Below are 72089 nucleotides of genomic sequence, written 5' to 3' on the forward strand. Positions count from 1 at the left end.
TTATCATAAAGACTTGTGAATAACTCTCTCTCACTTGAAAGCTTTAATGGTAATCAGGAATAATTGCCATTCATCATGCTTCATTGTGGGTGAAGGAACTTTTAAAAACAGTTCTTTCCACTTGTGTTCAACAATTATCGTTTTCTTCATCCCCTCCTCGCTAATAACTGCCACACTTCATCGAACAAGGTCAGCGGTTGAAGACTGGTGAATATGCATGAGGTCTCACTTCTGCTGATTAAAATAGCCTGTTTAATAGAAGGTTGTTGTCCTGGGATTTTAGCTAATGTAGTTTTCCATTCGCACACACACACACCCACACACCCCGACAGACACACTCAGAGAACAACAAACCTTTGTCTTAAATAGAACCACAAAGCCATATCCTTTTATAGTCCTCTCCCTGTTGTTTGCAGCCTGGTTGGGCACAGAGGGGGTGGTGGAGGTGACACCTGTGTCCAGAACATAAAGGGAGGCCCTAATCACCCACCCCTGCCTGCAGTGTCCAGCATTTTGTTGCACAGTCCTGAGTGCTTGTAGAAATGGCCCCCAAGAAGAAGGAAGAGCCAAAGCCTGCTGCACCAGCGGCCCCTAAGCCCCAAGAACCGGAGCGCCCAAAGACTCCTGAATTTGACCCAGCAACAGTAACGGTAAAACATTTTAAATTAGAAATGCAAAAATGATTTGATGATTTAGCATAGAATCACATTGTTCTATTTAGACATAATAATGTTTTCGGTTGACTTCATTCTTTTTTGATGAACATCAGAGACCCCAAGTGATCTAAACTTGGCACTGCAAGCCCAACATTTTACTGCAGCTAATTATCCTTAGCTCTCTCATTCCCCATCTTTGTAGAATATCTCGTAAATTACAAACACACAAAACCAAATGGGATATTTTATTGAAGGAAGCTGTAAGCCTGTCTCAGTATTAGGTACAGATGCAAACTAACTGGTGCTTTAAACATCATGGAAAATATACTTTATGCTGACTTGGCCCCTTTCTGAGAGGATGAATGTTGTTTTAGGTCGAGCGAGCCGCCATGTTACAATAGAGTGTGGTTAAAGCCACAAAATATGACTTTTTTTCTTATTTCTGCAAATAGCAGACCACCCACACTATTTGTTACAGGGAAACAAGGGTGGAAAACTGGTAAGAAAGAAAAATATAGATAATTATAGCCATCTTGTTCTATCTTAAAACATGCTTAGATAAGGTTTGGGTGTTTTTTCTCTTAGCTTGTCGGAGACTTTGTGGTTTGAGGTTTTGTAGAAATCCAGACATTAAACATAGACTTGATGAATCAAACTGAGGGTCAACATGTACAAACACTCTCTTTATAAATGAATATCTCATTGAAATTGTAGTCCATTCTCAAGCTGAAAAAAACAAAAAAGGAAAAAAAGAATAGTTTCAATTATTTATTTTTTTCTAAAGCGTGCTATTTCTTTTTTTACTTGGGCATTTTAAATATATTGCTTTCTCTTTATTAAAATAAAGTGCACCTAAAAATAAACTTCAACAAAGTCCACAGTAGCATATAGAGTTCAAGTGGTAACAAAAGGCTGATCCAAGGTCACTTATAAACTATGAACTGCTGAAACAATGGACGCCTCCTGCCTCACAGGATGGTGACGTTTAAGTTTGTCTCGTTCTGCATTTTGAACCACAGTTTTTAATTTTATTGTATATCTTTATTGATTTTTAGACTTTGAGAAACAACAAGTTAGTTTAGACACTGAAAGGTTAATAAAGCAGATTAAAAATGTAGAACAGTTTTTTATAAAGTCCGATATTCTAATGTTATTTTTATTTGATTTGATTGTTTTATATCAGGAAGGTCTTTTTTTCAAATGAATGTGCTGTCATGATCTTATTATTGAAATGTCTGTAATATAGAGTGAGATTTAAAAAAATATATATAATAATGTCACACATAATTCTGAAATAAAATATGGTTTATTATTTTGGCAGAAAAAAAAACAAATGTGGAATATTGAGCAGAAATAAGTGTTCTTTTTATGTCATTTTATCTCTTTTACATTTTAGTCAATTGAAAATACTCGCCAAATGCACCTAAAATAAGCTGGGATGAATCCCGCATTATAGTGCAGAGTTAATATGTCAAAAGATGGAGGAATTAAATCCAAGGTCACTTAAAACCTTTGGATTATAATCAAGAAAGGTAACCTCAACTGCTTTTCAAAATAGAAGAAAGAAAAGAGACTGCTTAATTATCCCCAAGTTTGTGTATTTTTATTTTCAATTAACTTTTTATTTGCTGCTCTGAATGATTAGTGTCTTCTAATTGCTCTGTTTGGTTTGTCTTTTCCCAGCTGGAATTTACACCAGAACAACTTGAGGGTGAGGCTTTAGAGAGCTGCTGCTTTTCCCTTTGTGTTGCATGGGCTTGGGGTTATTTATAGAGAGAATAAATGGTTGCACTCACAGCATAGTTCTCAATGTGTGAGAAACATTTTGCAACAGCTGGTGTTTCACCAGATCAAACATATGTTATTTATTTTTTTAAAGAATTATTTCCTATTCAAGTCAGTGTCCTCTGAAACATGTGACGTGCATGCCAGTCAAAGCAGAGCGGAACCCTTCAGGGAAGCTGCAGCGCTTCCTTTTATCTGAGGAATGCCATTATAGATAATTACTTCTGAAAGATCTGCACATGCCCTCAGATGACACAGAAATGAGCAAAAAAAAAAAATTCAGAAGGAATGTTAGCTATTCTTTTTGTTCACAGACTTCAAAGATGCTTTCCAGCTGTTTGACCGAACACCAACCAGTGAGATGAAAATAACTTACGCGCAGTGTGGTGACCTGATCAGGGCTTTGGGCCAGAATCCCACCAATGTGGAGATCATGTATGTCCTTGGAAAGCCCAAAGCTGAAGGTTGGTTGTATGACAATTTTAGTCATTCTTTTTTTTTTTTTTATATCACATTGAGGGCAGCCATCTGTTTTTTTTTCTTACATCTATTAGCTACTTTCTAAATATTTAATGTTGAGAATTCATCCAGTCTCATTGGTGATTAAAGTGAAACAGTCAGTGACTTATCAAAAACTGAAATTGATCTGAAGCATTAATTACACCCTCTCACTGAATAAAATAATTACAATTGTGTTGATAAAAATGTAAATAAAGAATAAACAAGTAAACAGTAGTCAGTTATTGATCAATGTCTTTTTTGTCAAATTAAAAAAAATACACTGAGGAAAACAGTTCATAGTACTGTGTATCATGTTTGTTGACTCAGAGTTACAATTCATCAGGAGCTCTTTCCTATGAGAATTAAACTGACCTAAGCCCTTACAATTATCAAGTATCTGTAAGTGCCAGAATATTGGCCATAAAACATAATCAAATATTGTCTATTCTGGGTGAAATTAAGCTTTTTACTTCCTGAGAACCCCTTACTTACCCACCTTAGTGTTTCTCCTGGTTACACAATGAGTCTCTTCTGCTCCAGCAGTTGTTCTGTCCACCTGGAGGTCATTCATAAAAGGGGATGTGAGGTGATCCTCTCCTGGTACTGGCTTTTAGGCATCCAGGATCTTTAACTTTGGATTCAGAACTCAGTGACCTGTTAAAGAAACCAGCTGATGATGAACATGTCAAAAGTGCAGGAAAATAAAGCAGCATAAAATGCAAAACAAACATTTTTTGCAACAACAACTCTTGGGTTCATCTGGTCATCTAAAGTGAACAGAAAAATCTCTGTCCATGAAAGATTCAAATTAAAGGTTAGATCACAATACAACATCGCCCAAAACCTTCGTTCTCAGTAGTTCCCAAGTGTGGGGTGCGCCCCCTATGGGGGGCGCCGCGACATTACAGGGGAGGCAGAGGGGGGCGGTATAGATGAATGAAAAAGAAAAAAGAAAACAGTTACACAAAAGTGTTTCACTGTGAAGATGGTTTGTAGTGTGTTTTGTTGAAACCTGAAGTGTGAAATAAACTTCAGTGGAGTTTGAAAACAAAATATGTGTATAGGTTTATGTCTGGTTGAACAATGTGTGTGTCCAGTTGATTTTTTTTTTTTTTGGGGGGGCGGGGGGGCATTTTATTGTAATCAATAGGGGGAGGCCAGAAAATTTTTGGGAACCACTGTTCTTTCTTAATACTTTCAACAGATATGCAGACCAAGATGCTTGACTTTGACCAGTTCCTTCCAATTTACCAACACATCTGCAAAGCCAAGGACCGTGGAACGTTTGAAGACTTTGTTGAGGGTTTGAGGGTGTTTGACAAGGAGGGAAATGGTACAGTGATGGGCGCTGAGCTCAGACACGTGCTGGCAACCCTTGGTGAGTGGAATTGTCTTAGTTAGCAGATTTCATAACACGCTGGTAACAATGATGCACACTGAGCTGACAGTGTCGCTGCTTTCAGGTGAGAAGATGAGGGAGGATGAAGTGGAGCAGCTGATGCAAAACCAAGAAGATGCTAATGGCTGTATAAATTATGAAGCTTTCGTAAAGTACATCATGGCATCATAAAATAGCCCTTTGAGCCTTAATGTGATTTTGGTGCTACATCTGAAGATACATAAAAAGCCAATTGGAATAAGAAAAAAAGTCATTTTCTTCACTGCTAAGCAAGGATTTTGTCAAAGGAATCTACATGTCTGTCAAATCCACTTTGAACAATTTTCATTTGCATGTGTTATGAAAGACAAATTCATAAATGCTTTATCTCATTTTCTAAGTCTCATCAGGCTGATGTGGTGCCTCTCTGTACATTTGTCAGATCATGGTGCATAAATATATTTGTTTCATTGTGTTATGTGTTTCAGAAGAATCCTTTGCAGCTTTTTGCACTGTTTTGACAGGACAGGCTATTGCTTTTAAAAATGAGAAATATTAAAAGATTACCCAAAAAACTGCTTATATGTTAGGATTTCTTAAGTGTCACAGGGAAATTAATTATCCTAAAATTAGTTAATTAATGAATGCCTGTACACAAAGTAAAAATTACAAATAGAAATGTTCTTAGCAAATCTGGTATTACATTAAAAAATATCATCATCATCATCCAAAGGGCAACATTTTATTAATTATCCAAAGGATAGGTCGTGGACTCCCCTTTGCAGCCAGCAGAGGGAGGTGTTGATCAACATTTCTTTATAAAGCAGCATGATTACTTTGATATATTTTGAAGAAATATTTTTAAAACTATTTTTAAAAGTCTAACCTGATCGAAGATCAAAATGAGGCCCTGTGATTAGCACAGTGATTTTTATTTTACTTAAGACAGTGTTAAAGTTTTTTGTTTTTTCAGAATGCTTTGCATTAGCAGCTTCTCACAATAGTTTCATCTTCTTCTTAAACTCCTTCAAAACTCTAGTTTTGTTTAGTTTCACATTCCTTTAATTTGCAGAAATGATCAGCAATTCATATTTGAAATCTAAAGTTGCTGAACTTTTAATAAACCAATTTGACAAGAAAAACTGGATCAATTAATCATAATGGGCATCTACTAGCTTTCTTCCAATTTTTTTGCAGTGGTTGTGTAAAATGTAGAAACAGTGAATGGGCACAGATGAAGTCTTGCTTTTCCAATTAGTCTGTGTTTTATTCATAAGGGTTTAACTGCAGTACTTTAATTTTTTGTCTATGGGATTATAAATAGGATTTTTGGGGAAGCCTCTGTCTACACTGCCAATAAGCAAGCACACACTCTTATTCCTATCCTATTTCTTTCATTTTCACTAAATGTAGATGTTTCAGCTGACATCTAAGCTGTGACCTATGAGACATTTCCTACCTGCTAGTTCACATTAAATCACTGCGTACACGCAGGTTCATGCTACACTGAGGTAGACAATCCTCAATGTTTTGGCTGGTGTTTGATTCCTGACTTGAATTCTCTGCCCACTTTTTTGTCAAGATAATATTAAGTAAAGCAGAATGATTCCTTAACATTGTTTAAAGCAAAAAAGATATATAAACTAGGTGGAGTTACTATTTTTACCACCAAACTCCACCTATACCGGCAATGTGTTATGTTTTTTACATGCCACCTACTTTGATCTGCTGTTTCTCACTCTATTTTACACTTTTCTTTGCGCATCAGCTGTCTTCTCTGTGAAACAAGGTCAAATTTCCAAAACAAGATTCTAGAGAAAAACACAGAACAGGAAAAAAAAATATGTATATGATGTTAACAAGCAGGTGAGAGGACAAAGTAAAAGCCAAAACAGAACACTGAGGGTCTAATCAGGAACTGATGAGTGGGAGGGAAGTTCAGAGAAGATGGACTTGCATGGTGATGAGTACGTAGATGATCCACAGCTGTGTGGAGTCAGTCTGCCAAGAATCCAGAGCTCCACCTACAGAGAGAGGAAGTGGTGACCAGGGGACACTGTCATAAATAAATATGGAAAGCGGAAAAAGAAACAAGACAGGAAAGACCACGTACTGAAGGAAAGTACATATTTCTTCAGCTATGATACTGTAAACTTGCAGCTAGTTTCAATTCTTTTATTATTTAAAGACTGTTTTGCATTCTTTTGGGAGTAAGCTTGGCAAAAATACATAGTGGATATAAGTATAATACAAGTCCCCGGCTGAATGGTGAGATTTTGTGTGACATAGCAAAATAAAACTGGCTTGAATCATTTTTTAAAATATACGCATTTTTATGTGTAAAATTTAAGATTTTACACATAACTGTGAAAAAAACTTTCATTGACACTTTCATGAACCACCTTTTGATTTCATGTTAGCATTCAGCTTTTTTAAATGTTAGTATTCAGCTTTTTTGCGTTCTGTTAGCAATCCAAATCACCTCAACTGGTAATTTTAGATCACTTAGTCTTCAAAGTATAGGTTAATTTAATTTTCTCCCTGTGATGCCATTCTGTTGTTGAAACATAAAACCTTCTTAACGATATCCCTCAAGTTTTTGGTTCAAAACTGAATGGTGTTTATAATTTATTATGATTTCTTAATGAATCATGAAAAAATCATAACTTTTAAACTTGAGTTGAGGTGACATAAACTCTAGTTCTTAAGGGCTACAATTCCATTAACTTTTACATAGACATGTCTCTGGTTCAACACATCTGACTTGAGTAATTGCTTTATTAGCAGAACTCTAGAGCTTGACTGCTAAAGGGACAATTTAGCCAGTTCATTCAGGTGTTTGGAACCAGGGATGTGTGCAAAGGTTTCAAGAACCTGGCCTTAAAGGACTTTACTGTGAGATCTCTGGTCTTGTTCCAAGTGAGAATAAGTCCACCCATAGCTAATTCCAGTCCCCATCAAATTGCACTGTGGGTTTGCTCTTCTTTTGGTAATGATCAGTGTTGCTTTTGCATCCGACCTAACTATTGCACTTATTATCCAAAAGTCTGGTTGCTTCAGCCCATAAACATATTCACCTACAAAATTCTGAGCGACTGTAGCCAGATCTGGAGGGTTTTTTTGGCAGAAAATATTCCTGTCTTTCTTCCATCCATGCATTGCGGCTTTAGATTACTCACTCTAAACATTTTAATCCACAGACTTGATTTTTTATGCATTTATTTTTTGGTTATATTTGTTTACTGTTTTGTGATAGAGATATCTCATAAAGCTCATATGTGAAACTATGATGGACAATAAAAGGCATGAAATTTGTATACTGCTGTTTTCAGCAGCAATATCTGACCTTAGTGTCTTTAGATTCCTCCAGGGAAACAGATTCATTCTCCCCAATGTAAATCCTGTCTAATAGATTCTGGAAGAAAACCAATTTTCATTTGGGCTTTTGCTCTTGTTCATTATTATGGTCAAAATGTAGCCTGTGACTTACAGCCTAACACCGTTTCTTCAAACTCAATATATGCATTTATCTGTCAGTTCAGTTTTCAGGAGAAATCTGGGTGATAGATATTTACGTTTATCTATCACCCAGTAAATAAACAAGCACAGCAACGATTTCTTTTGTTTAAATCTGGTCAGTTTTGAACCTCATCAGATACATCCACCTCAGTTTTGTTGCCATTTTAGAGCCCAAACTGTAATATGTTCAGAGAAGGTCATAACTGTTCAAATGCAACTTACATAAATGTGATGCAATTTAGGTTAGTTAGTTAACAGTAAAGGAAAGCCTGACATCTAATGTTCCTCTTTCATTATGCTGGCAACTATCAAGAGTATTAGTTGATTCAACAAGCATTCATTACAGCATATTAGAGTCTTATCTCTTTGTCTGAGGGTGCATGGCTAGATGAGTCCTGAGGGTTGCTGACGAGGGCTGTAGTTTCTGCTCCATTTCACTCGAGCCTGAAATGTATAAAACTACATCTAGCAAGCGTTGTCTCCTATGCCATCTTTTTTCATCACTAGTTTAAAATGATTACATTTCAATGAATAATTATTTACAGTGTTTACATATCATAAAACATGTAAAGTAGATTTTTTCCTCTCTACCAGAAGAGAGGAAGAATTTGTATGTGAGCAGTAAAAAAAAACAAAAAAAAAAACAGCTGAATTTATTCCTGTGGAAAAGCAAATGAGAAATATCAGTGCAATTTCTGGAAATGTCAGATTACTTAGCATTATTGGGCATAGGCCTGTCTGAGATGCTCAGCTATATCCTTGTGTAAGAATAACACTATCCCATCAGTATTTACATTTTCACACAATTTTTTAAAACAAAAAAGGGATAATATGAGCCAAGAGGTTTTGCATATCAGAAAAGCAACAATTATTCCAACTAGTGTTAAAATATCAAAATCACATTATCTAAAACATGTATTTACATGGATTTTGATGTTGGTTCGTTTGAACTAAACTAAAAATACATTATTAATTCCAAAGAAATTTCAAAAATCCAAGATCCATTAAATAAGATATAGTTAAGTCCTAAATTACTCATATCCATGGCAGAGATATTCTCAACTGGAATAAAAGTAATGTCATGAAGTGCCAGAGTCCTGAAAAGAATCTGAGATGATGGAAGAAAGACTTGGAGTTCATCACCAAGGGTAAATCATCAAAATACTATTGCTGAAACACGCTGGAAAGGATGGCATTTTCTAGGCACATAGTGCCATTTTTTAACACAATCAAGTAACTATATATATATGTGCGTGGGGGGGGTGTCCATGTGTGTGTGTGTGTGTAACATAATGTTACAGAACCCCCCTTCCCCCCTTTAAAATCAGCTAGAACATTTGTTGTAATATCAAAAAATATTCTTCTATTGCATGTTGTGAAAGATAAGAATCAGTTGAAATGTGTATGTTGTTCAGACATGAGTAAAAATCAATGGCACAATAACACAGAATATTTTATTTTAACCAATAGAGACAACTTCCTTTTCACAAAAATACATTTCTTGTTTTGTAAGGCAGTATGGGTGGTTTCCTTAAAATCTACAGATCTGACATCTGGCTTTGTTGCTTACACTTCATGAGAGATTGATGTAAAAAAAATCATGTTAAAAACAGATTCATTAACTATAGTCCACTGACAACAATATAAATATGTAGACAATAAAAACTGTAAGTTAGTAAACAAAGGTTGTCTCTTTGGTGAGTTTAAATAAATGTTTTTTATAAGATTATTTCACATTTTTACAATAGTAGCATCATGTAGTCCTTTTAACTTTATCCAACCTGTAGGAATCTTGAAAAGATGTGCTGTACTACAGCTTCACATGCCGTGACTCTGAAGTGAAGCAGATATAATATTTACAACAAATCAGTCTGGGGTAGATAGTTACTACACAGAACAGTGTAGTTCTGTTCTACTACACCAGTGTAGTAGAACAGAACAGCAATAAGAAATTTGCTTTAGTTTAACACAAGTTTACAAAGTGAACAATGAAAAGCACATTTTTACATAAACAGATGGTTACATATTTTATGTTTTATACAAGCCATTTAAACACAGTTTTTGAAAAAAGAGTTTTTGGTCAAACTTTTACCAAACCCTACAATGTATACTCCAGAAAGTATCGTGTCTCTCAATAAATTAGAACATTATCAAAAAGTTATTTGATTTCACCAATCTATTCCAAAAAAGATAGAACTACATAGCTTTATCACACTTTGATGTACTTCAAGTGTTAATTTTTACTGATTATCCCTTACAGGTAATGAAAGCCCAGTTTCTCCAAAATTCTTATTAGATACCACTAATTAAAAATAATTTGAGAGCATGTTATCTTATAGTATAATCTTATGGCTCATATAAATTCATCTTAAAGCCTTCACATTTACTAACAGGACTGCTGAAATGACAGTTGTCCAGTAACAGGTCACTAACATCTTCCTCAGTGAGAGAAAGTCAGAAAAGATCTTTGCTAAATAGGCAGGCTCTTCACAAAGTGATTTATTCAAGTATTTTAATGGAAAGTTTATTGGAAAGAAAAAGTGTGGTGGCTATTCTAATTGCAAATGTTGCATTTCATTTGGAAACCAATGCTTCAGAGACTTCAGAACAAATGGAGAGACAGAATAAAAGTTGATTGAGATGCAGTCAGTGATTTGGGGAGCTCTTTAATCTATTGCTGTTGGTCTATTATCTAAAGTCAGCAGGACCTTACATATAGCAATTTTAGAGCACTTCATGCTTTCCTATTCTGACAAGCCTTGTGGAGATGCTGAGTTTCTTTCAAAGACAGAAGTGACCACAGTAATAATCATAATATCTCTGTGCTTGATATGACAAGCAAACTGGTTTGACCTAAATCCCAAAAACAACCTATAGAATATTGTCTAGAAGAAAATGAGAAACAGCAGACCGTCAATCCAGAGGAGATACGCTCTAATTCAATGCAAAAGCAAACCTCGATGAAGTAATGAATTCACATATTATAGTGGACAAAGTTTTTGGTCAGTCAACATGTCTATATGAAATAAAATATATTTTGGTCTTCAGTTTTCTGAGAAACTGAAATGTGGGTTTTCACTAGCAATAAACCATAATAATCAAAACAAACAAAAAATAAATACTATAAATAAAAAAAATGTCTATTTAATTTGTATTGTAAATAACTTCAGCTGATATTCTAATGTACTGAGATACACATGTATAAATTTTGTTATTTAACTGACGCACTGTGTGGCATCAAAATGACAGAAAACTGCTAAGAGTTTATTTGGAGTATTAACAGAAATTCAAAAATTAATACACTTATTTTTGAAAATCTATTTTCAACAACTCTAGAGAATTATGCAGATGATCTGATGAGTCAGGCTTAAACATCATCAGCATTTTAGATCATCAATAAAATACATGCTTTTTATTTTTGTAATCTCTTCCAAAAAAGCCAATAATTCTCATCCTCTTTTAATCCCTCAGCAAAAAGTTTTTTGGGCAAATACCAAAGCAGACACATGGCTGTTTCCATGACTTTGTGGGATAAGCCTTGTGAGACGTAAAAGCTGGCATTACATTGAGAGAATACGCTGACCTGACCGAAGCACGTCTTTAGGGATGTGACTGGTTCCCTCTCCATCAGGCTTCCCTTCTTCAGCAGCAAAAGCTTAGTTGTGACACTGATTATGAGAAAGCCACGAGGATTTCATAAAGCCAAAAAGAATTTAATCTGCTTTCACTTCACATGCATGATAAATCCGTGCACAACACTTTGCGCGCTATATGCAAATATTGCATAAATGGCTAAGAATCACTTTCACTTCTTAAAATAATAACTATAATCTTTGATTTGCTTGTCTGGACTCGAGATTTAACTTGGGATTGGGGAACCAGTGGCATCAAACATGTCCTGAAGTAGACTCTTCTTTCTGTCGGTACCCTCTTGTTTGTTTTTGCACACAGCAGAAATAAGTACGGTGGCCGACTACGGTGGCCGACAGGTGCAAATGCGCAGCAAAAGAGAAAACATGCAAACAAACAAAAAACACGCGCACAAATTAAATGCGGCAAGCAAAAAGCGAATGAAATGCAGCAAACAAAAAGAGAGACGCAAACAAAAAAGAAAACACCCCCGAATGAAATGCAGCAAACAAAAAGTGTTGAAAACGGAAGTGCTCCAGACCACTAGGGGGAGTCAAAGAAAATAGTATTCATTTCTATGGGACCAGATGCAAGATTCAGAGAAAGAAATTTGAAAGAAAGTAAAGGTACGTATAACTATATTTCTTTTCAGATACGCCGTCTTTTATAATATTATAGAATAACAGAATAATTTATGGGTAGCGTGATAGACTTTGTGTCAGTCATACCGTTCTGGGCTCGGTCTCGACTCTTTGACTCCCCCTAGTGGTCTGGAGCACTTCCGTTTTCAACACTTTTTGTTTGCTGCATTTCATTCGGGGGTGTCTTCTTTTTTGTTTGCGTCTCACTTTTTGTTTGCTGCATTTCATTCGGGGGTGTCTTCTTTTTTGTTTGCGTCTCTCTTTTTGTTTGCTGCATTTTATTCGCTTTTTGCTTGCCGCATTTAATTTGTGCGCGTGTTTTTTGTTTGTTTGCATGTTTTCTCTTTTGCTGCGCATTTGCACCTGTCGGCCACCGTAAATAAGAGTGCTGGGAGCAAATAACCAGGAGAGGTGAAAGTGAAATTCTGTGAACAAATGCCCTGATAACATGTAAAGCAGAACAGAATAAGACAAAACTTTTTCCTTTTTACCACCTCCATTCAAAATAACTGTTTTTTGGGTTTTTTTAAGTTAGGTTTCTGATCATATTTAAGACAAATGGTTGTTTTGGCAGACAAGTGGCTGCATTGTGGTCAATTACAGTTCAAGTTTTATTGATTGCACTCTTTCAGCATAATGAGAGTGTCCTGTCTATGAGTGTATGAGTTGCAGATTCTGCTAAATTCTTGTCCTCCCATAAATAACCACTAAGCAGCTATTTGACAGAAATAAAAAGCATAGCAAGACCTACTTTGTTGGTGAATGGTGACTTGTCTTTGCTGCAAAACACTCTTCAAAGAATGTCAAATCCTGTACTTTACACACTGTACATTTCCATAAAACAATGCATCTTCTAACAAACTAATTTATGAGCATTTGAAACCTCAGCAGTAAAAAGGAGTGTCTTGTTGACTTAGACACACAACACTAAGCAGTTTACTGTGAAGTACTTAGCCTAATTTGGAATGCTGGACCAAAATCATGAAGGCTGTTCTGTGTTCTGTGGATGAGCATGTCAGAAGGGATAAAGTTTATTCCCACGCTCACAAAGCTGTGGTCTGTTTGATGCTGTGAAAGCTAATCCTGGTCGGCGATGTGGGGATGGACATGGCTCTTGCCACTCGCACTCGAAGAGCATGGTTATCCTGCCAACGGTGCCACCGTTTCCTCACTGCAGAACGGACCTGAAATGTTGAGCAAAATCAGCAGATTATAGAGACAGTATATATCTTCCTTGCATAAAATGTAAACCGCTGACTTATGAACCTGAAACACATTTAAGGCTAAACTGAACTTCACTATATTGTAAAAGAGGATCTAATTGGTACATGCAATTCAGGTTGAATGTGTAAGTGAATTTGAATTTGTCTGTAAGACTGGATTGATTATATTACATATTTTTTAATGAAAATTGCATCTTGTTGTCTTGCAAAGTGCCTTGACATGAGATTTGCTGTGATTTTACATAAGCAGCAATTTCCTTTTCAAGTGGCATGGACAAAAAAAACTGAAGATTGAAGTTGAAGGTTTTAAAAAAAGCAGACAACTGCAGCTAAGGCATCATGTTATCCTGTTTATCAACATTCTTACCAACATTTCAGATATAGGATGAAACATCTTTAAATAAGTAAATATAAATATGATAACATAAGAAGGCTAAATTCAAGACCATTTTTCTGCTCTTTAGATACAGTATACCAAATTGCAAACAATATGCTATTGTTTTATAAAATGCAATAAATGCTGTATTATTCAACCTTTTCCATGTTTCCAGCTTCAAAAACTCTACTATAGTTAATGCACAATATTTTGTCAATTGAATTTGTGGTTTTTGCTTTGAGCTTAAGCCTTTTCACTATTTACAATTAGTTTTACATTTGAGGAGTAACTGTCTTGCTGTCGCTCTTTGTCTGTTTCATGTGACCTGCTATGTTGAACTTTCATATCCACAGCTCTCAGAGTTCAGGTAGAATAATTGTCCTTAAGTTTTCTAACATTAAAAAAGACTTTCTGCAGCAGAAAAACAAACTTCCATTAGATGTCAGAAGTTTAATGAAATGTAAATTTAATTAACTTTACTGAAGTCAGATTTTACTTCTGGATCAGACAAGGTTTACTTTTAAATGACTTAGACTGGTTCTCTGGACAAGGTTTTGATTCAATTAGGATAACGCCTCCAAATAATAGTTTTTTCAGACTATGTTCTTTGTTTATTGATTCATCCTTCCATCCATTGTTTATATGTGTGGGGAGAATGATCTACATCACTAGAGGAGAAGCTTAGTCATACCACTCCAAAAGGAACGCATTCAGGGGTGTACGGGGTGTTAGACAAAGCCTGCCCCAAAATAATGTCTCCCAAGCTTATCCTGAATAATTTTAATCTTAACAGAAAAACCTTAGACCGTGATGTGCATGGTCTTTCTCTATGGAATTTAAGATATCAATGCATGACATAGCAAAGTATGTTCGCAGCAGCATCTTTGGTGCCTGTGGTCCCATCTGCCTTTAAATCATTGAAATTTTCCTCTTGTGTATCTCAGAACTGATCCTTCACCTTTCTAATTATAAACTTTGCTCAAGTCAAATTCTTGCATGGAACTCCAGCTCAAGGGAGAATCACGGTTATTTCATAGTTTTCTCATTTCTCAATAGTCACTCCAAAATATATCACACCAAACTACATGTTTCTTCTTCATGTTTTTGGAAACATGAAGAAGAAACGTCTTCATGTTATTTTTCTCACAGTGTGACATTGCTATTATTTATAAAAAAGGAAATGACCAGATTTTTTTTAAAAGTGAAGAACTGGTTCATTTCAGTCTCCACAATTTGGTAGAAATTAATAAAATAGCAAGCTGACTTTGAATTCTCACATTGTACAAAATTAGATGTTAATATTCCTAAGCTTTTCAATGTGCAGTGCACAAATATAAATATAATCACAAATATAATCAACTTTTAGTTCCAGGTAGATTGATCAAATAGAACTGCATCAAGCTACAAATTGCAGACCTTTGGTGTGGTTCATGACAGAACTGTATTACAAAATAATTGACCCAGAATAACATCAAATTACAAATGCTACATGTAAGACTTTTGAGAGTAACAACTTATTTAAAGACTAATTTTTAACTAGCAAATGCAAGAAAAATGGAATTCACTGCCTGTCTCCTGTACAAATAAAATCAGACTTTTGGCTGTAAATCCTATTAGCTACCAAAATCTGTAAAAGATTGGATCAGGAACTTAGCCAAACCAAACACGCTCTGCTTTGACTGGCAGTCTGGGTATCAGTGACAAACAATCATAATCAGACTCAAAAAAGATAAAATCTAGCAACAATCAATACACGACTCCATATTATCTCTATAAAATTGAGAATTAGCAGACGGAGACAGTGAGCTTCAGCTGTTCCTAATCTTTCAGTTTCCAACTTCTCTTATGAACAAACAGAAGTGGTGTTGACCTTGTTATCTAACTGTTGTCCAGAGGGAAAACATGTAGATTTATCAAATTGTCCAACATTTTTGTTTGTATTAACTTTTGCAGAGAACTCTGAAAACAAAAAATTATTTTTATTTATACCACAGTGAAAAATAAATCTACATAAATAATAATAATAATAATAATAATAATAATAATAATAATAATAATAATAAAGCAAGAATAACATAAATTGGTACATAAAATATTTCCCTTAACAGTTTGTCACCAAGTGTTAGAAAACATTGATATATAGGAATAGTTTTTTAGCATGATATTACATAAAGTAAATCTTGTAGAAAATGCTAAACTAAATTAATTTGAGTATAAAATAAGCAATTACTTGCCTTTGTAACTTTACATTTTAACATTTTAAAGCAAACAAAAGTTTCCAGCTTTAGATTTAAAAGTATTTTATTACATTTTATTTGAATTCCACTGTGTGTGCAAAAAGAGATCTTTAGAAGCATTTAAAACTTCAAGCAAGCCCTAAAGACTGGACTTTTTCTTTAATGGAAGAGGGAACCAAAGTATCTGGTTTTGATTACTGTCAGACAACTACTGGCATTCTGTGAATTTGCCTTTATTTTTAATCAGATGCTAATTGCAGCACTTGAAGCACTTTCCTGAAAATTTCATTGTGTGGCTCAGTCTAGTTCTTAACATATATTCTGGCTTAAGATGCTTCTGTCAGATTAAGTTTTAACACATTTAGAAAAAAAATATTAAAATATTTGAGGAGACATATATGGAACTTATTAGGACTATGAATCAAAACCCACGGTGATTAATGTTTTTCCATTAGACATCAATGACTTACCTCTCCATTTAGAAAGCAGTAAAAGACTGACACAAAGAATCCCTGTAGAATAAGACAAATTATCAGCAGAAGTAAAATATAGGACCATATCTTTTCAAATGCTATAAGACACAATTCACATAAAAAAGTTATTACCATTATACTCCAGAAAAAATATGATTCACCAGCCCTCCTTCCATTTATTCATAGATAAAAAAAAAATAATACACTAATAAAAGGAATAGCTACAGAGCAGAAATCAAGCCCACATGGGCCGGCTAATCTTGACATGTGAGAGTACAGAACATAAGGCAGGAGGGAAACAGACTGTCTAAGCACAGCCAGAATGCTAGATCAAATTATCATCCCACCAGAAAACTCGAAAGCAGATCAAATAAATGATGCAACTCTGGCAAAAAAAACAAAAACACTGACAGTTGTCCACTGTTGTAGTGTGTGAAAGAAAATCATTCTCACCTGGAAAGCCTGTAAAAAGGAGTTAAAATAGATGAAAACAATTTGAGAGATGTCATCCTCCCCCGGATTGACAAAAAACAGCATGTAGGTGATCCCCAGCAGAGGTAACAAGACGAGTGTAGCTTTCACAGCTTTTCTGCAAAGACAAGGAATTAACATGAGCAACAGCTTCTTTATTTTTTACTTACAGAAATATCTTACTCTGGGAATCATATGACATTGTGCAGAAAAAAAAAAACACTTCTCCATCACAGTATCAACTCACAAGATAGTCAGAGATTGTGTCTATCTCTGAAAGCCTTTGAAAGCCAATGACCACTTTTCAATAAGTGACTTTTAAACAGCTCCTTCCAAGACCACAAACATGATTCTTTGAATATTCCTTATTTTGTGATGAGGGCAAATTTTATTGCATTTTATTTGTATTTGGTGAGACACCAATGCAAAATAAAGTTAAAGGAGAACAATGTTTGTTTTTTTTATATACAAATTTGAAAGGTATGCTGTCCATTTGTATTCATTGCCCATGAGTCCATACTTAGTGCAATCACCTTTTACTAGTATTACACCAGAATGTTTCTGTGGTACATCTCTACCAGTTTTGCAAATCTGGAAACTGAAACTTGTACCCAAGTATCTTTAATAATTGCTCAGGCTCAGACAGACTGGATGCAGTGATGGGAAGTTCAGCACTTTTAATTGAATAAATCTTTTTGCATTCAGTGTTTTTATGAGATGCCTCATACTTGCCTAATTTTATGTATTTATTCTGTTGAAATGTTAAAGCATCAATTATTACTTTTGTGTAATATTTTAATCAAACTTTTAATTGTTATTAAACACAAAAATAAATTAACAAGTCTGTGTTATTTGCTTTGCAGACAAATCTACCAAACATAACCTTCATAATCATACATTTTTGTTAATTTATATTATACTGCAGCCAGATGTTGCTTTGTTTATGGGTGTCAGTTATATTTATGAGTTTTTTTATGTACTTTCCTCCTCATCATTGACTGAGAGAACAGAAAGATTCTCCACCTGACTGTCACGTCTGTTCACCTTTCTGTTTTCACATAGTGGTATGGTCACATATGGTTGGCCTTGTGACAAAGTGGTTGGCCACTTTGTCACAATAAGTGAAGGTAAGGTAAATATTTTGCGTACCAATTTATGTTCTGCTGTAAGCAGAGCAGAACCACTGAGAGTGAGAGCTGAGCAGAAAAAGGCAAAAAAGATTCGAGTCAGTTTTCACTTGAAAAGCTCTTCTGATTCTGGCTCTTCATATTGCTGTACCATCTACTTATCTCTCCTGGGTTGTTTGACTTTTTGGTATTTGAATTTTAATCATTTGTTTATCCGTGTCCTGACTTAGTTATGTTTTGTTTTATTTTTAAATTCTGAAAACCACTTATGTTTTTTGTTTCACTTCACAACTATGACCTACTTAGTGTTGATCTGTTCCATGTAATCCAATTAAAATATATTGAAGGTTGTGATTGCACCAAGCCAAAATGAATAAATGGTGCTGCATATCTTTCCTTAATAGTAGAAAACAAATCAATAGGTCAGAAAAATGTAAATTAATTTACAGTCTATCACAACTATATAACTTTCTTTCAGCAGCAAACAAACAATGCTCCACTGTAAGATGCTTTTATGTAAACTTTTTAAACAAAACAAAATAAAAATGTAGTGATATGATTGTCAATAACAGATGACTGACATTTATATCAAACCTAACGTTTATTTCTGATAAACACTAGAAACAAATGTAAATTCAGATTGGAAACAATTAGGATATGACATTTAACAGAAAACATGTTATGCAGATTATGCTTTACATATTGCTATACCATCTGCTTATCTCTTCAAAGCTCACAAAAACAAACTCCTGTCACAGCCAGCCTCAAAACCTTGAATTTGAATATAAATAGTCTGAGCTGGGATGCCACAAACACTTTGTTTTCTTCAACATATTCCCATGGGAAGTCAAAAAAAATGTACACTGATAGCAGCTGTTGAAAACAAGCTTTGCTGTTTTAGCAATCAGGCACATAAGAGATTTTCCACTTTTTTCTAGTGGTTAATGGTGGGACTAAATAAAAGAGCATTTTGCAAAAAGCACTGTAATTACCCCAACCTCACTCTGATATGGGACTTAAGTATGACAGACACATCTAATCCAAAACCTTTCTACTGTGTTCACAGCATTAAATCCAAACCCGATGCCTACCATTGGTTTTTCGTAAGGTGACTGAACCATGACAACACAGCTGCAAACACAGAAGGCAAGGAGATGAAGTGGGAACAATTATTATGGCAGATTAATTTGATCTTAGCTGTAAAATGACAGAATTTCTAGCAGCAATTATTAGATGGTAAGATGACAATATTTTTATTTTCAAATAAAGCGTATCAATTCAATTTCCTGAGGGAGTCTTCCCAAAGGATCAATAAAGTACAAGTCTAAGTCTAAGTCTAATGAGGAAAATTTTTGTTTGTAACCCTTGGCCTTCGATTATTGGACACAGTGAAGGGTTTTGACATGGGCAGGGTGACACTCGCTAGGGGCAAAATGAAACATAAATCTAACAATGGATAAAAAGGCAAGTCAGTTTGTCTCTTAGGATGTTTCTCTTAAGTATTTGTCTTACTGATCAATGTGAATGGGCATCAGTTTTTTCAGAAACATCAGCAGACCTGAAGGCAAGTTTGCCGTGCAGCTATCACTGTATGATGTGTTCATGTATTAATTTGCAAGTAGAGAAGATAATTAGGATCTGATGATTTGGAGTTTTAATTCCAGGTGTCAACACTTGCAGTTTATAAATAAATAACCCATATTGTGTTCTAGTGCACAGTCTGAGCAGAGTCATATTTATGATGTATACCACAAACTGTATTTCAGACCCAAAAATAACTCTGGAGTTTTTTGGGTTTTTTTACATAAAGCCGAAGAAGTAAAAAGCGTGACAATCGACACAAGCATACACAAAACTTTCTTACCTGTACTGAATTGTTTCTGATGTGGTTGAAGCTCTCAGTTTGGTCATGAGAATCCGTACTATGTTGAAGAGGAAAACAAAGTTTATCTAGCAAAAAGGGAGAAGAAAACATAGTTGAGCTCTGTGGTAATGACCTGGCGTGAAGAACAGAGAAGACAATTATCTGGTGAGAACAGACAGCTCAGTGAGCTGTTGGTAAGCTTACTGCACTGTCTGTAAGCTGTGAGAGCACAGAACAGCCCAAGTCAAAGCACAACTCAAAGCAAAGCAGGGAGGAACACAATGTATCAGAGGATCCAAGGTAGTTACAATAATAATGCATAATTGTATGGGGTGGTATAAAACTGTCCCATGCACAAAAAGTCTTTTTTCTTTTTTTGGAAATAGTAAGATTCAATTTATAGATCCAAAATCTGGATGCCATACAGGAATAGCTTTTGTTTCACATTTTTATTCACAGGTCTATTTTTGAAACATCTCACTTTTGTGTTTAAACTAGTGCCAAAAAAATATGAAGCCATAAAACCGAAGTCACAGTCAGCTGTTATGTTGTTTTCCAATGCAGGCATTTTATGATGTGTTTATCTGGTTTAAAAAAAAAGAGAAAAAACTTTCAACCTATGGCTTCTCCTATAAAAAGGCTCTACCACACATAGAAGACGATTTAGTGTCTTGAAGAGCATGGTCCTGAACCATGTCTGTGCTTTCTATGACGGCAGAAAGCACAGAGTTTGTTTTCTGGCCAAAATTCACTTTCTAACAGGAATGTATAAAATTGCTGTACATGCAAGCAATAAACAAACTGCAGCTGAGAGCGAAGACTTCCGCACAGTTTATGCAACAACACAACACTTACAAATGAAGTGAGTATACAGTCAGACTATTGTTTGTGAGCATAATGTTTGTTGGGTAACAAAGTGCTTTATTTTGTTATGTTAATTGTTTTGATGTGTCTTCTGTCTACTTTCCTCCTAAATATTTAACATAAATTAGCTGTGGGCAATATGTTTGTCTCCATGTGGCAGGAAAATAAGCCCACTAAAGAAAGGAAACGATTGAGCACAGATCCTGTCTGAGGATTTTAACTTCCCGCCTACTACCACATGAGTAGGTCTGGCTCAATGTGACTTTTTAGGGTCAAACAACATCCCATGAGAAACCTGACTTCAGATCGAATTGTAAATTTTAAGTGGCGAGACAATGTCCTCAAAATAACATGTCACCAACTACTTAGTGCAATTAAACTGTCATGAGTAAAACGCTGACTGATATGAGGAGAAATGCAGACTTACAAAAATCACAGTATTGCTGCTCAGTATAAAATATTCTTGTGTCAGTCGCTTGTAGGATAACAGATGAATGTCTATGGACATTAGAATAACAGAGCTGTTCAGAACTGTGGCAGAAATTGTATTTGTATAAATATTTCCAGACTTTTAGTTTTACCACATATAATTATTTTGTTGCAAATAATCATTCATCACTGTGGTGAATATTGGTTGACTTTGCTCTTCAAAGAGCACTTTAATAATCACCTGTTTGTTAGGTCTACATGGCATAATATTCACCCACATTTTTTCAGACTTGCTGTCCTATTTTGATATATAATCAAACAAAACATCACTTGAACCCTGGTTAGAGCTTCTTTCATTACTATCTTCTTCATAGATCATCAGTCTACTGCAACATTCTCTGCTGGGTTCTCAAGTGATTTGGGTTTGTTTTTCCACTTAATTTGCAACTTTCAGTGTGAAAATAGGTAAAACTCTGGTAAGCCATCCCAAACAAAGCTCACAATAAAAAGGTGTTAAAAAAGTGCTGATGGTATTGAATTTTTTCTAGTGCAAAGAGTAAATCTGAAACATGTTGAAGATTCTTGCAGCTACTGACCAGAAGCACAAGAATAATTGGTCCCTGATAAATGTAGTCCATATATTTCCCAGGCTCTTTACCAAACCAGCATCTGTTGAAAGTAAAAAATACATAGAAAAATGAAGAAATGTACATTTAAACAATCTGAAACAAATTTAGATGAAAAAAATGCATCAATCTTTCCTTTCTTTGTCATGTTAATGCAAACAAAAAATACTTACTTTTCATTTTCATAATACAATTTTCCGATAGCCCACGCCACAATTATTGGACACGGAATGCCTGGAATGCAGACAGGAAAGGTGATCCAAGTTACATATTTTGTTTTAACAGTATATTTGCACTTGTTCATTTTAAAAGTCCTCTTCTGACTTTTGAAGTAATAATCTCCATTAATCTCAAACAGTAGCAGAGAAAAAACTAGGTCAGAATAATCAGCTAATGGTGATATTAAAGAAAAACCAATACGACAAAAACATCTACCCATTATCCTTCTCTGAAAGGGTTTCACCTAAACTGCACTTTACAGCTAAAGACACTCGACAGACATAAACCACATCATGGGAGCCAAAACTAATTTCCTCAAACTGATGATGGATCCAAAGCGTAAGGAAAACACTGAGGATTCTTTGACACAGTAAATATCTAAGAAAGATTTCTGTTATAAAACTGTCATATGCTTTAAACTTTCCAATATTAAGTTTGACTCCTAACTATTTGAAATGGTAAGCAAATAAAACATTTAAACAAATCTGTCAAGTGTCACATGAGTTGAACTTTAAATGTTCATTAAATATTCTATGCCATGCACATCAAAGTTTCTTCAACTGAGCTTAAACTTGAACAGTTATTTAAATTGATTTTCTCTTGAAAGAGAAAAAAAGTTTTTTCATTACAACAAAGTTGTTTAGTTAACAATGGACTCAAATAAATCATGGATTTGGTTTGAATAATCTATTCATTGTTTACTAGACAATATGTTGTAAAAGTTTCTGCACTCCTTAAACTTTTGACTCAAAAGTGCCAAAATAATTGGGATTTTACAGAATAAAAAGTAGTACATAGATGAGACAAAGGAAAAAAAATACTGAAATGGCTCTGCCAGCTTTCCATGTATGGAGACCTACTGTACATGTTTTCCCATTCTCCTACGAAAAACAACTCAAATTGGAGTGATTGGAGAACATGTGAACATGAGCTGTGGACTCTTACCAGAGATTCTCTATTGTATAAGTCAGGACGTTGACTGAGACATTCTTGTATGTCTATTGATGCACCAGCTTGGGGTACATGTATCCTGCTGGAAGGTGAACCTTTGCTCAAATCTCAAGTGTCTTCCAAGGACGCTAAAAGGGTTTCTTCCAGTATTGACCTGATTTCAATTCAAACCATTTCCCCAAAAGTTCTGATTAGCTGTGTTGTTCCTAAAAAGCATCCCTATAGAATTACACTGCCACTGTTTGCTTTCTTCCTTACATGGCTTGTGACCCCTTAAAGGTGAGGTCTGTGGAGTGATTGATTTATAGTTTTCATGTTGACACATCTGAGGATCTTTATTCAGTTACTAATTAAGACAGTTGGTGGCTCCAGAATTTATTTGGAGGTCTTGGGTATTGTTTATCAGTATGTTGAGAACAGTTAATTGCCACACTTGTGTTTTTTTTTTTTGTTTTTTTTTTATAAATGCTGAAAACCACAAATCATCTGCTTTACTGTTATAAATTTTGACAAGATATGTAGTTGCATGTGACAAACTGTGAAATAATTCCAGGAATTTAAATGCTTTTGTAAGGTACTCTAAGAAACCATCTATGTTGAACAACATTAACTGTTCCAAAAGTAGAAATAAATTAAATCAAAAATTACCTGGAAACTTAAGATCTACCGTCCCTCCCCCAAGTACGGCTAAATGACTATTTCTGTCTTGGTTCCCTTATTTCCCATTTGACAGTTGAAGTGTGAACAACTCTACTCGCTTGAGTGTTGAGGCAGAAATAAGAGTCAGCTGCCTACACTTGAGCAGTCAAACCAGGAGGTGTGTTTCAGCTGCATTAACTCAAACTACATTAATTTATGCATTTCTGTCAGGTTGTGGATGGTTAGATCCATTAACTTTGTGTAGTTGCAAATAAGCTCTCATGTCTATTACATGATGAAAACCAAGGACAGATTGGCTGATTTACACAACTGTCTGTATGTTCCTAGTTATTTTTGTTGGCTAGTTATTATTTTGGCAACTGTGACAATTGTGACTGTTTTCCAAAAATGTATAAATGTGTCTGTAGATTTCTGATGTCAACTGCTTTTAGCATCAGATATTGGTGGAAAGACCAGAACATCTAATGACAACATTGCTCAAAGTTAAACTGATTTTTAAGAAGAACAAGATTGAACTTATTGCTTATGTAAGGGCTGTACAAGCTCCACAATGAAAGAAATCTATTTTTACTCGAGGTAAAGAACAAAAACAAAGTTCTGTTTATTTTTGTTTTTTTTCTAGCCAGGATAAAATACTTCATAGGAACCTTAAGTGCAGAACTTATGGAAAGTCCTGCTAGGGTTGTTCCACACTAGAATAGAATAGAATAGAATAGTTCACAAATAAAATTTACATTTCAGAAAAAATTATAATAATTTCCTGTATAAAAATTAGGCATATTTCAGGGTGTTTCCTGTATTCATAACTAAAAATAAGTCCTCCATATTATGAACAAATGCCTTTTGATGTTTGGTGGGATGGAGCAAATATTGATACCACAATTCATATTTAAGCAATCATCTCAGACATGTCTCCATTCTAAATCTGTATTTTCTTTATGAACATTGTACACTAATATAATTTGAAAGCCAGCTTGCTCAGCTTTGCCTTATATATGGCATAAAACCAGGACCATACTTACACCAACCAATGAAAAGAAAAACCCACTTTCTCAGTTTATCAGTAGAATAGGTCATAACAATAGCAGTGTGAAGATAGCATCCTTCAACAAACATCCAGAAGAAGTTGGTCACAACAAAATAGTTGTATATTGTCGTACTTAATCGACACCAAGGCTGAGAAGAAAAAGAGACAGAATTATCCAAAAGAAATCAAATTACAATTATAAAACAATGTTATGCTGTACAGACTACTGCCATCAATAAACATTTGTAATTTCTCTCTCTTATTGTGATTACTATTAGTAAAAAAAAATGTGTATACCTCATTTTTGTCATGGATATTGTGGTCAATCAACTGAAGCAAGAACCACATAACATTCCTCAATATGAAGGTGGTGATCAAATTCCAGTGGATAATGTTTCGAAGACACCGTATGCTCCTACAACATAAGCAACATGGTGATTTTCACTGTTATTTCTCAGAAGAGCTAACTAACAAAAACATGCATGGGTTTGAAATTTGTACAAATTCATAAGTGTACGGCCCTTTCAAGATTTTAATTGTTTTTTGGGGGGTTTTTTGGCATTCATCTCAATTAGCCTAGAGCCTGGGCAGATTGTTTTTTCTTGTGTAGGATGCAGTTGTTGCTTTTTAAAAAGCAAAAGATCTGTTTGTGGAGAATAATGCTCTCAGGGATTACTTCTTAACCCTTAAATAATTATCAGACTAAACAAAACAATGAAACATGAGAAATTGTTTTATTGTTTTGTTTAGTCTGACAATAATTTAAGACACTTGAAAGAACATATGTTCAAAATATTTTATTTATATTTGTTTATTTAAATATTTTACTGACTTCCTCTTGTACAGGTTTATGTCAGACATTTACCTCCAGCTTTACAGGCAGGAAGTAAAGAGGTCTGGTCATGTGACCTTTCATAGTAGATACATGAAGTTGATATTGCTTAAAGTAGACACTCTATTATTTTATTTTGAAACTTCAATTAGCTGCCAAAAGTCAAAACAATTATTTTAGAGCTTCTGGACGTTAGAAAAAATGTCTGCCAACAATTGTTGCTGGTGGGATTAAATGGGGTAACTGTTTACATTAACATAATGTAAACTTCCAGTTGTCTCTACGGAGCGTTGCACTTTATTGCTCAGTGTCAATGATTAAAGTTACCAGTAACCAATAAAAGTCATATTTAGGGGTTATTATCACATTTATATGTGGAATAATTGATTTTGCCAATAATCAGGTACCGGTACTCTACAACATACATAGCTACATCATAGCTACTTGTGTGTTTTTTGGAAGAAATAATTGCCCCTCCACCCTCCCACCCCACCCCCCATCCTTGCTTTAGCATAAAGTACTAACATGACGCCTGCCATGCCTGGAGCTGATATGTGATGAAAGGATTACGGTGTGAGTGGGACTAGTGTAACAGATGCTTGGCTTGCAGTCGCATTACCAAGAGTTTATGCTGTGGTTCTGTCACAGAGGCTTTTACAGACTATCTGTGGCTCAAGGGAATTAAATAGATGCATGTATCTAAGAAGGGTTTATAGTCTGCCAAGTGCTAGTCACAGCTGTGTATGGGCTGAGTTGATTTTGAGTGTTGATATAAACTAAAGTTGAGATACTCTGTTCCTTCTATACTATAAATCTGTGCAAAATACCCTGTGAAAGTCCATTGTCTTTCTATGCCCCTCAAATCAGTTGCTAAAACAGTTGAAGAGAAAGAAAACATGAGGGCCTGAGGGCTATAGTCTTGCTGAACTTAATGATTGCATGTTAGAAAAATTAATCATGATTTTTGGCAGGCAGCAGGAAGCATAGTAGGTTTTTTTTCACTACACCATTATATTTTAAAACTTGACATCCCAAAGTGTTGACATACAATCTATTGTTAAAATGTAGTCATAGCCCTTGTGTTTTATTGCACTCAGTCATGCCTTCAGAGATAAAAGCATATTCATTCAAACTGAGATTTTAGGTCTTAAAATATGGGTCACTCTATCTTGGAAGGTACTTAAGATTTAACACATAACCTGGTCCTGCTATATATAGCACAGTATTCAAGAAAAAGGTCAAAGAGTACTACAACCCATATAGAATGATGTAATCAATATCAATTAAGTGTTAAAGTAGACTGGCTCAGTAAGAGATAAGAATTTTCCTATAGTTACATAATAATTAAACTTTAAAAGTGAGAAAAATGCTTCTAAGGCTTCTTGTATTTAAGCTACCACTCACAGCTGCCTGTCGGTCAGCTACCGAGTCGAGCTGCAGAGATTTGTTTATCTGACATGAGCAAGCTAATGACAAGCAGCATTAGGATGCAACATCAGTTTCACTGATTATCTTCTATCTGGGCTGTTGCACACAGGAGCCCCATTTCAGATTATTTCTATACTTGCCTTAAGCATAAGAAGAGAATAAAGGCCACGATTAGAGCTCCCACAGAAATACAGTGGCCTAGGTAGTTGATGATCAGAGCTATCTTGTAATGCATGGGATATTTTCTCTGAAAAGGAAACACACACATTAATTATTATATAGCTAGATGTAAAAAAATATGTTTTACAAATGCAGACATTGTTAGATCGCTTTACAAATACTAAGAAGTACAACTGCAGATCGTTTCTTTGCTGTATGAATAATAGGAAACAGCAAGAAATCCATAATATACTTATATAATATACTAGATAACATGGATTGAAAAGCAATGTCATTGACACACTTCAGATGTCTTGGCTTAAAATTATTAAAGGAACTAGAGCAAGACCCAGAAATACTGGAGAGAAAATTAGAGGTAACCAGGTCAAGGCACAACACATATGAACAGCACTCTTTATCCTCAAGCTTTTAAACAGGCAGGGCAGCATTTTGTTATTTTTTATTTTTGCTTTTTGAAGGCTGATGGGGGGGTATCTGCATCATTAAAATAACACATTTCAATGAGCATTAATAAGTGGCAACAATATTTTTGAGTTTTCATTTGTAATCTGTGTTTTTATAGGAAAACGAGAAATTGTTTTCATGTCACCACACTAACCTTCTCCTCCAAAATGGGCTCACAGTTGGAATAATTGATCTTCAATGCCCATGTACCATTATCCAGGCATTCTCTGTAAGCACTTCCTGCAAAACAAGAGTAATGGGAGTCAATAAAAATGCATTACATACAAGAACAATTTGTGATTTATTTTTTTTTTTTTTTTTTAAAAGGTGGCTTAAATCTACAGAGACATTAAATGTAGAATGGAAATGACCTGGAGGGAAGGAAATTTAAAAACAGAAAAATGAGATTCCCTCACAAGAACCTTTTCTGTGCTTGAAAGCACAACTATCATCACTGCCAAGAAAATTCTGCTAATATAAGGTTGGACCCTTCCTCTCTCCACACGCATGTCTGCTTTATCATACATCACCCAAGTCCCACTTCATGCTTCATTTACTTTATCTTGGAAGGAGGAAGTTGAAACTCTTTCAAATTTGCTCTTTTTGCAGTGCATTTTTATTTATTGAAGAAAGAAAATCTTACTTATTATAAGCCTTATTTTGGCTTTATCTAATATTCATTAAATCAGAAATTCCCAGCTGTTATTGAATTTTTTAACTGAAAAATAGAAACTTGAGAATATTGCCTAGATCCTAAAAATCGAATCAGCAACTTTTATTTGCTGCTGAAAAACTTAATAAAATGTTAATTTAAACGCGATGAAACAGTAACAGTGGATGTTTAATCAGTCTATTTAAAAAAAGACCTTTGGTAGGATTTCAACTGATCCTTGACTTGCTGGATAACAATTACCCCTATCTTTGGTTTACATTTTCCAGACCTGAGCAAGTTAAACAGAAGACAGACCAGCCTGTCACAACTGGGCTTTGAACAAGGGAAATACAAGTATTTTAAAATAAAATTGTTGTTTTGGAATTCTGCTACAGGATAATAGTGTGTGAGCTCAGTTAGCTGAAGTGGAACTGGGTTGACATTTAAAATTGCAATGTAGGTTGAAAATTATTAGGGTTATTGCTGGGGTAATATCATCCTGAAAAGCTTCAACAATCCTATCACTAATGTGTTTGCCTTTCTATGGGTTATCATTGAGGTCCCTTTGAAGAATGTGTCAAATTATTTCTGTAATATTCCTGCACTTTGTTGTAAAGGTAGGGTAAAAACTGATTAGTTTTTTTTATTTTAAAGGTTTCTTGGTTTTGAACTTTTTTAACATCTATTCTTTTTGTTCTTATTGTATTGTTCTGGAATTTCACAAATTTATCTAGAATTTATAATGTCTCTAGAAAGTTGGATTTTATGTAAACAGTCTAAGTTTATATATACATATATATAAACTTAGACTTTATATTCAGTATAATATTTAGAAAACTTTATATTCAGTCTAAAGTGAATAGATGTGGACAGATATCTGTCTTTTGTTTCCTTCAATATCAAGAAAGTTCATTTCTTCAGTACTATGATCAAGAGTAAAATGTGAATCTGCAAAGTGTTAATTTCAAACGTTCTACAAACTCCTAAAATACTCCTAAAATCTCTTTCAGAGAAAATCGTTCCGTTTTTTGTTTTTTTTTCTGTATGGCACTTTTTTTTATTTAGAATGCCCAACGTGACAAAAAACATGACACACACATATGACTTGTGCTTATCGCAAGCAGTGACATTTTTCTGTCTCCCAATCAATGGAGTGTGTTGTGTAGCTCCACCCTATTAGCTTACTATTGTCCTATGACCTATGACCTAAAGAGGTTCGGGGACAGTGCAGTATAAGACATTTGGGCTTCTTTCACAAGGGAAAGATGCAAAATTGTTTCATTTCCGCTCAGTGGAAATGAAGCAAAACCTTTAGCCCAATGATCTCTATATCAACAAGAGGACTTCTAAAGAGACTGGGAGTTCCACAAAATTTCCTTAATTTTCTTACATACAGATCCATATATGTTTTTCGAAACGCTAGACACTTGATAGGACAACAGAGCAAGACAGACTGTTTTAAGTCTCCCATCTGTCTGTATCATGTGACCTCCTGGTGTGTGATTTACACACATATCCTCAGCTCTCCCAGTAGAGCTGCAAAAAGAGCAGCTGTGCTAATAGTCTTTAAAATTGACAACAGTCAAAGCAGTGTGTTAAGTTTATGAAGCAGGACAACAGAACATTATGATAATATAACACAATCTATGAGCACTGTAAATGACATGCATGGTTACACATCACAGTCCATAGGTAAAACTGCCTTTTTTCCCCCAATGAACCAATCTGGTTACAGGGTTAAGATCTAAAGAGGACTATACTGCATTCCTGCAACAAACTCCCCATCTCCCCTAATCCTGCTTTGTGCATGTGTGTCTATATTACTATGAAGTGTTGAAATGAATGCAGATGTGCATATCTAAAGACCATTAAAGTAGTTTTGCAAGTGTTGAGTTGGACACTTTTTTTTTTGAATTTGTAACATACAACCAGCGCAGCTCCTTTTTATAAAAAAAAAAGCTGCACAATGTAGACCATGTAATTCTAACAAAACCTTTATTTTTGACTGCAGATGCATTGCATTAATGGTAATATTGACAGTTTGGAAAACAATTTAAAATTACTCATTGAGTTCAGATTACCCTAAAAAAATCACAGTACATTACATTTGTATATAAATATAACAAATAATCAACAGTAAACATGGCATTTAACACTACAGTGAGCCAAACTGGTATGAAATACTTATTCCATGTGGAGTGTTTATAAAGTGCTTCACAGGTACACTAAACATCTTAGTAATTTCTTCAAAACTCAGTTCAAAGTTGAGTTATACTATCTATGTGATGCTGGCACTGAATGCCAATTGAGCAGCGCAATTTTTATTCATGGCAAGGATATGCAAAGCTTCTTACCGTCAGTTGCTTGCATATCTTTTAAAACCCGCTATTCGTAATCAACTTTGAACTGAATATTTCATTTTGAAATTCCTCAGAGCACATTCAGTGAGCCCCTTATCTGCTTTACACTAAATAACAGAGTTGCTCTGAAAACCAGCAGCAATACGCATGTAAAGGTGATTTTCTCCCTTTTTATTCTCATTAGATAGTTCAAGTGAGTATTTCAATCTTTCCACTGAAGATTTAATTTTTAAGATTAATGCTGTCAGTACTAAAAGGAATCATACTTTTGTATAAGTAAATCACAAATTTATGATGTCTTTGAGCAAATTAATTCCTGATTTACTGCTCCAAAATACATAAAGGGATGAATAAATAATTTAATCTCTTTTCTACATGCGTTTCCCCCTGTGGGATGAGTTCAGTTTAGACAAATCTGACCCAGGCGTAGACAGTTTTATCCTGAATTACAGAGACTTGTTAACACCAAAGCAATATGCAGGAGCAGGAAGAAGCACCTCAAAAATGCCTTTAGGACCTTTTGAAGCAATGACAGCAGCAGAGGATTAACCTTTGCATTGAAATTAGTGTTACATTATGTAACATTTTGTCATTGGAGAGTGGTGAGATGGCTACTTGAAGCCTAAAAGAAAAATAACAAATTATTTTTAAACTGTATTACCTTGATCACACTCGGTTTTGTGTCCCTGTTATGAAGGTAAGTCAAAGACAGGAGACAGGCAAGGGAACATGAAGAAGTGATACTACAATCCAAGAGATAGATTAAATACACAATAAGTATGAAAACATGTTTCTGATGAGGTGCAACATGAGGTGGAATCAATTTGTATTCTAGACAAATAATGTTTCAGTCAGTCTCTCAGATAAGTCGACAACATTATTTTTCAAATTCAGTACATCAATACTTTTAAGAGGAGTACAACTTTTTTTTCCCTGCAATTTTTTCCTGCAACAAATTGTCATTATCTGAAGCTGATATGAAACTGACTGTTTTTTGATTCTACTAATCTAAATAACAATTTGGATTTTTTCCAAAACATTTTAATAGATAAATTTGTGCCATGTATCCTTCAATCATTTGTGCCCAAACTGTAGTCTCTTTTCAGCCACACACTTATTCAACAGACGGGCCTTGAACTGGCATGTCAAATGTCTATGTTCAGCATACATACAGAGCTCCTCTTTCCAGCCAGAAGCACTAATAGCACGCCCACACATGCCTCCCCTGGTTCTCCCTGGTAATAATTCAGAGAGGAAAGCGGTTTTCAATCCACGTGTCAAATAGGACAAGCAGAAGTTTGGAAAGGTTACATTTTTGCAAGAACCTGAATATGTGCATCTAAATCTTGTTATATTTGTATTAAACAAACACACAACTAACATAACTGCTCTTGCACAGTGTGAATACAGCAGCCAGAAATGTGTTAGCTAAACAGTGAGGTAAGATTTTAAGCTGTACTCTTTTCAGTGCTGGGACTTTATATCGCAATGTTGAATGGATCACCAAGGAATAGTCTTAGAACATAAGCAATATACAGTGCAGTCTGCTGGAAGTGGATGATGATGCCATATTTGGTTTGAACTAGAAGAAATTGATTAAGCCACCCTTGTTACATTTTGTTTAAAAAATTACATTCTTAAAGCCCTAACAATTCCATTTTAGTTAGTTCATGATGATTAGTCAAAAAATACTTCTAAAGAGATGGCATCAGAGTTTAAATGTTGTGCTTTAGAACTCCAGTTTTACAAGAACTGTTCAATTAACTTTGAAATTTCAAATGTTTATGAATAATATTCAGTGATATAACACTGCAAAATCGAAGGTAAAACCCAGCAAGTCACACAGCATGTGTTTTCTGCCAATGCCAGGATTTAATCTCCTTTTACTTATCGAAACATCCCTTCCAAACCCTTACATATTTTGTAGCTTGTAGATATCTGCAAACAGAGTTAAAAGGGATTTGCACCTCCATGTCATCTGAGCTATAAGTTCACTGGCACTTAAAGCAAATATCACGCTGTTCTTGTGAAACAAACAGTGATGGTGCACACAGTGGGTTTAAGAAGCAGGTTGTGATGTTCGCTTCTGTGTGTATTCCACTGAGGCAAGACTAATTCAAAGCATGAGTGCAGGAACAATGCACTTCTGACAAGCCATCTGTGCATTGTGCATTAACCCTCCTGTTATATTTGTTTCTGACGTACACCAATAATGTACACCATGTATACTTGTAGAAAACAATACCCTAAACCACTGAAAAAACCTACACACAAAAATCAATACTTGTCCTTGAAATTGATATTTTGTAAAAAATTTTATACTACATTTTGAATTGTTTTTTCAAGGGGTGATCTTTATAATTGAACCGGAGACACGTATACTGTTCTGGGTCAACTTGACCTGCTTATTAAAATCAAGACAAATGAGTCATGCAGAGAGTATTATTATTATTATTATTATTATTATTATTACTATTGTGTGCGAGGGCGTGTACATGTGCGGGCGTGCGCACCCGTACACGCCCCCTTGTAACGAGTCGGTCTCATTTAAATCTAGATGGCTGATGAAAGAAACAGAATCCAGAAAGAACAACATGTTAATTGTGCAAAAGTGCATAGCAGGAAGAGCTTTGTGACTATCAACTAATGCAGAATCTGCTAAGAAAGCCAAGCTGCCTCACTTTTTATACATGAACAAATATGATGTCACTAACAAGCACCATATGAGTGTTCAAACAAAAGCAAAAGAAATTTTCAGTTAAGTGGATTTGAGGTTGATTGCTTGCTCATGCGTAAAATGTGAGCAATAATTAGAGAATCTGAAACCTTACAGAAAAATTTACATAATGTGAAGTGAATTTAGAAACTGATGCAGAAATGAGGAACAGTCCAATGTTTACCATGGATTTTACTTATACAATTAAGTAGAGCAGAGCGGGGCTATTTTAATGTATTGAATTTGTCTGCCCAGTTTTTTTTTTGTTCATTTTCATTACTGTTAATTATTATTGCAAGTTCCTTCATGTTAAGACAGTAAAATAATAAAAACAGAGAAATAAATAGTGACCTTTTTCCTCAAAAAGACAAACTACCACTCTTGTCTCACAACAAATTACACACTTCTTCTCTGGATTTTGATGAACAGTCTGTAAAACTGGAGCTTGAAACTGGATGAGGTTAAAGTGGCAGTACAGATTATCATCTCAAAACTGAGGACTGAAAGCCCCAGTAACCGGCCCACACCTGAGCCAGTTACTGCCGTGATATTCTCAAGCCAAATGAAATTGAATTTCATAGGCTGAGTACTGAATAAACTGGGGAATAGCAAAAGCATTGGAATCACACAGCTCACTGCAGCTTGACATTTTATTAAGACAGCAGGAACTGGAGCAAATCTGCTGTATGATACACACCTATGTCACAGGCTACACAGAGACAGAAAAAAAAAGATTACATCAAGAAACTAAAATATTAATAGAGAGGATATTAACAAACATTCACCCATTTCATTAAACTCTGTCTCCTGTACTATATCCACTGAACTGCCATGGGGCAGAAATCTCAGTCCAGTTCATCTAGTTATACTAAGAATAATTAATCCCCCTTCACATCTCAAAGTGGGTGCACAGGTTTAATTTCTTGAAACGTATCTTTCGTAAGAATCTATAAAGGCCTGAAAATTGTAGAAAAATACTGTTCATTAACCTTTTGCTACTGATTCCTATTGCATATTAGCATCAACGCCAACAAGGTGGGTTTGAAGGTTAATAGTAATTTCCAAAACATTATTGATTTTCCTACATTCCCCTTTTACCTAGTTTGTCAAATCACCGACTTGATTTAGATTTTTTTAAGCATAGATTCGTTTAAGGCAGAGATCACAGGATCCCGAACCCATTGGCAAATAAAAGTCAGCCTGTTCAGAAGCAGTTTGAAACTGCGTGAAAATCAATACATGCCAGGGAAGATAACAGGAAGAGAATTGTGAACCTCCACAAGTCTGATTTATCCTTGGATACAATTTCTAGATGCCTCAAGGAGCTCCATTCAACTGTCAAAAAAATTATATGCAAGTATAAATGCCATAGTAATGACTAACCATGATACTGTTCAGCAAGGAGACAGGTTCGGTTTCCCATAGATGAATGAGTATGTTTGGATACAAAACTTAAAAAAATAAAATACAAGATAAAAAAAAAAAAATCAAGACACGTTATGAAAATCCTCATCATATACTCTTGCAATTTATTGTGGTGTAAAGCAGTTGTGATAATTCCAGCCTTTGTTATAAAGTCAAAAACTGACCAAGTAAAACTAAATGTGCATTGGGATTTTGAAGAAGTTAATCTGAAATGGTAAGACTAATTTCCACACTGCTTTGCCAGTACTAGTGTCAGCATAATCTGACTGCTAGTGTCGTCACTTCAAGTATGAGAGGTAAAAAACAAAACAAAAACAACTCTGGCTCAGGCATGTCTTAGACAGCAGATGTCTACAATGCAATGGCTTGTGCAAAATGTTAAATGATTTTCACACATTATGTAAATGCAAATGCTGCAATTATATTTTGAATATTCTTCAAATTACTAAAAAAAACATTTTAAAAATTAGCAGGTTGCTATTAAAAACATGTTTATTCCTTTTGGAGGCTTTTAAATGGCAACAAAGCCTATTGTAAAGAAAGAAGGAAAAAAAACTGGCCTACTGCTATTAAAACAGTAGACGACATCCAGTGAGTCATGCTGCAAAGAAAAAGGTTGGTATACATGTCTCCTCATCTCTATTTTAAGAAAATCACAAAATGAGAAGTCATCTTTTGTGCTTTGTTAGAAAATGGTGAAGAGTGTGTAGGAAAGATGGCTGTGCATGAATTCAATGTTTTTTTTAACTGCTTTTCATATGACCAATACTGTTAAACTGCAGGGATGTTGAGATGAATTAGAACAGTGTCATGAGGTGTGGTAGAGGAGGACATGAATGTAGGCTGACAGAGAGAGAAATAAATGTATTAACTTAAACAAAACAAAAGGCGCTACTAGGCAAGAAGTCACAAACAAAATGTCCAGAAAAAGAAGGAAACGCATAAAAATCTTGACATGAGAGACATAAGAGAACAGACTCAGGGTGTAAAATGCACCTAAATCAGCACAAAGCTACAAGAACAATGTTATCACCTAATATCATAGAAAGCAAAACAAGACAGAACCAGAGATTAAAAGCTATAAAGAAGCCTTACCTGGTTGAATCAAAGCCTGCACTAATCACCCTCATCAGATTTAATTGAGATAAATGTTGCTTTCATTTAGTCTGTGTTACATTTGTCTGTGTCGAGTAAAACTCTGTAAATGCAGAATGACCAACCAATAACTTGCACCAGAACACACAGCGTTAGAGTGGGACATGACATGATGAGAGATGGAGGTGAAAGAGCCTCCATATCGGGAATGCAAGCTGGTTCCAGAATGTTCCAATTGATTGCAATTAAGTGTGATCCCTATTCATTGACTTTGAATTTATCCTCCCTTTTATTTTCATCCTCAGATTAAAGTCAAATTAGTCAGCTAACCACTTCCCTGAAATTGCTCAGGGACTGAAAAGTCTCTTGACACTTACACTTAAATAATCCCACCATTGTCTTTACACACTTGTCTTTGGGCTGCTGGTGTGGATCTCTAACAGAAATTGGGCAAGAGATGGGGTTCACTCTGCACAGGTCACCAGTCCATCGCAGTGCAACACAGAGACAGACAGGACAAACAACCATGCAAGCACACAATCACACCTAAGGAGAATTCAGAGAGACCAACTAACCTGACAGTCATATTTTTGAGCTGTGGAAGACCCAGAGAGAATCCACAAATGCACAGAAAGAACATGCAAACTTTTGATTTTATTACAAAGCAGGGTTACTTTTCTCTATAACTATCAATGATAAATAAATTGTGTTTATCTTTGAAAGAACAACATAAATAAAGCTTATATATAAGTACATATAAGTACATTTAAATCCAATTAAAGAAACACTTTAATGGACAATTATACCCTAGCATAATAAATTAGGTATTTCTTAAACATGTACAGTAGTTACTTCAGGTGTGACTTTGGGTGTTGGAAATATAAAACAAAGTTATGTTTAAGGCTGTAGTTGAACAAATCCAAGTCATTTTCGCTTATATGTTACACAGCGTCATCAAGCTGTTTAATAATACCATGTTATTGTGTTACGTTGCCTTCACACTGTCATGATGGTTCCATTTTTGGACCAGCACATCTTGTCTTTTCCTTTAAGGTTTATGTGATTTCCTTTGCTTTTCTCAAAGGCCAAACAACACTTTCATGCTGCATATGACAAAAGAACAATTTTCATTAAGCTGCCTAATAAAGAAAAGATTTTTTAAAGAAAATTTTGTTTTGTTTAAATTAAGTTGTTTTTTTTCACATATTCATCTTTAATCAAATAACCTGAACATGTCAACATGACTCCAATGCGACATAAAACTTCTTTAAAGTCCTCAAGTAACCCAAGTTTGATTGGATAAAACTTGGCAGCAACAAAACTTAACAAAAAAAGAAAATACAACCTCGTCCTTGTCACATTCACTTTGTTGTACAAGACCCTGTGTCAGATGGGATGATCTTTGACTCTTTGATATCATCAACAGAGATTTTGACTATATCACCTACAAGAAATTAGACAGTTCAAGATTGTATTGAAAGCTATGTTTCTGTAGATTATTACTTATGTAAAAATAATTATTTAATATTATTGAATAGCAAGCTTCCTTGCTGTTCTAATGATGAAGGTTTTTTTTTTTTTTTACAGTTTCTAATGTATTAACCTTCTTACCTCTTACAATATCATTATCACCCAAGTCTCTGTAAAAATAGGAAAAAATTACTTGTAAACCATCATTTCAGGTGTAATGATGCAACTTCCCTTAAATTGCATTTGGAAAATTGTTTTTCTTTTTATCTCTGACATTTATTTAAGGTTTATAAATGTGAAAATCAGACGGATATTTACCAAACCGAGTCAGAAGTTCTGTAATCAGACTCCTCTGTGAAATCAATGCACACTCATTGCTTCTATAAAGAGCACAGCCCCAGGGAAGGAGCAACTCTAAAGAAAGACACATCATTTTCTGTGTCATCCACACACAGTCAGACAGGGTTGTGCAGGAATGTTGCTGGTATATTTCGGCTGCCAAAATTAGTCATCCGCCTTTACAGTAGATGCTTGTGAGACTTTCAAATATGCTTTAACTTAAATGACATACAAGATTTGGTACTGATGCTTTAACATGATGACCATTTTGACAAATCAAGAAAGAAGCCTGATTTAGCTTCCTTTTTATAGAACTATTGTATGCCTCAGTGCCATGCTCCTCCTCCTCCTACATCTGACAATTATTTCAGTTGGAGGTGCTGAAATACCGCCCCAGAGCAGCCGGGCGGGTAGTGGGCTGTCTGCTAACAAAAGCCCCGGTTAACCTCTGCTGAGCATTTCAAGTCTGGTCCTATGGGGTTTTTGTAAAGGCTCTGACAGCAAGTTGCTCACCCAAGCAGCAGCGCGATCAATATGATCTCTTTATTTTACAAGCTCCATGCAGGTCAGGAACATTTGTCACTGAAAGTGTTGTTGGTGTGTCCATAGATACTATTCTGCAAACAATTACTTTCTTGGAAACAAGGAACCCATAGATGTACAGCAAATTTAAACAATGCATTTGTATTGTTTAGGAAAGTTCTTCAGACTATAGGTGACCTTTAAACCTTTCTAAATTGCCCTTTGGAATGAGTGTCCTTTATTTTTTGCAGATGTAGAGATTTGGCTTTATGCCCATCCTCTCTGGAAATTATTTTAAACACAGTCTTGTCATATTCTAAATGGAATGCGCAGTCCTTTGATGAGGTGTCCATCCACACTTTTGCATAAATTATGCAAATAATTTATGCAAAATTATTTGCATAAAAATATTATCAAGATGACAAAGAAGATCAGATTTGTCAGATCAGATTTGTTGCTGTTTGTGCCACAGCTGCAGAAGTTACTGATGAGATGGTTAGGCTTCATTGCCTCCATGACGGATATGTTTGATTGTAGCATTACGCAACCATTACTGATGATCAAAGCTGAAGCTGCAAAACACCCATGACTACTGTAGAATCATTTGAGTGCATGAATGCCTTTCTTATTAAAGATAAAAGCAAGATGGTATGAGTTCACAGTTTTTTCTTCTCTATTTTGCCAATAGTGCAAAATTGTTTTTAGTTAACTTAGATGTGCTGCCTTCACCCACTTTCACGGTATATGTTGAACAAGAATTTAAAGGCAAAAGAAAACGAGGATTGTTTTGTTTTAACTGTAAACATATTCATGACCACAAATTTCAGTGCATTCAGGATATATTTCAGTATATAACAGGCCTCTCTCTTTTGGCCAGTCTGAGAGGAGTGAAAACTTTCATACACCACTGAAGAGAAAGAGGAAAGATCTATGATTGGCACTTTTATTCCACTTCAAAAGCTTCAAGTAATTGGTGGAAAAAATACCCACGAGCACAACATGTAAGCTAAAAATTCTCTTGCATTTGCACATCCCACAGATCTTCTAAACATGTGTATACCTAAATAGCCATTTAGTGAAACATTTATGTACCTGCAGTGGGTCTGCTCTTCCAGATTAGCTTAGTAAATGTCTGGCAGGGAGATTTATAAGGATGAAAATCCAAAGTAAAATATTTTCCAGGTAGATTTTCCAGATAAACTCAGGCGAAGGGAACAGTTTGCACGGGTTTCAGAGGCAATTGACTGGAAACACTAGAGACACATGTGTGGGATGGCAGTGCATTCAAACTACATATTTTTTTTACTCCTGTTGAAGAAATTCTGTAGGTAACATAGTTTTAAAACCAGAATTAAAATTTTGTCTCGCACAGAGCAAGATTATCTTCATGCCACATATATCTATTGGTTTAATATTGAAACAAAAGTAAACCTCTGAGAATTATGAATCAGCTGTGATTTTATTTTTATGTGGTATGCAGAATAAATTCTTGAAGTCAAATTAAATGTCAAGAAAGACAAGTGCAGAGCCCAGAGAGCTTCAAATATTACCATGCACATATGACTGGTGCTGTTTAATTGGAAAACCAAAATAAATGAACATCATTAGAAAAGCTGTCTCTAAAAGAGAGGTAAAAAAACTAAAACCTAATATCCTTATATGCTGTTTTTAATAATTTCATTGGACTATATTTGTTTTACTGAAACAACATATATTCTTCTTAGCTCTTAAACTGTGCTATAACATGGAAAATCTTAAATAATTATCAAAAATCACAACTGTTATGTTCCATAAGAAGGGATTTTGAGTCAACCTATTTAGAGATGTTTAAGATGGTTGATAAAGAGAGAAACAAAAATGCATACATGATTGTTGGTTTTATAAAAGCAATAAAAATATCCATAAGATATAAGACCAATATGAGGAACACATGTATTAACTTAAGTAGTATAATAACATTATCGGAACAATTTCATGGATACAAATTTGCTTTAAATTTGTTTGGGTAACAGTCTTTTGTAAAACCTCCTTACTAAGATGCTTATTCTAGGTTATCTATAAGAAATAACTCAAATATGCCCAAAAGGCTTTATCAAAGGTATGATTTGAATCCAATTGTTTTTACCACCAATTATTTCATCTACTGAGTAACTTCGCCATTATTTTTCCATTTTTTGAGAAAATGGAATTTTAAATATCTAAGTAACACAAACATTCGCCCTGGATCAGGTGGCAAAAAGAACAAATAATCAGATAATTGTATCCATCTCTACACGTCATATGAATTGGTGTGAAAAGAAGATTGGACAGTTTTCAGTCTGCTTCATCTATTTAGCAGAGAATACTAATTTGCTCTTGAGAAGAACTGTGTTATCTCCACTGAAGCACTAATGGAGCCTAAGGCAGAGATGTTTTAGTCACAGCTGTGTCTCTTTAGGCTTCTTGTTTCTCACCATGGCCCGATGACATGTTAGGTAAAACTGCAAGGGCAAACACTTACTTCCCTGCTTGCTGTCAAAAACTTGCCCCTTGTAGCAATTCTGAAGACGGTTGGCGAGAACATATGAGCAAAGGGCTGTGTGCCAAGTATGCCCTTCAGTGAAACTAGCAAACTAATCATGGAACATACTGTCTCTGGATAATGAGAATACATTAAAACAGCATGTTGTCATGTTTCATAAACCTTCACCCAACCTAAATGTATAAAACAGCTTTTTTCTTTTTTAATCTGACCATTGTTTAGATTAAAATAAAGCAAAAATTAATTTGTGTTCACAAAAACAAAATATCAACACTTCTTTTTCTGTGTAATCTAAATATAGCACATTTTAACCTATGTTAGCTATGATTATTTTTTTTAAATATAGGTTTTTGAATGATGTTAAAAATGATTTAATAGTTTCACATCTAAACGGCAAACAGTGCTTTAAATCTAAAACTATTGTTATGGACAGTTTTCTAAAGGCAGCGAAGTAAACACAGTACATTAAGACTTTCATAACACATTTTCAATATAGCTCTCAAAAAAAGAAAAAAATACCCAATTATACAATAAAATACCCTGTGTTATACTCTGAAGTTGTACTCTTAAACATTTCTGTTCTCACTTATCTTACAGACTTTCTCCAATTCTAACAGTGAGTGTGACTGAAACCCGAGATGCAAAATTATCCTCAACTCCTGCTTAATTTCTGTCCCTTATTTTGCTAATTTCATGCTTTTTAATAACAGACACTGACTGACAGTGGGCAGAATGTATGAACTTTTACAAAACAGAAAGACATTAGTGAACATTTACAGTATTCTCAGCAGTTCTGCTATTTAATCTGTCTGAAACATATTTCTGTAGATATTAAATGTAAACTCAAAAACCTTTGTAAATAACTTTCAGTAAAGGAAACTGCCACTACGCAAAACTACTTGAAATTCATTGCATAAACACTTGTTCATCAATGGTGGTCCCTGCAGCTGCAGTTTTTGAGATGAGCCATTTGGGGCACTTGCCAAGAGTAGCAAAGATTCTGCTTGCTGCTAAGAATAGAGAGGTTTCTCAAGGACTGCACTGCATTTTGCCTATCGACCCCCCAGAATATCAGATAACTAATTAATTTGAAGTAGGCTTATTCTGGACTCCATTCATGCAAGAACCTCCACTGTGTGCTATCAGACACTGCAGGTGTCCAAATCCTTGAATGGCCTTTCAGATTCCCCTTTTCTATCTCCCTGGTGGTTTGGAACATAAAAGTGATGTTACTATGGCTCCTCTGTGGATGGCAAAGAAATAATTGAGAAGTGAAGTTCTTCCCAGGTTTTCTACATGAACGATTAGGTGTGTGCTAATTTTCACAGGTTCCCGTAGACCTCAATATGTTACCTAGTTACACCTCTACTCCATTTGTGTAGACACACTTGTGTATTTTGGTCTTTTATTTTCTAAAAATCATCAATCAGGTCCTTGGTTTTGTTGACTTTGAGCATTGGGCTTAATTAACTACTTTCCCCCCGTGTGAATTCTCTGTGCCCTTTCTGAGTTAATAGATTTTATGACATAGTTGTCTATGTGTCATTTATTAAACTTTAAACAGAGGGCGACTGAGCAAACAACCCTGGGGAATATAGCCAGGCGGATTTGTGCTGAGCACCAGAGAGAAGTGCCTCTGCTCATCAAGCCTAAAATCTCTCTGTGAGGAAGCCCAATATCCAGCACAGATAGTCCTACTACTTTCATGAGGTAGATATTAAAAGCCTGTGTCAAAATCATTATTTCCAGGGTTTGTGATGATGGGATATAAGGCAGGGGATATGAAACTCCCTGTAGGTTTGTTGGCTTCAAATGCAAACTGGTCAGGATGGAGGCTGGTCTGAGCGTTTAGTTTGATGTGCCTGGGGATAGGGTTCTAAAAGGATCTCATCAGAATGTGGTGATCCATTTTTCAACAGCTGGAAATAAACTGACAAGCAGAGAGCACTGTGGTCTGATGGTCCTAAAAGGGGATGTGGGAGAGTTTTGCAAAACATTGCCCTTTGGTATTTCTTCCATTCGGTGGGATGTGAGATTGTGGGTGGAATACGTGTGAAACATTTCTGAGGTTTGTTTGATTGCATTCCCAAATCACAGTCAGAATACTATTGTTTAGTGTGTTTTCACTTCACCTCTATATGTATAACAGAATCAATGAGATAGGGACTGCATGGTTGGGGAAAAATACTTATAGAAGTACATTTTGTTCAAAACTTTGCTGAATTAAATGAAAATTGAGTAAATATTACTACATACAACTGGACATATTTATTCCCTTTCCTGAGATTAGACTGGGATATATGTAAGCAGCAGTAAATACTTTTTCTGATCAAATGTAGACAACTAGTGATTAATTCATTACAGACCCTGCAATTAACTCGATAAAAAAAATTTATCGAGTCCCACCACTAATGAAAGCATTTTATTATAATTAACCAGTGACAGTGAAGATCAAAATCCCATTGATAACTTGTAGAAAGGCTATACAATTTATGGCTACACATCTTCTACCAAATTTGACAGAGCCTGAGCCATTTTACAAGGACGAATGGTCAAACATTGTTTCTAGACCTGCAATGCTGGTAGAGACGTACTCTAAAAGACTGTAAATGCACATAAAAAATGACTCCGGTGTTGACAGAGTGGAGCAGCAAATGCTTAACAAAATTTACCAACGTGTACCATTTTCATTCCAATTTACAGTCATGGGCTACCCTACATTTTTTTTAAGAAAAAAAAAATACAATGATATTTGCGGTTGTAACAAATGTAAAGAAAAAAAGTCAACAAGATATTAATACTTTTGCAAAGCATTGTATATGAATGGATTCAGGAAGGCAGACAAGACCTTTCTTTCAACAGCTATCAATCTCATTTCACAGGACAACACAAAAACCAAAAACTAAGGGCACACTTTTTTTCGGTAAAACTGTCTACTTAAATGTCTGTATGATTTAGAAATTTCTGTCATGCTCTGTAGAGCACTGTGTCATGTCCGCCTGCTGTGGCAGTTGTAAGCAGAGCCGGAGGAGGCTGGTGCTGATTGGACCCCATAGGGGACTTTGTGTGCAGTGACTAGTGAAATTTGTGTTACATGTTTGACCTGAATTTGCTGAAGGACCAACCTCTTGCCATGCCGAACCAGGAAAGGGTGTATCGAAGGTTTCAAGTGGGTAAATTCACAGCAGGAAAAGTATTTTATACACGGCTGTGGTGCAGCTACTTTATTCTGAGCAGTAACAGAAAAGATGGGTCCATTGATCTCTTCATGAAACCCAAACAGAAAGCCAGCCTGTGTAGGTGCAAATATGTAACATTTGGAAATGTTTATACCAATGACCCATTGTTATGCAGACAGCAAATTGCTCGATTGTGATGAAAGAAACTTATATTATGTACTGAATGGTTATAAATGTAACATTATGTAAGCATATTCCAAAGGGTGCAAGTATTTAAACTTATATGTTAATTAAAACTGCAAACCATGCTTATACTGTATTTAGACAATAATGCATCAGTTCTGAGCTACAGCTCACCTGGCAGATGTGCAAAGAAACTTGGAGAGAAAAATAAAGAAGAGTGTTTCTGTAACACTAGCTAATAATTACAATGTTCAAAGCCAAGAATTCTCCTAAAAGATTTTTCCCTAATCTTTCAGTGAAAAGACTATAACCCTAAATAATCTGTAGGTTGTGCTCACACATGACCAACTATAGTGGCAAATGATAACAAGTAAAGAATTATCATTGAGTCCTATTAAAATACACATGGAAAAACTAATGTTAGTCCAGTACTGGGGTCCCTACTTCCAGTCTTCTCGAGCTGTTATCCTGTATCATTTGGATGTATGGTTTCTCAAAGACCAAAGATTTGTATAGTAAAATTCCCTCATCAGCATGTCACTGAGCTCTGCAGAGGGATAGGTCTTATTTAGATAACAGTGCATAGGAGCTATAAAAATACTGCACATACGTCCAAAAGCCAAAAATGAGGTACGTCCCCCAAAAAATCTAGATTTATACAGCTACGCACACCATAAATTATAGCTGCACCTCAAGGTTTTCATACAGATTCTGCCTCCAGTTCTGCCCTATCCATGTCCACATTTAACCCTAAATGGTCAATGCAAATTACCTCACTTTAGGAGGCAAATGACAGCTCCCCAGTTGAGCGCACACAGATGTGACCTGTATTAAAATGTGCCTCTTCTACGCTTGGGGGCTATGCAAAGTGGTTAGGAGCCAGTGCCTGAAGGGATAGTCACTCTCCTCTGTCGGTGCAGAGCGCATCAGTACATCAAGTCTGAATAGTTTGAATTTCCTTCCTAATTCTTCCATTTGTAAGGTCTTCTATCGTGCAGAAATACCCACGAGTGTCAAGCACAGAGCAGCTAAACATCAATTTGTCACCCTTGACAGGTCCTCAGGTTTCCAAATCTCCCTATTTTGCTTCAAAGGTGACATTGTTCCTTGGTCCAAAAGTGAAGGTTTGGCCCAAATCTATGGACTTGCTTTAGGAAAATTGCAGGGTGCACCCTGTCAAATATGAGATAATATATTACACATGATTGTATATGAATGGATACATATTGTATAAATAAATAGTTTACCCATATATTTAAATATATTAAAATGGACTTTGCGACATGACAACAAAAAATTAAAAGGGACCAAATGGATTGAAACATATTTCATAGCTATTGTATGGTGTTCAGGGTAAATAAGTAGTGCATCATCACCTTCCTAAAATAACAGTCTCAGTTATTTTTTGCCACAAGTGGGGTTTTTTTGTTTGTTTGTTTGTCTAAAACATCTTTTGGAAATAAAGAGATGGGGATTTTTTGCCAAAATCACTTTTGTCAAAAAATTACTTAAGACTATTATTTTAGGGAGGTGACCATAAGACATTTTACAAAACAAGGTTCTTGAAGGCAAAAACTTTTTATGCATTTTAACAAGAAAATTACAATTACAGCACAGCAAGAGTCTTTTTTTCTGACTAGAGGTTTTTGAAGGCAATTTCAGAGAGAATAACACAAGCTCAGATTTCCACTCCTCATTTTTCTTTGGATGTGTGTTTACAAAATACATTGCATTAACCATGAACCAAGTTGTTTCCATATGAGATAATACCCAGTGTCACAGTTCACATCGGCATATGCACTAAACAGCCTAAACTATGTACCTAATGGAAATATCCTTCATTTACACTTTCATTCTTAATTTCTCTGCTGTTCAATATCAGGGTGGAGGAATCTTTTGGGCACAGTCTTGTGTTACATCTTGAACTGGCACACAGCATCAGCCCAGCAGTGTGCACCAAACCCTGGCAGCCAGACACGACTGGATAATTCAGCAGTGTAGTCATAGGCAGACAGCTCTGTGACAAAACTTTGGCATAACTGTTGATCCATGGAAATAAAAGCCAAATGTTCTAGTTAGGACACAAAATGTTAGTCAAAATATTGGCTCATTTCTTTTAGCAGAACTTGATGACTTTAGACCACAAGTAATGTATCTCAGAAAAGCCTAGTTACCCCTTGAACCTTTTTACATCTCTTCACATGTTAACCAAAAACTTCAACGCATTTTTATGGGAAACTATTAGAGCTATCAAAACAAGAAATGCATAAATGCAAAATGCTGAGAAAATTATACAGTCCTTAAAAAGTTTCTTTCAAACAATTGAGCATTATATCCAGCCCTTCTGAATGAAAATAAGAGCTCCATTTGGATCTTATCTGCTCAGAGGACCTTCTTCCACATGTTTTTTGGCTTTGAATTGAATACATTTGCAGGCATATTTTACATATTTTTGTTCATAAAACTATGCAATATTGTCTTTTCACTTTACAATTATGTGCTGCTCTGTGTCAGTGTGCCACATTAAATGTCCATCAAAGTTTGTACCTATAATGCAATAAAACTGGAAAAAGTTAAAGTGTTACATAAATACCTTTTCGCGCTCAAGCCAGTGTTTTTTGTGTTTTTGCCTTTAGGTTTAACAATCCTGGATATCTCAGTTAAATCATCTCTCATTTCCGTGCTATCTATACCCCTGACAGTGAAGCAGGGTTGCACGCACTCATCTTCTCTGATTAAAGATAAAGGTTCACTGTCTTCTCTGAGTCGGAGATGCACAGCGGCCCTGATAAGTCTCAGACTTTATTAATCCTGATAAGAGAATCAATACATTTCTATTGCAGAAAAAGCAATCTGAGCTCTGAGTTATGTTGATAAGGATGGGACATAATGTGTGGACAAGATGCAACACGTGTCATGTATTTTGTTTTTAAGTGATAAACCTGAAAGAAGTGAATTCCCTAAGTAAATTGTATTTTTGCCAGTTTGAGTAAGCACAAAAAAGCCAAACAGACCACAAAAATATTGCTTTAATTTTCCAAACTAAAACTTCGAAATAGATATTATAACTTTCAGCCTTCTGAACATGTAATCTTGCCTGCGGCTTGACAGAAGGCAAATTACATTAATGTAGCAATGCAGAGAAAGCACATGTGAAAATCCAGTCCCATTCTAATGTTCATTTTATGTAGACCAGAGAATTACATAAATGCAACCCCCCAAAAAACAAGAGCACTGAGGTTTAAAAATGCATAAAGCTCTTAAGACACTCTGCATTGACATTAATATTAATATGAACTTGCAGAAATGGTAAAGAATTCATAACCACACACCTGAACAGGCCTGTTAGATATGTAAGCTCACTAATTTTTCTGAAGGAACTGATGCATTTTGCTGACTTTGAGCTTATGTTCAGAACCACCAAGGTTTTGCACTGAATAATTTGAAAATTCAACAACTGGGAGTTCAAAGCACAAGGGATTGTACTGAAATTATGAGAGTAGGTCAACTTTCTTATGCACGCAAATCTGTTACCTTAAATGTTCACCTCTGAGACTCAGGAGGTAAATGAAGGAGAATATGTTCTCGGTTCGTTTCTAGCTATACTTTTAACACAACAAAATGCATCAAACCTTGGACTGCAAAACAATGTACTCAACTGTCTGATAAGGTTGACTTTACCTGCATATGGTATGTTTTAAAGCATTGTGTTAATTAACACCTGCTCTTGGGATGTTAGGTCCTAATTCTATTCTTGGTCTGACCTATTTTGTCATTTTACATTCTCTCTAGCAGCAAATGAGATTCACTGCGGCCCAGCAGGATCTAAATGTTTCTGGAGTCCTGTCACTTTGTTGTAGAACCTAGAAGCACCCCGCAGATTGGTATCAGCTGTGCAATTTGGAGTTCTATAAATGTTTTTGCTGCTGGACAAAAACAAATTCCTATTAATCAATTGCTTTGCACTACTTACATTTCCAACAGAAACACTGAGATTCATTTTCCTTGTCCTCAGCCTTTAAAAATTTAAAATCCGCCTAATTTCTCTCACTTCTGAAATCTTCATAATGATTCACTGAATATTTCATGTCAGGAACTGTAATGCAGCAAAATTGATTCTGAGACTGAGCTGAAAATGTATGTCACGAGAGTGAGACTGTGAGGCAGGCAATTTGCACACCCAGATCTCCGCCCTTGCCTGCACTCGACACCCATCGCACCTGACCTGAATGTCCCTCCCTACAGGTGGTGGCCCCATGTGAAAGGGGCTTTTAATAGCCTTTTTGAATTGGGCACCATGCAGCCCCAGGTGCCAAAGCTTGGAAAAATGAAAAAAAAAAAAACATTCTGTGTAGAATCAGCAAGAAGGAGCTTCCTCCGCAGAGAGGCTGAGCTCACTCTCAGAGATGGGATGAGGATCTCCATCATCCAGAAGAGCCACTGCTCTTCCACATTGCATGGGGCTAGTTGATGTTTCAGCATCTGATCAAAATATCTCCTAGGCACCTCCATTTCTGCTTTCTGAAATGGAGCAAGTTGAGATGCTCCATTTCAACTTGCCTTCAGGCCTGGGAACATCTAGGGATCCTCCAGAAGGAACTGGAGAGAGTCACTGGGAAAAGGGATCTCTGGGCTTTCTTTCTGGATCTCGAATCATAGATGAGCTAAAATATTTTTTATGTTTTTACGTTTATTAAACATCGACAGTGGAATAGAAGCACCGAACATTCAAAAAATTTTCTTCATTAATATTTTAATGGAGCTATTGACAAGATAATTTTACTAAATGTCATAACAACCCAAGTCAACCTAAGATACATAAAAACATTAATTACTATACGTGTGATAGAGTGGAATGACCATAACAACTAATGCATTTGTAGAAGCATATTTAATGCCAGCTCCTAGAGCCATTCTACCTTATGCATTATTAATGGACTAATTTGTTTTTTTGGGAGGTTTTTTGTTGTTGTTGTTGCTTTTTTTGCATGGGTGGATTTTTTTTGCATGGGTGGATTACCTGGGTTGTTACCAACATCTGGTGTGAATGTCACATCAGTATACATATTAAAAATATACTTATAGAGAAAAGCAGTCATGTGTTCAAAACTCACTTTTCTTACTACCGTACATGTCAAACCCAGATTAATAGAAAGCAAAATTTTTACAAATAAATTATTTATAAAATGTGAAGTTTTTTTGATAAAGCTCTACATATGACAGCTGTACATTGTGGAGGGTCCCAGAGGGCTGGATTTTGTCCAAATTGACATTCAGCTTGTGGGGGGATTACACTCTGATGATGCAGACAGCACACTGAAAGGGCAAATCCAACCAGCAGGGTCAATACGAGAACTGTCTGGCTGTGAAGAGGCGATTCGAACCACAGCTGCACTCATGCCACCTGTCAGGAGCAAAGTTTCACCCTTAACCCACTCTTCAGCAATAGAACGCTGCCTAATTTATGCCAAAAAATTTTATTTAATCTTTGATTGTTTAAGTTGTTCCTAGCCCATGAATTAAACCCAGTTTGAACAGGGAAAACATAGCAGGGATACCTGCAGTTTACTGTGAATTTATAATTCCAGTATGGTGCCTGCCTCATTTGACTATTTAGCACAGACTGTGTGCATGTGTGTGCGCCAAACAGTCAAGCCTCACATCAAAATGGAACTGTTATGATAGTAAGTCACCGATGATGACCAGAAATGGATCGTGTCAAGAGAGAGCCCCTAGGTTTACTGAGGCCATGGGTCAGAGACAGCATGAATACTGTAGGCTGTTGAAAAAGAGGTGTTTTCATGGGAAAGGAACACTCCTAAAAAGAGTTCCCATTGTGTGCTGCAGAATGGGAACTACTACTGTCTAGAGTAATAATGACTGTTTGCACACACACAGAGATGTCTTTACATTTACTAAATGTCCTGTTTTATTCTTTGCAATTGTTTGTCACTTGTGCACATCAAAAAAGCTGTTTTCCATTTCTTTGAACAAGCTGCAAGTGCTTTTGTACCTCCATGCAAGTGATTACATCCAATTGTCTGCTCTTTCCTTTATTTTCAGTTACTTATGTTATGTTGATTAAAATGTATTATATAGGTCTTTTTTGAATAGTCTCATCCTTTACAACATTTAAGCATAAGTTCACCCAATAAGTCTTTAGATATAAAATGGCAAAAGAAGTTGTCATAATATGTGAAGAATATTTCTATACATTCACAGTTGTCTTTTTCTCCAAATCTGTCCATGGTACATTACTTCATGGTGAGCTTCAGGAGGAGTAGAAGACTGCACTGTAAATCCTGCAGCACTGCAAAAACTGTTTTCTTAAGAAGATTGTCCTATGTTCCCATTTATACTTGTTTTTGGTTTTTACTTTGAGCTCTGCATTACTATTTTCTCCTTTCTGTATCACAATGGCATGGTTTGTGAACAAATTATAGTACAAATAGTAAAAGTCTAAATATGAATCTTGCAAATTAGAATTTACAAGTGTCATCAAAACCTAACCCACAGTTTGCATCAAAAAAATCATTCCATTGTAAAATGTTATATTGGCAATGCATGACTTAGCAGTTGGACTATCTTAACTGTACACCAGTGTTGTATAGTAACGAAGTAAAAATACTTCACTACTTTACTTAAGTATATTTTGGAGTACTTCATACTTTCCTTGAGTATGAAAATTTTTGATGACTTTCACTTTTACTTCACTATATTTCCGAACATAATTGCATACTTTTACTCCGATACATTTTCAATGTGTGGTTTAGTTACTCGTTACAAAAAGCGCGAGAGAGAAACGCAAGTGTTTTGACCCCACCTACTGATTAGCAAGTAGCAAGCAGGCTACCGAACAAAGTCCGTAGCCTACTTGCCTGTGTCAGGATCTGTGTTTTTCTGTGTTTATTTAGAGTTTTCTGTGTCCTTGAGTCTCTTCGTTGTCCTGTCCTCCCCTTGATTGTTCCCAGGTGTGTCTCGTTTCTGTGATTACCCGCCCATGTATTTAACTCCACCTGTGTTCCTTGTTCCTCGTCGGGTCCTTGTCGTTGTATGTCGTTGTCAATGTCTAGTCGTCGTGTCCATCTGCCTGCTGCTCGTTGTTTGGACTGTGTTCCCGTCATTAAAATCATCATTTTCATTTCTACCTGGGTCTCAAGCGTCTGCCTCACCACCTCACACCGCACCGCTTCCTGACAGAAGGACCCGACCAGACCGAACGGTGAGGCACGCTATTTTTTACTTTTCATCATGGACCCAGAGGAGTTAAAGGAGCTAACTGAAACGATCAGGGAGTACGAGGAGGCAATGGCCAAGCCGTACGCTGCCATCCGACGCCTCGGTTTCGCCATCCGCTTGGGACTGCTGCTGGACTACTGGGTTCCTCGCTTTCCGCACCCGGGTTTTGTGGAGTTGCAGAGGGAGGCAGAGTGGGAGCGTAAGGCGGCCCTAGCCGTCATGGCTGGCGAACCTCTGCCTCCCAAGCCGCACAGTTTCTCCGCCAGCCCAGATCCCGCTCCAGTTCCGGGACCAGCAACTCCAGCCGGCGTTCCGGTCGGCGCACCCCCGGCCAAGTCAGCCGGCGTTCCGGTCGGCGCACCCCCGGCCAAGTCAGCCGGCGTTCCGGCCGGCGCACCCGAGGCCGAATCAGCCGGCGTTCCGGCCGGCGCACCCGAGGCCGAATCAGCCGGCGTTCCGGCCGGCGCACCCGAGGCCGTTCCGGCCGGCGCACCCGAGGCCGTTCCGGCCGGCGCACCCGAGGCCGTTCCGGCCGGCGCACCCGAGGCCGTTCCAGCCGGCGTTCCAGCCGGCGCACCCGAGGCCGAATCAGCCGGCGTTCCAGCCGGCGCACCCGAGGCCGAATCAGCCGGCGTTCCAGCCGGCGCACCCGAGGCCGTTCCAGCCGGCATTCCTGCCGGCGCACCCGAGACCGAGACCCCCTGCGTTCCTCCCGAGACCGAGACCCCCTGCGTTCCTCCCGAGACCGAGACCCCCTGCGTTCCTCCCGAGACCCCCTGCGTTCCTCCCGAGACCCCCTGCGTTCCACCCGAGACCCTGACCTCCAGCGCTCCGACCGAGACCCCTTGTGCTCCGACCGAGACCCTACCTCGGGGGGCTCGTCATCGCCGTCTGTGGGCGGCCCCTGGGACTCCCCATTGCCACCTCCAGCGCCGTGGACGGCCGCTGGACCGCCTCCGGGGGTCCCGCCTCCGTGGTTCCCGCCTCCAGCGCCGCGGACGGCCGCCGGACCGCCTCCGTGGTTCCCGCCTCCAGCGCCGCGGACGGCCGCCGGACCGCCTCCGTGGTTCCCGCGGACGACCGCCAGACCACCTCTGTGGTTCCCGCCTCCTTTGCCTCCGCCCACCCTGTGGGTAGTTTTTTGTTTGTTTATGGACTCTTGGCCCTTCTTGTGTTTCCGCCCACGATGGTGGGTTGTTTTTTGTTTTTCTGGACTCTGGCCCCCCGTCCAGCGCCCCTCCGCCCACCCTTGTTGTGTTTTTTTTTGTGGGCGTCTGGTAGCCGCCCTTGAGGGGGGGGTACTGTCAGGATCTGTGTTTTTCTGTGTTTATTTAGAGTTTTCTGTGTCCTTGAGTCTCTTAGTTGTCCTGTCCTCCCCTTGATTGTTCCCAGGTGTGTCTCGTTTCTGTGATTACCCGCCCATGTATTTAACTCCACCTGTGTTCCTTGTTCCTCGTCGGGTCCTTGTCGTTGTCAATGTCTAGTCGTCGTGTCCATCTGCCTGCTGCTCGTTGTTTGGACTGTGTTCCCGTCATTAAAATCATCATTTTCATTTCTACCTGGGTCTCAAGCGTCTGCCTCACCACCTCGCACCGCTTCATGACAGCCTGGGCTTGTTCATCACCACCAATAGGATACACCTGTTTCTCTTCTCCCATTAAACACAAAGCAAGTCTCGCAATCAGCCGCGGTCACATGGAGGAGGAGACGGAGACCACAACGACTGCAACTACGTCAGACACGGCTCCAGGGGAACCACCAGCTGGTGATGAGAGCCCATGGCCTTATTTAAACACAATATACTCTTTCGTGGGTGTTAAAGATTCGTCGTACCGTATGCAGTTTATGTTATTCCTGCCCGAAGATGTGGAAATTCTATCTTACAAAAACTCCCCGTCCAACTTGAAGAAACACATCGAGGTAACGTCTTATGAAATGGTTATAATCCTCCTGTTTCAGTAACTATAGCTTGGTCACTAGGCACTACTGTATTGTGAAACGTTGACCATAAATGAACTTTGTTTGGCATTGTTTCAGTTCCACACGTGGTGTATTTAGCTTAGGCCTAATGTTGACTGTAGCAGGCTACCTAGACTCCTCTGTTCAAGGGGGGACAGAAGCCATAGCGATAGCAATTTAGACTAAATTTAACGAATATAGGAAAGGCATGCAAGTTCAAAACCAGGTTTACAGATGCCAATAAGCTGCATTTCCCTCCCAATTCTTTTTTTCTTTTGCATAATGACCAGTTGTGTGCACCACCTACTGACTGTAGCATTGACTGATTCACTGATTTGTGAAGTAGAGTAATCGTAACAGCTCTTTTTCTTCATGTTGGCCGCATTTTCTGTACTATTTATTTTTCTCATTTCAGCACTGACCTTACTTGAAGGGAAAACTTAAGGCTTACAAAAACTTTGTATTTTCTGTCCTGGAGGGTACACTAAGAAGCTGGTTCAGTTGTAAAGCAGGTTAAGTTAACCTTGTGCTATAGGTAAAGCACCTAATTTTCTTAACTAAATGATGCCTGCAGGTATATCTATTAGCAGGTTTAATTTTGCCTGCACTTGGTTGGGTACATTATTTTAAGTGTATTTGACAAGTTTACCAAAATATAAAAAATGTCATTCAAACTGCATTTGCTTTGTTTTACTTTTTACTTGTACTTTTCATTACATTACTTGAGTACATCCATTTTTACAGTAATTTCCATACTTAAGTACAAGAAGTTTCAGATACTTTAAGACTTTAACTCAAGTAACATTTCAGTCAGTGACTTTGACTTTTACCAAAGTCATATTTTGGAGAGGTACTTATACTTTTACTTGACTCTGAGATTTCAGTACTTTATACAACACTGCTGTACACAATGACACAAGGACATGTCATTCCAATGGCACTGACATGTTCATAGACATATATTTACTTTAAGAGATGAGCTAAGGATTTTGAGTAAGAGATTGGCTTTTGAAGGTAACCTGGGGAGTTTGGCCATTTGTACAAACTGTTTTGAGAAATGCACTTACTGTTTTGCAAATGTTATGGATGATTCAAGAAATGTACCAAAGCGACCGAGAAAAACTATAATTAATTAATTTTACCTACAGCGCTGTCATGCACACACAGCAAGCATATCCTGCACAGACTCATCTATTTAAAATAAACAGTTATTTCATAATTAGTATAATAAATTATGCTTTCATCATTAGGCTCTTGCCATCATTTTCATAAACTTTAATTAGATATGTTGTTGCTTGTGGTGAAACCATCACAAAAACATGATAATAAACAGAACACAAATGACTGCAATAATCAAATAAGAATTTAATACCACACTAGAGAAATTTAGCAGAGAATCACCAGAGGAAACTATATCCTGACTTAAAAACAAATGAAACAGCTGGAGCATAATTTGGGTTAATCGGACAATATGCAATCGCATAGGCTCATTAAAATATGTGGCAGAGGAAATTATGTGAGATTACAACTATTTGCTCAAGGCAAGCAAGGAACCTTGACATTTGTCAAGCTCAAAAGAGACCTCAAGGCTGCAATACTTAATAGCGCTGAACTGAAAGGTAACACAGTGTGGTCATGCAATACAGACGAGGAACTAGCAAGGTGGAGAACATTAGCAGTACTGAGTGTCAGGCAAATACAGTGCCTTGCAAAAGTATTTATATCGCTTGAATTGTTTTATTTACTTTTTATCATGCTACAACTACAAGCCTCAGTGTTTTCTACTTTGATTTTAGCTTTATTAAGCAACGCAAACTAATATTATTATGAGGTTCAAGAAAACATTTTCAAACACTCTAAATGTGAATTAAACTTATTTTTATGGTTGACCAAATGTTATTGTTGATAAAAATATTTAAAAATGTGTTTGTATTCAGTCCACCAGACTCAGTTCTTTGGAGAATCGTCTTTTTCTGCTTTTGTGACACATGTACCAGCTTCAAACATCTACAGGGAAAAGTATTTTCCTAGTTTTCTTTGCAAAAGAAGTAAAGCTCAGTCACATTGCATGGAGAGCATTTGAACATCAGTTTTCAGGCAAGTTTTATGTCTGACAGTGCCATTCTAAATCATGACTATTCTTCAAACTCAGCCATTTTACTGTAGCTCTGGCTATATCTTCCGAGCTGCTGTCCAGCTGGAAAGTGACCCTTCATTCCACTTTAAAGCCTTTTGTAGCCAGAAGAAGGGCTGCTCTATTTAAACTCAATCCAAACTTCCAATCAACTCCAACCAGCTTTCACATCCTTGCTGAAAGGATTCCCTACAGCATAATGTCGTCACTACTAATATTTATCTACACATACTCAGAAAGAACCAATGCATGCATCAGGAAATCATGAAAACTTCACACGGAAAAGCCCTGACAGGCATTTGGACACAGAATCTTCTTGGAATCATGCAGTAACTGTGCCATTGTGCAGTCGGTTGCAAAGTTTACTGGCAAAAATTGTAGAAGTCTACTAAAAGGGAATTAATGCATGCCACACTTTACAGATTTTGTTTGTTTGTTTTTTTAAATATCAAAATCATGTCCTTCCACCTCACAATTAGGATGCTCTATAAAAAATAAACAGTAAAATATATTTAAGTTTGTGCTATAAGTTGCTAAAATGCTAAAAATATTTTATTGTGGCATTTGAATACTTTTGCAAGAAACTGTGGATGTTTTACAGTGCTAGTTTGCAGCTTTCTTCTAGTCTCAGGGATAGATAGCCTTATTTCTTGGCTACAGTTTCTCATCCTCCTTGAAAACGTATGTGAACATGCCGTCAGAGCCCTGGTTGACTAAAGCCACAGAAATAATCCAAAACACCCACTTCACGAAACAATCAATCTCAACAAAAGAGCACCCCACCCTCCTTATGCAATCTGTGGATCTAATAGCCTGAAACAACTTCAAATTTCCAACCACACTTTTACCTCCTGCAGTATAAATGCCAGGATGAACTCTTAACACAAAAGAACACAAGAAGAGCAATAAACTACAGCACTGACATCACTGCTGTTAATACAACAACAAATATATATTTTTTTCCTTTAATGTTGGTCAATCTGGAATTACATAGTGGCTTTGTTAAAGCCACTATGTAGGTCCAGGACCTAACAGGAAACATTACATTTTTGGAACAGTACAGGAGTGTTGTTATTTTGTAAAGTTGAGCTAATGGTTTTGTGGGTCTCATAATTGGTACAGGCGTTGCATAATATGACAGTGTCTGTGCTCAGAGAGGCTGTTCTCAGCTGCTACAAATGCTATTAGCCAATTGAGTTTACAAGCCTGCAAATAAACACCACCCACTTGGCATATGTTGTTGATTTTAACAAACTCATATTACAGCTGAGATTCACACACATAAGATGTGGCCTTTTAGCTGTCAGATTTGATATTGTGCTGAAAGCATGGGACTGCTTTTACTTCCATTTTGACCTTTATTAGGTCAACTTACTTAAAGTATTTTAGTGCTTCCATTTATTCGTCAGAGCAGTGGCCCATGAAGAACTCGTTATCTCTAATTCCTAATTCGGTTGGTAAAATGTGTAACATCATTGCATTGTTGCGATTATTTGTGCTGACAACAGAGCGTTTTACATAATCAGGTCAAAAGTCCCTCATTCATATGCAATTAGCAAAGTGCGGACTTTCCTATAGTTATAATTTTTTACCTCGCTTTTTATAGTTTAAATTTGAGTTGCTCCTTTTTACTCCAGTCAACGTATTTGGCAAAGCTGACACTGCATATCAATCAGTGGTGGTTCTAGTCCAACTTTAACAAAGTGAGGCCAAAGAATGTAAAACAGTACAAAGCATATATGCATTAAATGAGCCACTATTCCAAACAGCCACATGCTGCTCTGGGGTTGCAGGTTGCAGACTCCTTACCTAACAGATGAAAACTGTTAGTCTTATTTCAATAGAAATGTAGCTAAAAGTGTAACACCTTATGTAAAAAAGGGGGCAGGACTAGTTCTACAGAGGCAGTGGCCCTGTCGGCACCTGTCTAGAACCGTCCATGTCAAGCTCCACACAAAATCCACACACTGAAAAATAGCAGCAGCAGCATGTTTTTCTTAAACTGGGACAGGGAAGCGGAGAAAATAGATGGAGTAAAATACAGGGTAATTCTCAATGAAAACATTTTTAATACTGTAAGAGACTTGGGACAGGGTTCAGCATCCAGCATGACAACAGCCCTAAGTACAGCTAGAGTTCAATATACAGTAATGGTTAAACGGTAGTCATGTGAAAGAATGAACCAGTCAAAAACGAAGGGTCTATTGCAGGGATCAGGAGCCTTTACAGTCCAAAGAGCTATTTTTGTGTTTAATACATCTAACTTCAACAAATTTTTAACCCCAAATGTTTCATGACTATTAAAGAAAAGATGACTTATTTGATAACTATATACAATACAAAATGTGTTATTTATGATCAAGAACTAATTTTATTTTTAGGTTATATAATGAAATAAATGTTTGCAAGGATTGCAATTTTTTTGAAAAATGATTTAACAAAAAGATTATGTTTTTCAATTTATTGCCAAAAAATAGATCTAAAAAATTAATCATTTATGGTACTTTTAGTGTCATTCTGTTGGGACATTCAATGCAATTATTAAGTGAAAAACCTAAAAACTGCATAAGAGTTTGAAGACTTAAGACTTAAGACTCATTGTAAATTACTTGCAGCTTGAGACCCCAGGTGGTAAGACATGAAAATTGGTGAACATAGATGGTCTTCATTTAATATGATCTTAAACTATTTTTCAAGAGATGAATAAGTAACCATGTTGATGCCTTGATGAGCAGAAAAACAGCTCCAAAGATTCACAGATGTAACTATTGCAGACTGCGGTTTTGGAAAATTATAATTTTAAGGTGACTAAAGACAAACACGCACTACAATTTTTAATTATCTTCAAAGCCAAATATAATCGTCTTGCTTTTTAGAATCATGTTATATTTTATGATGGACAGTCACAAAAATCCCAATGAAAAGTGCTGAAGTTCAGAGCTGTAACATGACAAAATGTGAGAAGAGGTATAAATACTTTTACACTTTGAGAAATTGGGATTTACAATTAACTTTTTTGTTTTTATCAATAATTGCCCTTTAAAGTTGCATGAAAAAAATATCTTTCAAGTAGCTGTTTCAACAACAGCAGGAGTAATAGGTTACCGTCAGTTGTGCTTTACATCAGAACAGAAGGAGGGTCAGTGAAACAAGAAAAGGTTTTTGTCAAATGAACCTACAACAAATGAAAAATTTCTAAAAAGAGCCAGTGGTAAATCAGCAAACTGGTGGATCCAGTTACATGAAATCAGGACGTTTGGCAATAATCAGCATTTACTCCAGACCTATTTTTATGTAAATTGATTATCACTTAAAAAAAAAAGCCCACTTTTAATTTTAAATTATTTTTAATAAATAAACTATTTTTCAAACTTTTGCTGTTATTATTATTATTAAAATATCTTACTCGTTGTGTTGTACTTTACTCCGTTGATGTAAGCAGGGCACGGTCTCTCCACAATCCTGCCAGTGCTACTCCGCGGCCAGCAGGTTCCAATCTCATCAGTAGTGACATTGCAATATAAACCTTAGGATAGGGCAACATATACAAAACAAAAAAAATGAAACTGTTAGGTATTTTCAAGGTGCAATAACACAAGAAAAATCTGAAGAAAAGAAAAACAAAACATATCCATCTTACCATCAGCGCTCAGCAGAGCCAATGAAGCGTTTTCATAAAAAGTGTCTTGAAAATGCTCTATCAAACTACAGTTCAGCTCCTCGAGCTCCCCCAGTATGATATCATAAACAGAAGCATCCATCGTGAAAGCCGACTGCTTTTCAGTAAGCTGACGGGACCGGTTTGAAGTTGGAGCAGAGATGCGCGCACTGAGCCCAGTGGAGTTCACGGGCATGTGAGTCGTATGAGCAGAAATGACAAGAGGAGAGCGGCTGATGCGCCTTCTGGGAGCGCGTTCCTGTACGGCCAATCAGAGCCGCGCTCAGCCGCTCCATATATCCGTCCGTGGTGAAAGGAGAGACGGACAAGAGAGTCTGCTCACTCATCTGACCACATCAGGGGCGGTTGACATTTCACACATGCAGCGCAAGTGTCAAGTTTATTTAGCTTACGGTGAAAAAGTCGGAAACATTGAAATGGCAAAGTGTAAGTAAAGGGTGAAGGTGGAATTTCCTAACTTCAAAAGAAAGTCAATGATATGCGTTAGTTGTTAAGTTACTTTTCAATATTTGTTCATAAAATATGTATATTTACGCCACCTACACAAGGGTGTCCAAAGTCAGTCTTCAAGAACATGTTTTAGTTTCCTCAATGATACAACACACCTGGATCAAATAATTGCTCATTAGCAGGACTCTGCAGAACATTGGCATCTACTGTATGCCATGGCAGTAAAGTCAGTCTTCAAGATACTGGCACTTGAAGACTGACTTTGAGCCGTTTCATGGCTGTTGGGTATTGCTAACTCTGTTGCTGATTTTATCTAATTGAATAAGGCAGTTCTTCAATCAGAAAGTAATCAAGACATAATGTGTTTACTGTTGAACTACAGGTTGTAGTTCTACATCGATTCATTCTGAGTATAATGCCCAGATATTTTATATATGTTCATATCTTGTTCTCTCCCAACCATGTTTTAGTTTGTTACTGTACATTTCTTGTTTGAAATCAAATTTTTTTGTGGTATAAAAAAGTGAACTTGAGGAGAGGAAAGAGCAGAACAGAAATGTCTTTACAGTGTAAACAATTTTCACCGCCTTCAAAATCAGAGCAGGAATATAAACATTCACTTGAAGTTTTCTTAATTCTATAAATAGATCAGAACAAATGTTGAACTTTATTTAACTGAAACTTTAGAAAGCAGCCAATTAAATTTGTGCTTTAGAATTTACAAAAAGTCACTTAGGGGAAGCAAAAAGTGCTAAATGTTTTCAGATTTAGCAAACCTCCAAAGTGCTAATCAAAAGAATTAAGTGTTATTAATGTCCACCCTGCAGTCGATAATGAACACTTATAAAACTGAGTTCAAGGCAGAAACAAGACCCAAATGAGGCAAATGCAAAAGACCAGCCCCAGAGACATGGAGAATGACTAAAGAATTTAACATGTACTGAATGAACTAAATACTGAAGGAAGTGATCATTGGAATAGGATACAAGTGGGAGTCAATTTATTGGATACTTGACAACTGTGAGGGTAGCAGGACTATGACAGGCTGGAAAAAACTGAATACAAAACAGGAACTAACAGAGATCTGAGAAATTGACACACAAAAACTAGAAACGAGAACAAACCAGAAACAAAACACAACCCACCATGAAAAAAAATCTCCATATATCAAACAAAAGGAAACAAAGGAACAAAAGATTAACTGGCTCTACCTCTCAAAGAAAATTATTCAGACTGCCATTATTTTCTCCAAATTTAGTGTTCAACTTTAGAAAACAGTGGTTAAAAAAGATTGGATTTCATAAGCATACTGTTTCAGCCATGTAGCAACCTATAAGTATGTGTGAATTTAGTTCTGATTGCTAAAAACAATTAACAGTTTCACACGTAGCGTTTTTCTCTGAAAATTGTCCTTAGGCAGAAAGACTCATTTTTATAACAAACAATTGTGGTACTCATTTTGATGCTGGCCAAGCAATGTTATGTGTAAATACATACATAACGGCCAAATGCATTAATCAAACATGTGAATATCAAAAAGTAAAAAAGGTTCCTTCTATCTGAATATAAGCAGATACTCTCTGTTCAGTGCATTAAATTGTTTAGTGTTGTAAATTGAATATAAAACTGTAAATAAAGGACAATTCACACACAGTATAAATTAATGGTATCTAGACCCTGAAGCATTTTCCAATAAAATGTGTCTAGACTGGGAATGTATATCATAGAGGAGTTTAATATCTTGGTTGTTTACTTTTAAAATCTGAGACATGACCTTTTTATGAGAAAGAGACTCTCTCAATGAGTAGTAGGTTGTACTATGTCTCATTATTCTGCTTCATGCTTTTAGATCACACAAGCAGAGATCTGTCAAGAATCTGAATGTTGACTTGACCATGTGATTTGTAATTTCACTGCTAAGAATAGAACACCCAAATGTTAATTAATTCCCTCACTGCTCCTACTAAATATCACACAGCTTTCCCTGACAATGAAACAAACCTTCTGTTGTATTCTTCTTTCTATTGTTCCACGTTGAAAATAAAAGAAAACAATAAAGTCTTTACAGGAATGGCAGCATCAAGAAATAATCTTTCCTCACCTGAAGAGAGCTGGCACAAAATACTAATAAGTTCCTCATTTCCATAATGATGGTAATTACCATGGCATCTATCTGGGATTCCCGTTTTCACATTTCAAGTTGACATTTCAAAACATATTTTTGAAACTTGAAAGTCTAAGTCAATCCACATGAAGGGAAACAAATACTGAATAAAAAGTTAAATAATTCGAGAGTAAACTTCTACTACGAAAGTCGAAAACCTCCAGGATTGCGTTGAATTCGGCAAGTACCACTTTTCTCTCAGGTGGTAGTTTCTTATGAAAAGCATAACAGTACCCAAAATTAAGCACAAGCATAACGGGTTCAAAGATAATATTGACATTAAATAGTAGATGGCAAAGATGCTAAAGAAAAAAAAACAGCTTAATCACCTTAATCACGCTTTAACAGGTTCACAGGAAAATATAAAAAAACACTTTTCTCACTTAAGACTGGATCAATTGAAAGACTTGTATTTTTATATATTTTAAGAATTTCACACAAAAGGTCTTGTTTCAGACTCTACAGTACACACCCTGAGTGCACTCTCCAATGCTTTCAAAGGTTTCAAGTGTGAGGTCATTTTGAAATTTCCTCTAAATACTTAGAGTTTACTTTTCTAATTGATTACTTCTGCTTGTTATCCTGGAAATAGCTGTTGGAAATGTTTTTAGAGTATGAATTGTGGAGCACCACCCGGTAAGACAAAAAAACATTGTTCCAATAGTGATCAGTGACAATATTTAATGAAATTGTTAAAATTGTAAAATCTAACATCCATATTCTCTGTACTTGAGGTAAAGGTTATTGGGGACTACGGGTAACTGATTATCAAATTGAAAGTTAATTGTTGTTGATGTTGATACTTAATGATCTTGCAGTCTACTACTGAGCTAAAAGGCAGGTAAGTTGGGGTAAGAAGGAGACACAGACTAGATTAGTGCAGGACTCGTGGGTGTTGCAGGGATAGGGGATCAGCTTCTTTGCTGGCTGGAGGTAAATCTCAGGAAAGTGGTAGTAGAACAGCAGGGGGAAATGTTCATATAGAAATAAGAAGTAAGGAGCACCAGGTTACTGTAGCAAGAGACGGGTAATCTGGAAGTAACTGAGGTCCCGCTGGTCTTTGTATGCTGTGACTTGATTAGCCCATGAGCTTAACGTGAGGAAATCAGTCCAGCAAGAGAGGCTCCACCTTCAGGTGGCAAATAAATCGTAATATAGAAAAAAGAATGAGGTCTGTGGCCACAAACCCCAAAAGGTTACAAATTAAACCCAATAAAATGAATTTGTATCGCACACAATGAGAAATCACAAATACTTTGTTACAGAAGCTGAGCTAAAATCTGAGGAAATTATTACTTTTACCCTGTCATAAGTCCTCATATTTAATTTAAATATTTAACAGCTAGTAATTAATAATCTTAATTACAGATGTGTGTTTTTCAGTGTCACCATATCTAGAAATATCTAATTCATGTGAACAAGTTTTATTCTTGCAGATTTCTCATCCATGTCTTTAAAATGACACAGGCAGGAGGTCAAACTCAATCTGCGACTCCAATTTTTTCCCATTTTATAGTCCCTCATATTTCCAGAGAAGGTGCTGTTTTCTGCTCAGTTGCTCAAAGAAAAGAGGTAGATGGCATAGAGTAGAGGGTGGATTGTGCAGCAAATGGTCAGGCTAAACCTTGAGGATTAAAAAGAACCTGGCAGAGGTTAGACCATTGAGCTTGTAATTTGAGAAAAGTAACATTGTTTTACTGTTTAACATCGGAATAAGAAAGGTCATGAACATTTTACATATTTCTTTAGAAGCAGTCCGGGAGGCCAGTTTTTCACAGTTTATTTCAGTACATTTTATATGTACTTTAAGAGATAACTTAAAATGAAATGATGGGTAGCTCATAAGAGTTGAGATGATTCATCTTGTATGTGTGACCTTTGAATGTGGACTTATGAACATTTTATGACAAAAAAGTAAAGTTTATCTTTGTTCCATATGAATCTACTCAACCATTTAATTTCTTCCTGAGTTTTTTATTTTGTATGGGGTTTTGCAAGAATTTGATAGATCAAAGTTAAGAAGATGGCTTCATTTCTCTAAAGAAAACAACAACAAAGTGTTGTATTTTATGACTGCATAAATATCGCAAAACTTAGAATTGTCTTTATTAGAAAATTGGCACACAGCACAACTGCAAAAAGATCACATTGTAGGAATCACAAAGTTTTACTTTATCAAACATCTATGTTTACTCCAACTGGACAATGAAACCCAACTACTGTTCACTGTGATGAAATAATCTAAAGTAATGCAAGTGAATAACAGACTGTAAGTTATACAGTAAACCAGCAGCAAATGAATGTACTTAACATGGCGCGGCACATAAAAAAGAACAAAATAATCCTGTGAGTCAGGCTGAGATGCTTTACTTCACTGCAGGGTTTTGTGAGAGCTACTTACACCACTCTGTGAAATGACAGCCGTTGAATACATATTCTCATGCGCTGTCGTGCAGGCCTGAAGGTGAGTTAATCAAAGCTTGGCGGCATTTGACATCTTGGCTCAGAAATCACATACCAAGCAGTGCTCAGGTGGCATAAGTGATAAGCCCTGTTCTTTCTAGTCAATTGATTCCCAGGTTCATTTGGCTGAAGATCTGACCAGTTCAGTTTGGTTTATTTGTGCAGCTGATGCCAAATGTGACATGCTCTTGTGAGTCACTGTCTGATGAAACGCCAAAACATGCAGGTGAGCAGGGCTCAGATCACAGGAAAAAGAGGACAAATTATTTGAAAAGGGAAACCTAAATGTTTACTGTGAAATTACCAGAGGGAGAAAACTTTGATTCACCCATAGAAAATTCTGTTCTGAGCTTCTACTCTATTTATGTAGGCAACTATATGATGCTGAACATTAAAATTCCAGAGAAATTGATGACTGCAAACAATCCTGGAATACAGTGTCTTGCAGAAGCAATTATGCCTTTAACATTTTGCCAAGCTACATTCAAAAATTGTATACATTTTTGAATGTTGCTTTTTTTTTTTTTCTTTGACCGACCCAGAAGAGTCCATAATTTGCAGAAATTACAGAAACATGTCTTTTCATGTTTCTGGTCTCGATCGACCATTCTGTTTTGAAATAGCTCAAGCTCAGTAATATTGATTGGAGAGCATCTGTGAATATCAAATTTTAATTTGTGCCATGTATTCTAAATAACTCTAGATTTGAATCAAAAACAGGATTATTAATTTATCCCACTGATGATGTTATGGTTTATTGGCCTGCTGTGAGTGGGACAGCCACCAGACTTTCAATGCTTTGCTGTCCCAGCTGAAAAAAAGTATACCCAAAGCATGCTGCTGCCACTACCCCTGTAGTGGCTCAGGGTGACGTGTACTGTTCATTAATTTTTGCACTCATCCTTCCACAGATTACTTAGCCCTTTACAAAACTTGCACTTATGGGCTGCTCTATCACACAAAACTCTAAACATAGTACATTAAAGTTTATTGTTTTTGAGAACATTTTAACATGTTCATCGGGTTTGAATACTTATGTAAGGAAGCATCAAGTGGCCAGAGTAATTTCTGCAAGTGTATATCTTGTAGAATTACAGAGCGTTTTATATGTTAGAATATCAAATTTCCAAAACAATATGTTAAAGAGAGCAAACCAAAAGAGAAAAACACTGTTAGAATCAAAACTGTACTTTGGTTCCACAGGACAAAAAGTAACCTGCAACTGTGATTCAAAAAATGATCAAAGATGAGATTGAGAGCATCCTAACTAGAGGTAAACATCTGCATCTTGGAAAAGGATCAAGTAGAATGCTTTAAAGGGGTCACAATTGAAATATTGATATCCGCAGCTACAAAAAAGGAGTTTTGTTTTCATGTATTAGCTCTAATATCCAAATGGTTTTATACTTTAAGATGACAAATGAACTAAGATGAATCCTAAAAGTGGGAAGACTTCGACCCGTCGATTGCGTCTGACCTAAGTTTACACTGCCAACATAAAGCACCCATTAAGCCGGTCAATTCATTTTTCTTGTTTAAAGAGACTTTCATCTCTAAGTAGCATTAATAACCTCTCTGAGGGTTTTAGGCAAGCAACTGTTCTACAATTAAACTGCTATACTAAATGAACTGTTGTCACTAGTATCTTTGCTAATGACTGCCTACACTTCAAAGCGAACCCAGCCTCGAAGCAGAGCCATGACGAATACAAGGTGTTATCACTGGCAGCAAACCATGCTTCGAGGGTGAGTTAAAAGCTCCGTATCTTCTCAGCATTATTTGAAAAAGCAGGTCATTAAAAGGGGCTGAGCCCTGTGTTAGATGCTGCAAATTCTGTTGCTCTATTACAAATTAATGCATAGTTTGTACTATCGATGCTGGCTCAGTGTGACTTTGAGGTACAGTAAATACTTACCTGCCATGCTGCGAGAAGATATTCAACTCTATATATGTGTGTTGTTTGCATATATTACACACAGTGGTCTGCATTCATTTTTCCTAATTTGTCTTAAATAAAATACAGACTTTTGCATATTTTGTTGGGATTTTTATAGCACACAATTGTTAGGTGTAAGAACAATTGAAACTGTAAAGGTGCAATGTACATTTGCATAAAATGGTACTATTCTAAAAATCTGTCAAGACAAAGCAGATAAAATAACTTGGTAGCTAAGGAGCAAAGAAAAGAGGTCCAAAGGTCTGCGGTAAGTTTGGAGGAGAGGTCCACAGCCTAGGTGAAAGTATCTATCAACAGGACAGCTATTATTTGTTCACTGCACAAATCTTGCCTTTATGGAGGATTGACAAGAAGAAAGCACATATTCTGAAGAAAATAATTTTTAAAAAATTCAATTAAGGTTTGCCACAAGCTATGTAAGGCACAAAGGAAGCTTGTGAAGAAAGATGTTCTGGTCAGACGAGACCAAAATTAAACTTTTAGTGTATATATAAAGCACTACATGTTCTGGAAATATAGCACATCACTCTGAACACACCATCAACCTTGATGAAACAGGATGCTGGCAACTTCAAGTTGAAGAGATTATTTTCTTCAGTGTGGAAGGGCAGAGAAACAAGTTGATGAGAATGTGGATGGAGCTAAATACAAGACAATCCTGGAGGAAAACATTTTAGAGGCTGCAAAAACTTGAGAATAAGGAGAAGGTTCACCTTCTAACAGGATAGTAAAGCCAAACCCACGAATCAGCCAGGACTGTATACTTGTGTTAAATTAGCCCTGTCAATGTTAAGATCTTAATCAGATTGAAAATCTGTGGAAAGTTTTGAAAATAGATGTTTTCAGATTATCTTCTTTTATTGTGACTAAGCCTGAACTGTTTGGCAAGAAAGAATGGGGAAAATATCTATAACAGCTGTGGAAAGCTGATGGAGATGACAACCAAAATACTTAGAGTGACTGCAGCCACAAACTATTTCTGCCAAGTATCATGCAAATGGAAATGCAAAACAATCCTTTCACATTCTTAATTAAAAAAATATGAACACCATGTTTCCTAACCCCTTAACCCCCTTCTTAATTAATCACTGCTTTGTGTTGATCTAGCACATCACATTCAAAGGTTAGAAATAATTTTGCAACACACTAAGTTGAAGAGATGTAGCAGGGATCTGAATTTACTAAGAAAGGCTAACATATTCTTGCAAAGGATGCTTTTATTTTAAAAGTATCAGTAGTGAAATGATTATTATTACTCAAAGGCAACAAAACAAGATGACCATCTGGCCATAATTTTGGGGTATGGAGTGCGAGAACAAGACCATGAATATAAGCAATTAGAATCCAATTTCTGTTGGTGAAATGAAGCCTTCTGTCACAGTGTATCCCTGAACATCCCTCTTGTTATCTCAACCAAAATTAAACTAAACCCAAATCTCAAAAATGTGATTACATTTCAAAAAAACATTATTTTATATGTTTCAAATCTGTCACATTTGCATTAAACACCACATTTGTCACATAGCCCAACACTGGAATGTTAGGTGCTCCAAAGTAAAGCAATACATAATAGACTTAAGATTTTTAGAATTTCAATTGAATGCCATTTTATGCTACTTTGAATTTAAAACCAGTTATTGTTTGAATTTAAAAATCAGGTTTGATCTGGTCTCTGTTCTTGTTGGTCAGTTTTCTTTATCCAAGCTGAGGTCATTCAAGGATTTTGCTATTTCAGTAAGGTACAAATGTCTCACAATATTTCTTGCTTTAAAAAATAGTAGCTATATTTTTGAGAGGCTTAACAAACCAGCAGCTAAGCAGAAGTTTAGGGTTGAGTCAGGACTTATTTTAGGGATTACCTACTGGTCAGTCTAGGGAATGAAAACACACAGAATATCATATAAATCCCCCTTCAGTGACACAAATTCCCAGATTCAATAAGTGGGGATTCCATTAGTCTTCCATTTTGTATTGTAACACTATGCAATATCCTGAAAAAGAGAAATGGTGTACTTGGTCAGCACCACATTTAGGTACAAGCTATCTGTCAAGATATTCTCCAGATGGATGGCATGACACACTTCTATTCAGCTGCTCATTACCCAAAGTGTCATCGACATAAAAAGATAAGACCACATTTTTCATTGTTCTGTGTTCCAGTTCAAACTTGTTGATTTGAGATTAGTTTATCCCATTTTGGTCGACCTTCTTATCACTGTGGATCTAAAATAATCCAACAGGAGCTACAGAAGTGAAAATAACGTGACCCACCCTTCCAGTCCAAATAGTTTGGTTCTTGTCAAAGTCACTCACAAGTGTTTGCCTACTTGTTACCCTCTAACTTAAAGGGCAATTACTTACTTGCTGTCTAATATGGGTCATCTTGTCAGTTGTCATAATGTTTTGACTAATATGTACATCTGTGTTAGAGGTTGTATCAAGAAAATATCTGGCTTTGAACTCCTAGATTTAAAAGCATGCAGGGACATGTGGATAAATTTGCTTGTTCGTTGTTTCTTTTTCTGTAAAGAAGTTGTCTAATTTTTCCAATCTGAGTCTTAAATAAGTGAATGAAATTACAATTTATTTACTTAATCTTTTCTTTGTCTTTTGTCTTGTAAAGAATCTCTTTGTTTCCTTTTCTACTAGTTCATGTACAATGCCAGAATAAAATAATCTGAGCTCACTTTTCATCTGCCTGCCTATTTGGCTCTGGACTGCCAATGTTCGGGTTCTATATATTTACAGTCTTCACTTCACACAGAGTGATTTGATTGGTCATGAAAATGCTAATTTTCAGGGATTATATGCACAGCTATTTTTGGGGTTTATAATGAATGTTCTGAAAAGGAGAAAGTAGAGAGAGGAAAAACATGCATACTATTTTAGATAATAGAAAGGCAACAGTAGCTCAAATAACAACTCATTATCTTCAAAATATGCAGAATACCATATCTTGATATATTAGAGCTTAAAGCAGATGGACTACAGCAGCAGAATTCAGTGTAAGCAACAAGAAACATGGATTCTTGTCTTGAATCAATGGTTCAGGCTGGTGTTTGTTTTATTGTGTGTAGGTTATATTTTTAGCACATATTGAAACCCTAAATACCAGTTTAGCATATTTGGATGGTGTTCTAATAATATGGATGTTGTTTCCGACTATTTCCAGCCCATTCATCTCAGAATCTAAGCATTTCCTTTTGAATTGTGCTGATCTCCTGATGTCTACTTACAAACAGATAATGGGCCACATCACCAACCTGAGAACATTTTGAAACGGTTATTTGTCTTCAAATTCACCAGCTCTAAATCAAACAGGACCTCTTTGGAAATTGAAGGTTCATATCACAGATGTTTTCATATTTAGCACCCTTGTCATCATCAGTAGTTCTTTGTCTCGTGATGGGGCTTTTAGTTGCCGTTGTACCTCTAAGCCTTCTGAGATCTGTCCCTGTCAGTTTTGCATATCTATCCATTCATCAGAATGTCTTCATGTCATTGTAAGGTCACAGAGACGGTAGTGCATATCTCCAGAGTGAGAGGTGAGAGACTGGGAATACTGTGAACATGTCGCCAGTCTGTCACAGAGCAACACAGAGAGAAACAATCATGCACGTGCTCCTAAGGTGGTTTGATCTGCTCTAATTTGTTGCAGTTCTGGCAATATCTTTACAGTCGTCTTGCTAGAAGGTAAAGTTTCACCTTGGTTAAGTGATTTGCAAAACTTGCCAGTTTGCTTGTTTGTTTGTTTTTTTCAGGATTGTCCTGCATTTAGCCACATCCATGTTCCCGTCAATCCTGACCAACTTTCTTTTAAGTGTTGAAGAAAACATCTCTAAAGCAGTCAGCCGCCACCATCATGTCAGCAAAAGTTTTCCCAGATTGCATTAGTTGTCCAGGCATGTAGAGTTTAGAGTAGAGAGATGATATATAAGCTATAACAAAAACATATGTTTAAAAGCTTGTGGAGAAGTCAAAATATAGTAAGATAAGATCTGACCATGAAAAGTTAAAAAGACAACTAAAGTGCCTTTTTATTCCTAAAGCACAATATTGAACATCATTGTGTGAGAGAAGCAAATGGCAGCATCCTTACTTTGAAGGGTCCATCAAATAAACAGATGGGAAGGGGAAAAGCCCATGGAGTTTAGACACTCCAAGCTGAGATGTGAAGTCACTCAGAATTCCTCATTAGCCACTGGGAAGACTCAGTAAGCAGCTGATTTGCATGAAGACAAATTAATATGTCAGGTCTCTATTTTCTTCCTCCTTCACGGAAAGTCATGACTACTCAATATTGTCAATATTATGATAATCTAAATACAATTAATGAACAACTCTGACAGATAGCTTTTTGCACAGTATATGCCATACTGATTATTTAAATGAAAAGAAAGGTTTCTTTCGCTTCACAAAGTGTTTTCTTAGAGGTTTTACATTTTTCATATGCTTTAAATATAAACCAAGTTTAAAAAGGTACTTGGGGCAACATTTTGCATTTCATCCACTATATCCTGAGGGCATACCTGACTTCAGTTGCTCACAATTATTTGCTACTGTGTGTGACTAATTTGCTCAAGCGAAGACTCTTAATGTCAGAGCTGATTTAACATTCCTGCCACTGCTTTGTTAATGTTTTCTGCAAACTCAAGGATGTACTGAAAATGATAGAGCGCAGACAGGAAGAAAAATTAACACTCTCACTACGTTTCCCTTAAGTAAAAAGCAAAGTTAATTTTGTGCATGAAATATTCGTTCAATACAGTTTAAAAGCATCGCTAACAGCACAAATGAAGCTCTGTTTCCTATTCGGTGCACTCCTCAATGCTTCCTAATTTCACAGCAATCAACGTCTGTGGTATTTCATTTACTCCTGTTTGTCTTTTGCAATTGAAAAGCAGGGTACATGCACTTTACTCTTTCTCTTATCTAAAGTTAATTTGAGAAAAACATTTTCCTATAGGCTTGATGTGATTTGGTTCAATAAGTAGCGTGTCACTCTTTGAGCATGTTTATGTAAGGCCAAGATGTCAAGCACTATGCATTCTGACAGAGTGTCAGGAGAGAAACGTGAAGAGATACGCTTTTGTTTCTAAGAAGTTCATTAGATCAGTGAGCATCATCACAGTATTATGGGGAAAACAGGGACACAGTCAATACCTTTCCAAAACCATTTGGCAAAAAAGACATCTTCCATGTATATGATTTTCACCACCATCACGTGTGTGATTTTTTTGCTCCTAATATGCACTAGGTCAAAGTTCAAAAATTGCAATTCTGAAATATTGCTTTACTTCAAATAGAGAACTTTCTGCCAGCAGAATGTGATTCAAATATCAAATAGTAGATGAGTTTCAAATTTAGCTCAGCTCATGGTGCTTTTCAGTCAACAAAACTAGAAGATGATGCAATGATGAAGCCCCATTTAATCATTTACAGACATGAGAGAGAAAAGATCCTAACCAAGCGGTGTCCCCTGGGTGTTACAGAAAGTGCTTCAGACATTTACTGGTAAAGTATCACTATAAGTTAAAAGCAAGAATCTTTATAAACTTCACCCTTGGGACAAAGGTCAGTTTTAGGCTTTTAAAATTTTTGCAGCTGCTGCATCAAATACTACAATTCTTAAGTAGAGCTGGTATGTTTGGCTTGTGGGATACATAATTATAGTAAAACAAATTGCTCTTTGTGTGGAATTTTCTTGCTTTTTACTCTCAAGGACTTTATTCTACTGAGATAGTCTTTTCAGACATCACTTCAGTGGTGCCAGTAATTATGCAGGTTGCTTTGTGTATTTAGAGAAACATTTTAGTCACTGTGAGGATAAAATTGGTAAAACTGTGGGTTGGGGTGTACTGTGATATCTGAGATATCAAACTGTGAACAGTTTGATATCTCTGTGAAAGATATTAGGCATAGTTCCAGCAAATGTACACAGGTACAGCTGTCAGTTGTTGTGATGATGTATCGTAAATGATTAACTAAATAAATATTTCTGTGTTCTTATGTTCTGTCACTTTCAAATAATTCTTAAGTTG

At 36.4% G+C, this 72089-nt stretch overlaps 2 protein-coding genes across 2 annotated transcripts; one reads left to right on the forward strand and one right to left on the reverse strand.

Annotated features, from left to right (window-relative positions):
- Positions 1 to 466: 466 nt before the first annotated feature.
- myl13 (myosin, light chain 13) lies at positions 467 to 5043 on the forward strand. Its single transcript, XM_028021372.1, has 5 exons — positions 467 to 650; positions 2340 to 2367; positions 2756 to 2905; positions 4147 to 4320; positions 4406 to 5043. The coding sequence occupies exons 1-5, from the start codon at positions 543 to 545 to the stop codon at positions 4510 to 4512; spliced, it is 567 nt and encodes a 188-aa protein (XP_027877173.1). The 5' UTR covers positions 467 to 542; the 3' UTR covers positions 4513 to 5043.
- Positions 5044 to 12631: 7588 nt separating this feature from the next.
- On the reverse strand, positions 12632 to 59259 carry crhr2 (corticotropin releasing hormone receptor 2). The gene is made up of 12 exons (XM_028021371.1): positions 58976 to 59259; positions 58742 to 58861; positions 27696 to 27781; positions 27058 to 27164; positions 24955 to 25072; positions 24653 to 24806; positions 21974 to 22034; positions 21771 to 21843; positions 19882 to 19967; positions 16873 to 17008; positions 16417 to 16458; positions 12632 to 13294 (listed from the first exon to the last, which is right to left on the reverse strand). Exons 1-12 carry the CDS (start codon positions 59187 to 59189, stop codon positions 13154 to 13156), a joined length of 1338 nt encoding a protein of 445 aa, XP_027877172.1. The 5' UTR covers positions 59190 to 59259; the 3' UTR covers positions 12632 to 13153.
- Positions 59260 to 72089: the final 12830 nt, after the last annotated feature.

This window comes from Xiphophorus couchianus, chromosome 6 (genome assembly GCF_001444195.1).
Source record: "Xiphophorus couchianus chromosome 6, X_couchianus-1.0, whole genome shotgun sequence".
NCBI classification, from domain to species: domain Eukaryota; kingdom Metazoa; phylum Chordata; class Actinopteri; order Cyprinodontiformes; family Poeciliidae; genus Xiphophorus; species Xiphophorus couchianus.

What these genes read in the sequence shown, in the direction of transcription:
- crhr2 (XM_028021371.1), bottom strand. Translation starts at nt 59,189, where the DNA reads ATGCCCGTGAACTCCACTGGGCTCAGTGCGCGCATCTCTGCTCCAACT. An exon ending in ATTCTCTTCTTATGCTTAAG is followed by an intron (nt 25,073 to 27,057) that starts GCAAGTATAGAA and finishes CTTATGTTGTAG; the next exon opens with GAGCATACGGTGTCTTCGAA. An exon ending in ACTGCTTTCTAAATGGAGAG is followed by an intron (nt 13,295 to 16,416) that starts GTAAGTCATTGA and finishes TCAACATTTCAG; the next exon opens with GTCCGTTCTGCAGTGAGGAA.
- myl13 (XM_028021372.1), top strand. Translation starts at nt 543, where the DNA reads ATGGCCCCCAAGAAGAAGGAAGAGCCAAAGCCTGCTGCACCAGCGGCC. An exon ending in TACACCAGAACAACTTGAGG is followed by an intron (nt 2,368 to 2,755) that starts GTGAGGCTTTAG and finishes TTTTGTTCACAG; the next exon opens with ACTTCAAAGATGCTTTCCAG. An exon ending in ACACGTGCTGGCAACCCTTG is followed by an intron (nt 4,321 to 4,405) that starts GTGAGTGGAATT and finishes CGCTGCTTTCAG; the next exon opens with GTGAGAAGATGAGGGAGGAT.